Genomic DNA, 72,089 nt, shown 5'->3' with positions numbered 1-72,089 from the left:
CAGGAAGAGGAAGTGAGTGGGTTGACCTCTGACCTTTTTGTGGCGCACTAGCCTCAGTGAACAGTGAATATAGTTTTACATGAGGAAGCATAACTCGACATAGCGTCTCGCCCGCCGAAATATGCTCCCTTTATAAATAAATGATATAAAGTGTATAAGCTTGTTCTGCAGCTGTATCCAAGAATGAGAACAATGAATAACGTAAATTGAAAACTGTACAAGCTTTTTAAAATAAGTTTAAAAGTCATAGCACATCTGGACGGGGCGCGCATCTGGACGGGGCGCGCATCTCGACACCGAAATCTCTTCAAACACCACCCAAGGCAGAGCGAGAAAGATCAGAAAACGAGGCCTCCAACTCCGCAGCCAAACACCTTCTCTGGGGCGTCGAGGAGAGATCAACGAGAAGACGACGGCGCAGGGGGGAAAGATGATAATTTTCCCCAAAAGCTCCTCCTCCTGACCCCCACAGCAATGCACCTCTTGCACGGCGCAACAATGTGGGTGCTAATCCACCTCGACCGCCACCGCCAGGTCAGCTCCCTCCTCAGTGAAAGGAAGAAGAAGAAGAAGAAGAAGAAGAAGAAGAAGAAGAAGAAGAAGAAGAAGAAGAAGAAGAAGAAGAAGAAGAAGAAGAAGAAGAAGAAGAAGAAGAAGAAGAAGAAGAAGAAGTTGATTGATAACATCTGCCTTACATTTACTCCATTTAATTCCGTTGCCGTGTCTTCAGATCCAACTTAACCTTTCCATTTTCACACTATGAGTCATGCGCTTCGAGGGACCGATTTGAGGCTATTTGATTTAGTAATTCTTGAGGATAAATGCCCGGCGCTTGACTATTCAAGAGGGTAGGAGTCTCCGCCAATTAGCGCACAGTGTTCGGGAACGATTTATTCCATGTGAAGTGCCTCAAGGCTTGTACTCTGGGAATGCATCTTTTTTTCCTCGAGGTCGCCGGGTGAAGTGACCTGACATTCTGCGGACCTGAACGTACAGCGTGTCATCGGATGTATGTAGATCGGAGGGTTCGGCGGAAAGAAAGTAAGATCCACGTGCCATACCATCCATTGTAAATACACTGGCGTTCTAATAGTACTTAAGGTCAAACAGGGAGGAAAAAAAGGAATTTCACCCTGGAGAGACAAAGAGACCACGAGAATGGACTGTTTGGCAAGCTTTATTCGCAAGTTATTTGGCGCTCAGACCCCGGCGGAAGACGTTGCAATCATGGGCACTCCATGATCTATTTGCATTAGATGTCTCCCCCGGAGCCTGGAGACTGGTGGTGGTAGATGTGAAGAGAAGGTAGAGGATGAGGGGAATGCAGAGGAGGAGCTGGGGAGGTGGTGGGTCGCAGTACGGTTTGAGCGGCCGAGCCATCTGCCTGAGGGCTTAAATGCGACCGCCTGGTGCTGATTGGGAGCGGGGAGGAGTCACTTGAGAGCGTTGATTGGGGATGAGGAGCAGGTGCGAGGGCCATGGTACAGACGCCCCCTGACCTTTCACCCTCCTTCTTGGCCGGGAAAAACTGCATAACCTCTTTGGGATAAGCGCAGAAACCTGGGAGAGTCCATGGTGAAGTGAGGGATCCGACTCTCACAGACGGACAGGCGGGCGCCGCTTGAGTGCGATGATGGCGCTGGGGAGAGGGGTCCTTCCATGGTGGCCTTGACGTAGATGAGTGGAGTTAGGTCTTCCAGGCTGAATTTACGCAGGTTTCATATCTCAAAAGGCCCTTTCGAACTGTGACAGTTGGAGGTATTCACGGGTTTCAGCTTCATGTTTGAGGACTTTTTCCCATCATCATTCTGAAACCCACGGAAAGCTGAAGACTTGTCCTATTCAGACCCACGATCGAGGTGTCTTGAGTGACCGATGTGTGTCTGCGTTGCGTAATCTTTATGGTTATGGTGTGTATAGTCGCCGCGGGACACTTTTGGAGGCGCACTCTCTGTTTAATCTGGTCAACATAAAACAGCAAAAATTACCGTAACATGTGCCACTACACCGCAGGTCCAGCCCAAACTACAAATGAGATGACAGTGGAGTTATCAGCACCGATCACATATGTTCACATCCATATATAATACATCAGAGCTCAATATAAGCTTAAATAAACATATACTATTATAACAGTGACAAATACAGGCTAAATGATAACAAAAGGACACTTAAAACAAAGGATTACGGGGGATGACTGACCTCTTTACAACACGGGATTAACAAAAGGGAAGAGGAAGTCACGAGAAGAAGAAGAAGAAGAAGAAGAAGAAGAAGAAGAAGAAGAAGAAGAAGAAGAAGAAGAAGAAGAAGAAGAAGAAGAAGAAGCGCAGTTCTTACAGCTTCATGAAATCTAAAGCTCAACGTAAATGAATGGTCGCTTATGATGCTAGCCGTTCTTGTTAGCAATTATAGCTGCTAGGTTTTGATGCTAATGCTAAGTTACCAGACATCTCAAAAGCTTCCTGAACCGCCACTTGCACCTATTCGGTTCGTCGACGTGATGTGGACTGGGACAAGAACGGTCCGACAGGTTTTTGCGCCAAGTTGCATTTGGTTGTTCGGCGAGCTTTGAGTTCGAGTTGCGCACGCAATGTAGCGATTGAAAAGCTGAAGAACGCTTTTTGCTTCCAGTATCTACAAAAATACAGCAGGTTTATCCTTTTCCCAATCGCACCAGCGCACAGAGGTGAGAATCAGCCGCAACACGTCAAAGTCAGATCAAAAAGAATGAGAATCGTATCATCCTGGCACGTTTGCCAACTTTCGGTGAGCAAACCAGACTTTTCTCCTCACAAGAGCGCGATCAGCTGCTAGCCTGCTAATTCTACACCGGCGCTACTATTTTGAAGGAAATATACGTTCTGCAAAAAAGTCCAATCAACTAGATGAATCTCTTGTTCAATGTTATTCCCAGAAAAGCTAGTGTAACCCTTAAAGGTCCCATAACATGCAAAATCGACTTTTCAGAGCTTTTAACCTTCATACATTGCTATTTGTGCTTCATATATGTACCCAGAGTGTTTTTTTTGATTGATTCCCCCAGTTTTTAGCTATATTACAGACTATCTCCTTTCCTCCAATCTCCAAACTGACGGGGGGTGTCTACAAGACCGCGTCATAACCACAGGCACGCGTCATCATCCCCCCTCCCCCCCTCCCCTCTCGCCTCCCGCCTGCCGCCTCCCGCCCCCTTCCCCCCGGCTCCGCGCTGCGCTGCTGCAGGCTGTGTCTCCCTCCAAGCCCATTCCGGAGTTTTTCTGCTTCGATTTACGACGAAACACGGCTCAAAGAGGCCCAAAATGTCATTAATGATATCGCACTCTTCACTATTATCACAATGGTGAAGGTTGATGTGGCAGCAACCGGGAAAATAAACGGAGAGAAGTTCTATCCGATACCGAAAAACCAGGAAATAAGAGCGCGATGGACATAAGACTTTTATATATAGATCTATAGATATATCGGTTCTGCGCACGCTGTAGAATCAACACGTTTTTATTCAGTCTCAAAGTAGACTCTTTCTCACTCACTCCGCGCTGCTCCGCGGAGCTTACAGCACACAGCCGTGGGGCCTACGTCACGGGTGGGCGGGGCACACAAGCGCTCTGAGACTACGTCACGGGTTGGGCGGGGGAGCCAGATCGCTCTTCGCAAGGGTGGGGGCGAATATCAAACCAAGCTGTTTGCATTTCCGGGTTGGTGAGGGGGTCCAAGGTCTGGGTGATATTTCTTAACTATTATGTTAAGGGTGTTGCACAACCCTTATTATTATCAATTATACACTTAGGATAGACTACGAAACGTGAAAAAAAGCATGTTATGGCACCTTTAAATCTTGATCTCGCCCCGTGTCTGAAGGCGGGTTACTATTGAGATTTAAAGGTGGTATGGACGATTTTTTTCAGCAAATGTTTTGTCATATTTCCTCGTGGCGTGGATAAATCATTTGTCCTGCCACGTATCAATCATAAAACGCACCTACCGCTCACCTGCAGCCGCGTCAGGCTCGTCCCCACGTTTCCGCGTGCCTAAGCGCATGGATCTATCATAATATAGTTCCCTCAGTGTACGGGGCAAAATGAAGACGGAGAAAGACAGTTCGAGCTGACGCAGAAGTGGACAGAAATCTACGGGAGACGAGCGATGTGATGCGCTCCGTCGCGCTAATAAACAAACGCACGTGTGTGTTGTGTCGGTCCACACGGGGGAGTGCGCATGCGCACTTCCACCTGCGTTCTCAAATCGCCGAAAAATCATCCATACCGCCTTTAAAATATGATATATTTTCTGCTGTTTTCCTTTTCAAATGTTTTTTTCTTTCTTTTTTTACCTCTCATTTCCTGTGCGTCAATCAAAAGCGCTGTACAGAAACAACTCAAACCGGAACCACCTAAATATACATCTATGGCAGGATAAATGAATGAATGAATGAATGTACCCAAAATAAAATACATACAAGACAATATAAACAAACCCTCAAATCAATATCAAAATACAAATTCCCCAAATAAATGTAAATTAAATAGAAATTAGAAGTTAAGTAAAATCAAATATTACACTAGTTTGATAGAACTATTTACTTCACATTCTTTAACCTTAACAGGGTGAGTTCAATAGCAGATAATGTGCAGAACTAATACAAATGTTAAATAAAAAGTACATATAGTTCAACATACGCGAAACCAACACGCCGACATCCAAAGATAACGCTGTCTTAATTCTTTATGTCGATAGCGGCTGATCCAAAGAAGCGCCACACGAGCATCTTCACCTTGATCTCCCGACATGATTAAAACATACATACAACTTTGGCAGATTCTTTTTTTGTTTTAAGCGCTTTATCTTTAAACGGTAACTGAGGATTTCTCCGCCAAAATTCCACGTCATCTCGCAGAGGATTAGATGTGAAAATAACACGATCCTGAAGGTTTCCGGCTGCGCGGCGCACGACTCGGTGGAAGTAACTTAATTAATTTGGCCGGCGCCGTGTTTATCTGCAGTGTCACATGGTATTAACTGGCAGAGATTGGACTCCGGTAATTAGACGCGATACAATCTAATCCAAATTACTTTGCTAATAATTAGCATTGAGATGGAGGAACCGCGGCAGAACTTACCGACGATGGCGATAAACGTTGAGATGGGGGTCACGGCCTCCGCTAAGAAGTTCGTCCAGGAGTTAAATCCGAGACCGAATGCATTGGGACCACAAATCGACAGGGTGAGTCTGTACTAATTTGGGTGTTGATACTGTTATGCAGATTGGCACTAATTAACATGTTTAAGGATAAGCATATCACTATTAGATATGTTAGAACTATTCATCGTTTTCACCATTATTTTCTGTGTCCATTTTCTTCTTCTATCCTCTAGAGCCTGTTTGAAACTCTATTTTAAATAGAGTCTAATGATGTAAAATAAGTGTAAGTAATGATATCTTGAATGCTCGCCTGTGTAACGCTCTTTACGTCTCTCCTCACTGCACTGAATTTTTAGACAGCGCAACGTTTATTTCAACCGGGGCCAAGCTGACTGGACCTGAGCTTGAAGTGAGCAGTTCAGTCACATGAAAGGATCTGCTCCTCCCTGAGTCATGCTGGTGAGAAGATGCTGACATAGAGACACACACACACAAAGACACACACACACACACAGAGAGACACACACACACAGACACACACCGAGTCTACTATCATATTGTTTCTATAGCGACATTCAACCAAGAGAAAGGACACATTAGAAGCCGTCTTCACTGCTCTAATTTGGCAGTAATTACAGCCTGTTCGTGACACTGTTCTGAGAACTATACATTTAAAACACACTTCTCCCTTTCAGACGGAAGACAAGCATTTGAAACACTTACAGTGTAAAAAGTGTCATGTCAAAAACAAAGTGTGTGTTTTTTTTTTTAACTCCCTTTATCAGGAGGTCCCGCCCGGTGGGCAGGGTCTACGCTGAGTAGGAGAAATATCTGAGTTCCCATACTCGATTCGCAGATTGAAAATGTCGAAACGTTTATGTTTTTTTTAAACAGAGTCCAGACGATACAACTGAATCTTTTTCTACAATGGAACACTCCTGGACGAATGAGGGATTTCACCCCTGGAGAGACTCAGAACACAGACACAGAAAGGACCTTTTAGCAAGCTTTATTACGTGGGTTATCTGGCGCTCAGACCCCGGCGGAAGACATTGCGATCATGGGCACTCTTAGATGTTTCCCCCCAGGGCCTGGAGACTGGTGGTGGTAGATATGGTGAGAGGGTAGAGAGGATGATTTGGATGAGAGGGATGCAGAGGAGGAGGAGGGGAGGTGGTGGGTCACAGTACGATCTGAAGCGGCCGAGCCAAATGCGTGAATGTTTAAATGAGACCGGCTGTGCAATGATTGGGAGCAGAGGAGGTGCGTTGATTGAGGATGGGGAGCAGGTGCGAGGGCCGATGTCCCGGGAGTCCCCTGTCCTTAGACCCTCCTTCTGTCCTTAGACCCTCCTTCGGTCCTTAGACCCTCCTTCGGTCCTTAGACCCTCCTTCTGTCCTTAGACCCTCCTTCGGTCCTTAGACCCTCCTTCTGTCCTTAGACCCTCCTTCGGTCCTTAGACCCTCCTTCTGTCCTTAGACCCTCCTTCGGTCCTTAGACCCTCCTTCGGTCCTTAGACCCTCCTTCTCGGCCAGGAAAAACTACAAAAAACCTCCTTGGGAAAAGTAGAAACCTGGAGGAGTTCCGCGTGAAGGAGGGATCTGACTCTCACGGACGGACAGGCGGACGCCCGGCTTGGGTGCGTTGGTTTAGCTGGAGAGGCAGGCGGCCCTGATGTAGCAGTGGACGTAGATGGAGTTAGATCCTCTGAATTTACGCAGGCTTCATTACACCGACAAGTCCATAAAGTGCATTGATAAAATAAATAAAGCTGCCAAGATGATTGGAGTAGTTTCAGACTAAATGATAGTCAGACCATCGTATGTATGTAAAAATGTGTTAAACATGTTTTCAAATGTATTAGCTGAGGTTAAATGATCACACAAATGTGAAGTGTTTGTAAAATGAATCACAAAATGGTTGATGATAGGGTTATTTATATGGTTGCTCTTCACATTATTCACAGCATTATCTATATTTCAATAAATGACCTTTCGAGCCTCTGAGGCTTGACCTAAGATGAAATGCTTACTTTGAAGTAAGCATTAAGTCTACTTGAATGTATATTATTTGTTATGTGTGAGTACTTTGACTTCATCCTGCTGTACATACACACTGTACAAAAGGCTCATGAATACTCAGAGATTAGACTGCACATTATAACTTCTCTCACGTATCACAGTGAAGGGCTCTTATGTTGTAAACACTGTAGCTCTCTCCTGAGGCAGCGAGATGGAGAAATGTGAAAACACTTGTGAATACTCTGAAGGATATACTTATGTACCCAATGGTCTATACATTTCAATATGTATTTTGTTTTTTAAGTTGTAAGGATTTTACCAAATGTTTAGTTTATAAAATGCAGCTTTGAATTTAGTGGTATCGGCAAAATTAAATAAATCAAAGCATTCAAGTTGAAGATGTGAATGTGCTAGAGATAAAAAGAGTTCACGACTGAGAGATAAAAGTTAGCAGAAGTGTCCCTAAAGCAATGTTACGCAATGTCCAATAAAAATATGATTATGTGATATATTTAGTGCTTTTCCAACAAAACAAATATATTGTTTGGTTAAATACACAATGTGCACTATGACCAAGAACAAGGTGTAGGCAGAAGCCTTTCTCCAAAGGTTCAACATTGTGATAATAAAGTGGACAATTATCCACAAAAATGACATCACTCTGGACGGAAATGTACCAAATATGATCTACAAGCATTCCAATTATCACAGCAATGAATTGCATTTTTATTCTGCATCAATATTCTCTTAAAGACACTTTTAAACTGTAATTGAGAAGCGTTTTAACTCATTAGAGTTATTCCATAATATAATTCTAACAATGTTCCCCTTAAATATCTATTTTCTCTTTGGGTGAACTTTGATTTTGGGATTTGATGTTTGAATAAATGCATAAACTTAGCCGAATCTACCAAGTCATAAAACTTTAGAGTATCAAGACGGTGCTCCGCACATCAGGTTCTGTGCCAGGTGCGTTGGATAAGGGCATACGTGACGCTGAACTGTAAAGGGAAAGAAATCCCGCACACTGTCAAACTTGCAAAATAAAAGTTTAATGGTGAAGAGGCAACGTTTCGGCGTCCAGGCGGCGCCTGACGAAGGCCTAGACGCCGACAGTGTGTGGGATTTCTTTCCCTTCATAAAACTTTAGGGTAAAAGATGAATCTGTCTTAGCCTTTTTGTATAATAAAGATTGGTTTAGCTCTTGTTTTGATGTGTATTTCCCAAAATTCCAATACCATATGTTAAGTATGGTGTGATGAGAGAACAATAAAGTACATGTAATGAGTTTTTGTTGAAAATATATTGCCATTTGTAAAGATTGATTCAAACTAATGTAACAGTATGTAACCTTCTAAGCGTGGCTCGACACTTGATTCCATGGAAATAGAAAGTTAAAACCATATTTTGACACATTTTTTATGGATATAAATATGTTTTATTTCATATTTGTGTAATATTATACGAACAAGCTTGCCATGACAATGAGCAGAGTCTGGTTTGTGGCGCTGTAGCCCACTCACGGTTAAAAATATGGATATTTCTGCTAAAGAATTGACTCTTCTGATCCCTCGGTCAGTGTTATAATATCGAGAGTCTAGCATTACTTTTCAACATTATTGACAGAAGCACTGACAGGACACAGCCTTTCATACATCTGTGAGGAAAGTGAAATCTTAGTTGCAAAATGTTTATTACAGCAACCAAACCTCCCTTCCTGTTTATGGGATTAAATCTAGTCCAAGCAGATTAACTTGTAATATTTTCATTGCTATGAAATTACTTCAAGTTCTCCCTTTATCCCTGTGGAATCTGTGCTTCAAAGAATTAGCTTATTTAATTCAATTTCAAACCAAATGTAGACCTTTTATCACAGGAAAAAATCTACTTGGCCAAAATCCTTTAATAATCCTCAGTTTATTCAAGTTGGATGTCGTGTTATTGGATTGCACGGTGAATCTAATTTGTCATCATATTCTTATTACTTTTATGGGTCAGTGCTATCCAGCCTGTAAATATCTTCTAGTACTTCAGAGGCTTTGTGGACACAGGACATGGACTAACGCTGGCGCACGAAGCATAAAAGCTAATTTGTTCTCCAATATAAAAGGGATCAGCGAGAGTCTATCTGGAAGGCAGTTGTGTCCTCTGCACCATATCCCCACTTCATCAACTTGTCTGACACTAATGAGTCGAGAGATAAAAGAAAATGGAGGAGCGACTAATAGATCGGGGGGAGCAACAAAGGGGTCGTCACCCAAGGTTGTTGTTGTTGTCTCTAAAGGGAGTGGATTAACCTGCCGCTAATGTGCTCCGCCGCAGCACATGCTAACGAGCAAATTAGCCGATCGACAGCAAGATGGAAATCGCGGGCGCAGCTGGGTCAAAATCTGACTGGGACACGGGCGCAGGAAACTTCCGAAATTGTAATTACAGGTTATAAGCGCGAGGATCCGGTTGGACGTTGACTTGGCTCTGAAAGGAAACATATTTATGGACGTTTGACTTTGAATTTTTAAGCGTTTAACATCGTTCCCTCATCAAAAACATATCTGATGTTGCATTGTGCATCATTCACGCTGATGAATCCTGTTGAGTAAGTCCTCTCCCCCTCTGAGCCTCCAAGATTTGTGGCGTCGTAGGTAAAGCTAGATCAAGGCGTTACAGACTATATTTGATGAAACAATCAGAACGATGTACTTCAAAACTCCTTCCATGGACACAATAAACAAATATCTTTGGAATATAATTGTGGCAGCAGGGGAAAAAAGCCATCACAAGGAAATGGATGACGCAAATCCCCCCGACGATTAAGGACTGGAAGGACATTATAACATCAGACACATGGAAAAAATTACTTTCAGACTTGGACATTTTGAAAAATCTTGGGCGAGTCTACACTGGACTCACTCAGTCAAAACCTCATTTATGCTTTCCCACATTGTGCCATTACTATTATAATTCTCATAATTTCTATCGATATCATTTTCCTATGGTCTCAGCTCATGTCCCTCGTTATTACGTATTGTGTACATTTAAATTGAAAAACCTGAAAAAAAGAAAACAAGTTAAAAATAAAATGAGATCCCTGAGCTTCGAGCCATGTACAATTCTTTAATAAGGACCATACTGTGTTGTTGTACTGCCAGTGATGTGCTCTCACCGTTAGCATCTGCTTTCACTATTCTGCTATTGATGAAGAAACGTGATAAGCCCCCATAGACCCAATCGTACTGGCCTAGTGTCATCTGTACGCGTCTGGGCTTGGCAGAGACATGGTTCCAGTATGTTTTAAATCATGCCCAATAACACGACTAAGAACATCTTTTGCCCGTCTGCAGCCGAGGTGAGGACCAATCGTTTAGTCTGTGGCATTCGGCAACAACAGCCGGCAGGACATTTTAATCACTTGCTGTGTTTTGTATCAGGCCCGGGTTCGCGGCGAGACAGGAATGTTTAACGTTTTTGTCTTGACAACTGAGTACATCTGGAGGAATGCGCTCACGTAAGCTGAGCTCCATAAGCTGCTGAATGGCATTGTCTCATTGCATAATATATCGTAATTATAGCATAAACACAGGTGCGAAGATGATGCACGGTGAATCACGTTCGAGTGCTCTGAACACTTATACCCGGGATGCGGTTCAAATGCAGTTACGGAGATGCAGTATCATATTTGCATCTCTTCCTATTCATTATGCTTTGGCAAAACTCAAGATGTTGCAAAGTGTCATTTTGAGGGTATCTTGTAGGGCTGTAGTCAACTAAAGAACTTCTCGGGTCACTTTAAAGATTCCAATTTTCAGCTAGAAGGAGCATCGCATGGAGCTGGCTAAATCTCTCAAACCTTCTAAGTAGTTCTGTGATTTGACCCTAAAGCAAGGCTTCTCCAGGTGAGTTGCTGTGATCTGGTTAGATCTGGGGCTGATAAAAGTATTTCAACATTTGTGCATCAGATTTGAACACATACAAAGGGGTGTCTGGGGGTCCATCCTTTAAATCATTGACATCTAATAATTCTATCTGTTGAATCCTCTTGTGACATCTGTATTCTGGTGAATTTTAGATATACTTTTTTACCAGGCATTTGCCCATGATTTGGTTTTATTTGATGTGTTAATGTGTTTTAAAATCTTTATTCTAGACCTGGCTCATTCTGACCGTTTGGCATGGGCCGCTGCTCTGTCATGTGCGGGTGGGTCTCGTGGCATTTAGGTCTGACAGCCTGATCCCGCACAAGGCCACGTCAGTCCCGCTGCTGCAGGTCTCTTCTACAGCTGGATTAACAAAGCGGCTCTGGGGCAGTTTGGATTCGGGGCTAGACCGTAGACATCCCTAATGTCCAGGTCATATGGTATGGAGACAGCCCTTTAAGTATGTATCAATCACCAAAACACTTGTGACCGTAAGTCCAGTGTCTGGTTATGTGTCATGGCATGTCTCTACCATGGACACACAGCTGTTTTCGTGCCATTGACAGTGAACTCTAATGCCGTGTTGCGTAACAAATTCCTTGACTCATATAGCGCCGTGGCGGTGGTCTGTGCCGGGCCTACATGTCATAGCCTTAGCCATCAGAGAACAAATCTGCCTAATCCAACATGATGTCTACCGTGGCCTGCCATGACTGCCACTGCGCACCACGTAAACACATCCACGTACCATATGCAGCCTTTACGCACGCAAGGAATTGTGGGAAAGTACAAGTGTCGACTGCCTGCAACGCATCTGACCCCATTGCTTTATATAGAAACCGATGGTCTTTATTTATTCATCCGTGTGAATAATTCAGAAACACTGTATTCATCAATGAACGCCAGCGTCAAGTGAGTTTTCAAACTCGATGTTTTTTTTTTTTCTCCTTCCAACCTGAATTTGCAGACTGGTAATGAAGCGAGTGCGCTGAGGCCACGTAATATTCTACGGCGACGATGCTTCAAAATGTGCATCTGTTTCTGGATGCTAATTTTAGATCTTACACATACCATCACGCTCTTGCCAAATCAAAAACGTCATCTATATTTAAAAAGTGGATGCATTTATGAAAACTGCGGCACAACACTAAAACGTAACCAAAAAAACTGATCATTTTCGCCTCAAGCCCAATCATTACATGGAAACCAAACGCAAGGGTTTAAAGATGAATTATCAAACGTTTGTGGTGGTCTACTTACCGAAATGTGTTTCCTTTTCTCTGGAATACTCCAATGCATTAAATCAGCTCAGATCTGTGGAAAGGCGACTCTGCTCACAGTAGGAATACATGTGAATACTGCCGTTGTGTCTTTGGGCAAACACTTAACCCATGTCTGTCAGCACTGATGTATGGTTCCTTGATGTAAAGCACTAACATGTATATTTTGAAAAGGACAAGCTGAAAGTAAAGTCAATGTATAACACAGTGCAGAATACAGTATTAGTTTTGGTTAGCTATTGATCGATTTTCTAAAGAACGTCACTTTTTCCAGGTGACTTCCTCTAAATTGGTTCCTTCCTGCCTTCTTGTCAGCACGAGTGGCGCGGCATCGAAAATAGAACGTCCGAGTTCCTCTTGCATGTTCTCCCCTGCAGCAACACGACCATTGATCCAAACGGCCCTTTAGTGAGATATAGCTTTTACGCCGGAAAGTGCATCTTGAGACGTAAAGACCACTATAGGCGTCCAAATAAAACACATCAACTCTTCTTTCCTGCCTGCTCGACCCCGTCCTCCGGCACACCTCCTGCCCAGGAGGGCATCGGCCTCAATGCGACACAGACTTTCCATTAGCTCTGAGCTAACCCTGTTGTCAGCGACCGTGTTTCTTACGCTGCAAACATGCCTCAACACACTTGACTGGGGATGGGCTCCAGCACACGTCTGCTTGATCGCTCATACCAGGCAATCAATTCAGAACTAATGGAAGGTAGAGCTCTGGGAAATGGTATAAAAGGAAGTCATGTTCCACTATATGGCACAGAGCTGACATGATAGAACAGCGCAAATGGAGGTGATGAAGTAATGCAGGTTTTAGTAGGATAGTAGTATACATGTAATATGCCCTTCCAATCCCATGGAGGGGTAGGTGTAAAAAGCGTGGAAGATCTGTGGCAAAATCTAAGGGGTTTAAATGAAACTACACCAATAGTAACTTTGGTCACTTCTTTTGTTTGTTTCTTTTGTTGATTTGAGATTGAATTTCCAGACGTGTGGGACAAATAACCACTGACAAAATGTACAACTCAAGAGACAAATTAAAAATCATCGGAAAAACTATCAGTGTCTCAGGATTGGCTGTAAACCCGTCGCCAAGCACAAAGCCAAAAAAAAAAGTGTAATTGAGCCGATCAGCATTAAACACTACAGTATAAGATTTCTGGTGACTGTATAATGTGTATTATTGCAATGTTTTTGTTTTGGCCGTAGGCTTTATTAGACAGGAAAGGACAGTGAAATGGGGGATGAGAGAGGGGAGGACATGCAGTAAATTGAGTCGGGATTCAAACTCACAACACTGCGGCCGGTTGCACTTGGAGCCTGGCATACGTGCGCTGTGCCACCACTCGACCACCGGGCTTTTCATTCAAGTCTCTGCACAATTTTTCGGTCGAAAAGGCTACGCATCACACCACCTAGAAAAACAAAAGCAGACCTTTTATAGTTTTTGGGTGCTTCACATTTTTGGGGCCTGTTTGAGTCCTAATCCAGATATAGTTCCGGGTGTCACTATATGTCTATCAGAATAACACAAGATCAGAAAAAGTGAAGACCAATTCATATTTCATAGGAAGTTGGTTCTTGTACGTTTGGCTGCATTCACTGTGGTTAACTGTTGCCAAGATACCTTTGCAGTTAGATAGAAATATCGCAATTAGCTTTAAAATTCTCACAGACCACGGCTTACGCTTGTATGTTTGTAGAGTGCAATATAAATCCAAGTCGTTATTATTATGCTGACATACTGTACGGCCGTTTTACCCTTCTACTGACACACATGGCACACATCCCATTATAAGATCAGTGACCAACAGTTGCATCCTGCAGCCACAAGCTTTTTTCATATTATTTAAGCTTCAATATTTGAACCTTATGTTACAGACTATTATATTGCACATGGCTAAAAGCGCAGAGTAATGAGGTGAGTGCAGCTTTCTGTCTGTTGCTTACACATTTGGTGGACGGCACGAATGGATGAGTGAGAGAATAAGTGTGGTTGAGTGCACACTCTGCTTTGCTGGATTTACTAGTACAATTGCAATTTTGAAGGCCCAGTTTTGCATAAAATGTGCAGATCCAAGTGCAAGCAGAAACGTGTGGGTACAGGAGAAAAGAAATTGAATCAGCTTGTTAAAAGCAAAGGCGTATCACAGTAAACGATGAGGCACTACTGTATGCAGTTCTAAAGTGAAGTGTGATGGGAAATGTGTCACAGTGTACTTAGCTTTGTTTGTGTATACATGTTATACACTGGTGCTCGGAACAGCAGAGTTGTGACTTACCTCTGCTTTACTGCTGTTTAGCTGTGGAGGCAAGGAATGAGAGCATCGTACGACACACGACGCTCATAATGAATAATGTTGGCCCCAAAACAGACGCTACTCAGTTCTCTCTGAGAAAAAGGGCTCAAACCACTTAATACCAGTGCAAGAGAAGCTCTGAAGACAGCAGAGTTGAATTGGTATCGAATGCAGCTGTCAGGTCCAGCTAAAGAGTTGGGCGTGACCAGATTAAATATAGTATGATAGCACGCCATATTTAGTATTGCAGCATTATGGCCATTCTTTTATTTAACTCTGGCTTGGCCCATCTTTGGTCATTTTCACACTGCCACTTGTTAGGTTGAGCTAAAGGAGCTTTTGCTCCAAGAGTCTGAAACACATTAAATGGATGAGCCGCTCTGAGACCACCTGTTTTAAGTGCTCTCAGAGGGGCTCATCCAGCACTCTGGAGCAGGCCGAGTGTAGTGTGACGCAGACGGCCGCGGGCTGCCTGCTTTCACGCAGCATTTCTGAGAGAATAAAAGTGTTTTGAATTCTATCAAAAAGAGTATATTTGTTCCGTCACACATTGTCCTCACGGTATGTGTGGCAACAAGTGAAAGAAAAGGCCACCACGTGCGTGCTTTTAAAGCCTGTTGTCATGGAAATGAGTGTGACTGTCAGCTGTTGCTTCTCACGTGGCTCATGGTGTTTGAGGTGAATGAGGAGAACAGGACTCAACAGGACTTTCACCCAAAAGTGAAGTAAATGTAACTAAACCCTTACTTGAAAGAGCCATTTGGACTGCCCTTCGTATGTGCATTTCCAGCCCCTAGGGGGCACTGTTGAGTACCCCAGGTACATGGGTGGAAGTATATTGGCCCCAGGTGTTCAAAGGTGCAGAGGCATATGATTTATGTCCAATGTAGGTCCCTGTGTTATTGTATAACCCTGTGTAAGATGAAACCAAATTAATTAACTTGAACTACTTCACTGTATTTTTGTATGTGCTTTGGAAAAAACCTTCAACGAGTAGTGACTGTTTTGTCAGGGCAAATTAGCCTCCACGCCATTAAATACAATTAATCAATTATTCCCAATCAATTAATCAACCAATCAATCAAATTAGGCTTCAAATAGCCTGACAATGAAAGACTTACTTTAGTGTAAACACAAACTCCTCTAACTCTAGTTGTTGTTTTTATTTTAACTGGGAATTAGATAGATTATATTGTAATATTCTAATCGACTCTGGCAACCTCTTTCTGCAAATGTCGTTGTATTTCTGGCAGCGGTTCACATTCTCATACGGCATATCTTGTGTTGTGATAAGCTGCATCTATGTGTCTCAGTGTGACTCTAGCGCTGTGCGGCTGCAAAGCAAGATGGGTGGGCGGGTGGGTGGTGTGTGGGTGAAGCAATGCTGAGAGAGAGAGAGAGAGAGAGAGAGAGAGAGAGAGAGAGAGAGCGGATGCTGGGGGAATCATTCTGAAAACGTGCACAGGAAACACCTCTATTTTTAGCCTGTCCCCTCGCAGAGGCATGAGCTGAATGATTCCGAGTCGGGGGGGGCAAATAAATAAATAAAAAGCGCTTTTATTTTTAGCACGTGCGCCGCATTCACACATCAAAACATCTCCCCAGCCTTGAGCAAATCCTCCTGTTACTTCCTTCCTCCCCTCTCCGACTCGGTGTATTTGCAAAATGTCTTGATCGGGCGCGAGCGTGTCCCCGGTGGCCGCACGTGGGGTGTGCGTCACGCGCTTGATACATTTTCTGTGGACTCGCTTGGGCGTCTGTGCAGCGGTTTGTGCCCGTGCCTGCGACTTCTGCCGCTCTGCCGTGAAACATCCCGAAATGGCTCGCCTTCTGGGGCTCGTGAAAGTGCGGGAGGGAAAACGTGACCGGAAAAGACGCGAGCTTCATGACGTTGGATAGAGTGAGGGTTGAATGAAAAGGGGCAGGTAGAGAGGGAGGGAACGAGCGGGCGGTTGTTTGCAGGACGGCGGGGGTGAGGAGAAAATGATGGTTCGGTTGGAGGCGGGAGAGGGATTGCACGCGAGCGAGCTTTTTTGAAGCGCACAGGCGAGCTCCGTCACGTGCGGCGCTTTCCAATTTGTCGATTTCCGCGGTGCCATTGTGGAGGCTAAAAATAGAGGGTGTATAAATAGAGGCCGGCTGGATTTTTTCTTCTGCTTCTTTTTCCCCCCCTCCGTCTGCTGGACCGAGCACCTGAGCTACAACATCCCACGCCCGGCGCACAGCCACGAGACCATCTCCGGCAGCAAAGTGATTTCACACGATGACTCAATTTCGTCTGTTAATTCGCACACTTTCATCGCCGTGTGTGATGTTTAACGATATTAAACAGGCGTGCTCTGCATAATTTCATTTGATCCGCGATAGCTCACCTCTTTCTGAGTCGGGAACTTTTTTTCCCCTTCTCAGCCTTGTTAGTGACGGCGAGCGTGGATATGATATGACAGATAAAACTGGCCACATCATTAGCTGACGTGTAATCTTCATGAATAACACATTTTAATGAATACACCAGTGCAGGTTGACAAGGTTAGGAAAGTGATTTGATATTACGCTAGATAAAACATGTGATGCGTTTCTTTCAGACACTAGTAGTCACGTTATTCCGCCCCGAGAATATAAATATACACATGCTATAAAGTAGATTAATTTGTGTAAAATATCCAATGTCAAGTCAGTAATGCACCGATTCCCTGAAAAACAACTTTTTAGACTGCGTAGAAGTTATTTTCTCTCGAGGTCGGCAGCTTTATGTGAACTAATACATCCAGAAGGTCGGGTGGGGGTCGAGGGGGACATGTCTACCCAGCTAACGCTAATCAATCCTTCATCAATGTCATCATCGCCATCATCATCATCATCACCATCATAACTATCATCAATAAGTACTCCCTCGTATTGCAATGTTGTGGCGTGGTCCGAGCCTGTGAACACCATCGTAACACAGTTAAAAGCTCATTAAATGTTGCTTTAATAATCTGTATATTAGCAGGGATGTAACAAAAATGAATTATTATAAAATAGTGTATTGTCAAAAGTCTCAGTGTTATTGTGGAATGTCAGAATATATGGAATTACAAGCTCCTATATCTGCTACTCTCTTCAAAGTACTTACATTAGTACAGTGGTTCCCAAGTACTACTTTTTATATTTTCATTTATATTCACTATATTTTATTGTTTTAATGATAGTTATACCAAACTCCTCCAACAAACTGTTCTTAAAGATAATACATTTACTTATTTATTTATTTAACAGGACAGCATAGAGTTACATAATGCAGACGCTCTATGAGATTATAGCAAAACTACAACACTTTCTACAAATTTACTTCTACTTTTTTAAAATTCCATTCAATTTTTTCCCCACAAATGGACTGAGAGAACACCAGGACTTACACATTACACACTAGTATAAGAAGCACTATAAATCATGGATAAGGGCATTAAACAAATCAGGAGCTAATAGGTGTTTAATGCCTAGTTTCTTAACTTTTTTATACCGTATTTTCCGGAGTACAATAAAAATGCATAATAAAGAAGAAAAAACACATATAAGTCGCACTGGAGTATAAGTTGCATTTTTTGGAGAAACTTATTTGATTAAATCCAAGACCAAGAACAGACATTTCATCTTGAAATACAATTTAAAATAATAGCAGATTATAGAACATGGTGAATAGGTGTACGTATGCTAACGCTAACACCTTCAGCTACATGAGGCACAGACAGAACTGTGGTAAGTGTCTGGTATGTTAACGTAACATATGAACAGTTATTCAGAGAACTATAGCATAAAGAACATGCTAACAAGTTTACCAAAGCATCAGTTTTACCCCAAATCACTAAATCCATTGAATTCTTCTTCCTCTGTGTCACTTCTAAACAACTCCACAAACTCCAGAGGTAGAGGAAGTGCAGATTCTTCTTCTGCGTTGCTTAGAGCCTAGAGCGCCCTCTTGTGGTTGTCAGTGGGGAAATAACAAACAAAATGACAATAATGTGTTAATAATATCACAATAAGTCGCACCACGGCCAAACTATGAAAAAAGTTTCGACTTATAGTATGGAAAATACTTTATTCATGCTTTCACACTAGCATGAGCAAACACATTCATATTCGCAGATAATGGAGAAAAACGTGATTCCATGGCGAGTGAAAATTGACAAAATTATCCAATCAAAATAAACGGAAATCTACATTCACAGTAGTGTGGCCTCCTGCGGTGATCTTTTCCCCGCTTTATTCCCAGCGGCCGTGCCTTGTCACACCAAAAATGATGATTATAACTGTACAGTCTTGTGAAAAGCTCCTCACCGCAAATAGACAATTATCGACCCTTCACTTTGATAAACACGCTAATGCGATGGTATTTTGATGGTATTTTGACAACACGTCTTACTTCACGACCTGTTATAACGTAAACTCTTGAACCGTTGTCATTACACTGTGACTCTGTTATCCTTTCCTTATCTTATCTTATAAAAATAGTCATAAAAACACACATCAGCTTCAGGAGCTAAACACATTCTAGTGCCGTAGCAACCAGTCTGTAGAGAGAGACCACCAAAAGAAAAGTTTGTATTATTATTAGTGCAAATATTTGTTTCATTTATCGTTCTATCATACACGAATAGACAAAATAATCTATTATTTGAACTATTTATTATATAACTTTTCTCAGTTTCTCTTCCAATAAGTCTCAATGAACACGTAATATGCAAATGTGACTTTTTGGAGCTTTTGAGCGCTGCCCCATCATCAAAAACAAACCTGCTGCTGTATTTCGCTTCATTCACACTCGTTTCGTTAATGCTGTTTACGAGGTTCTCTCCGCTGCTGCTTCTCCGATCCTCATAAAAAAAACAGTTTACAACATTTGTGACATCATAAGTAAAGGTCCAGAAGTCTCCTCTGCCTGTTTTTAAGTCCACAAATCATCGCCGGGCTTGCTGCCAGTACCAATCATGAAAAGGGAACGCCTTGGGGCTCATTTAGGCTCCATTTTCAAGAGGTAAACAGCTCTGTGCGTTCTAAGCGCCATAGCTTTATTTATACTTCTAATGAGTTTTAATGTCAGGTCTATGTTTTGGTAAATGACCACAGGAAACTCACAAACTGACCATATGACGGACAGAAGCCTCAATGCGTATGCGAAAAGGTGCTCAAGACATTGTTTAAAGGCCAATAACTACTACTACTACTACTGTACAAATATGCAGAAAATTATGTACTTTATTGGAGGAGGCTTCAAATCACGCGCACACAAAAAGTAGCGATAGCTTTAAATGATGACAGATTCCAGCATCGATACCAGTCTGAACCTGTCGCCTACGATACTGAGGAATTTAATCAATTGTCCAGAGCCCATGTTGGAGATAATGGATCACTGTATCTCGTTTATGATGAAGGAACACACTGTGTGCAAATCTGATTCAATTGTGTACACAGTATTTATGCTAATTGGGTAACCTCTACATCCATTCCCTCAAAATGATATAAAGATATTTTGTCATGTCATAAATGTCATGTTATCAGTGACTAAACCATTTTAAATCATAAAAAATATACATGTTTATGGCTAGTTCCTCTTTTTAGTTCAAATTTGGAGCAATATTTTAAGTACGTAGCGCGGCCTATCGCTGAAACGCCCTTGCCAAAATGAAGGTTTGAGCATTTGTGTGCGCTCGCGACTGAAGGCTAGGATCACCTCAGCGTGGTGCAGCACGTGTGGATTACTTTGGGCCGGTCTCAGGTGTTGTGGGAGCCCCCCGTGAGGATCCTCCACGGCAGACCCCCCTCCGTGCTGGGCCCAGTGAGACCGGAGACAGCAACCTGCCCAGTCCAACCTGTAATTACTTTAAGAGCGAAGCCGCCGGTCCTACAGGAGCGCGGTCCGAGGAGACTGCTTCTGAGACATCTAAGTGGAACAAAGCCCATCCATTAACCGCCGAGCAGACTGGGAAAGCAGTGAAAGCAATTCCAAAGTGCACATACATGTTTCGACCGTGCACGCGCTACATCCGTGTACTATAAATCATGGGTGCTTGAAACGTGTGGGGTGCCTTGAGTCATGTGAGTCCTTTTTTTAGTTTTTTCTTTTCTCATAGTGGTAACAATGTCCTGGGTTGTCGAGATCGATTGTGAGTCATATATTTCAGTCCTGGCCCTCGCTGGTCTCAGTGTGAGAGGGACTGAGAATGCAAATACAATACAGAACCGGAAAGGAGCATCTTTAATGTAATTTTAGATCTGAAGACCCAAAAGGAATTTGTTTTTGTATTTAGAGCGTCACAATCACATGTTTTAGTTAAATTTAAAACTAATACTGACATATATTACACAAATACATTAGACCAAAATGATACTTTTTTACACATCAGTTACTTTTATGGCCACATTTATAGATTGGAAGAGTTCTACAGTCCTTAAATCCACAGCCCCCACCCTCATTTCGGCCCCCACATAATCTCAAAATGAGACCTTAACCTCAACCCTAAATTTTCAACAAATTCCTGAACTTAACTATTATTGCACAAAAAGGTTGTGAACTTAACTAAACCCTTATATTAAAGGCGCAATGGACGATTTTTCGGCGATTTGAGAACTCAGGCAGAAGTGCACATGCCACTCCCCCGTGCACATGCCACTCCCCTGTGCACATGCCACTCCCCCGAACGGACTGATACAACACACACGTGCGTTTGTTTATTAGCGCGACGGATCGCATTGCATCTCTCGTCTCCCGTAGATTTCCGTCTCTTCTGCGTCAGCTCGAACTGTCTTTCTCCGTCTTCATTTTGTCCCGTACACTGAGGGAACTATATTATGATAGATCAATGCGCTTAGACACTCGGAAACGTGGGGACGAGCCGCACGCTGCTGCATGTGAGCGATAGGTGCGTTTTATGATTGATACGTGGCAGGACTAATCGGCAGTCCACGCCACGAGGAAATAAGACTCAGATTTGGGCCAAAAAAATCGTCCATTCAACCTTTGAGGTCTGGACCTTAATATAATAGTAGTTACAGTACCTTAATAATAATAGTTAGGGCTGGGCAAGTTAAGGCGTTATTACCGCTTTAACTCATCATTTATTTAACGCGATCAATTATTCGAACGCGCGTTAACGCAGGTCGGATTCCCCTGGTCCGCACCAGTTCTAAAGCCTCGTACAAAACCGAATCGCACCCGACGCAGAATTTGAGCGCGTGTACATTAGAACAGTGGTTCTTAACCTAGGGTTCGATCGAACCCCAGGGGTTCGGCGGAGGCCAAGACACACATCGGACTCATATGATTCGTGACACGCCCCGCTTGGCTGCAGGGAATTGTGACGTCGTGATGTACATCCTGTGATTTCTTTCTTCATATTTTAGACTGAATCAAAGACCACCTTTCTGGGCAAAGTATTTGTGTTGCTGAAGTCTTGTTTTTGCCGGTGGTATTACTTGTGTACTTTAATTGATGAGCAATAACTCGCACGGTACTCCGATGTAAAAAATAGTTAACAAAGTTTCATCCACAGTTTTGTGACACTTCTTACAGGAGTAATCAAATACAGCTATTCTCAAAAAACAGAATATGATTTGGCTCTGTATTTTGCGCTGTGTCTCCTGCTCCTTTGCGTGTTCCTTAACGCTATCTTTTACATCAGAGTAGGCAAAAGACTACAAATACATTCTACAAATAAAACAAATGTAATCAAATGAATTTAGCTTATTTAAACAACCAAATGATTTATCCATGAAACATAAAATTACACATTTATAACAAAATATCAACCCTGTGTAGATTTCCATGCGAACGTATAAACTAAACTTGGCTCGCACAGTCTTTGCACCGGCCTGGCCCCAAAAGGGCCAAAAGGACCACGGAAAAGGCCCTTGAGTCGAGCCTGTATCAAAGCCCTCCTTTCTGGGCTAAGTTTTGGCACCAGTCTGGCCCCAAAAGGGTCAAAAGGTCAGCCTCTGGGGCCATTTCCCTTGTCCTTTTCTATAACTACTATACTATAATATACTATCTTTGAAGCAATCCTTTTCGAGGATGCTGGACATAAAAATTAAGAAAAGGAACAGACTTTGTTGCGAAAATGACATGAGAGTGGCACTTGCCAAGGTGAAGATGCATTTCTGAAGTGGTCTCTGAAAGGCCTGTCAATCTTTAATGATTGTGGCTCAGGATTTTGTGGCAAGTGAATACTTAATATTTGCTACTGAATAAAAATGCTGATGCACTTTACACTTCTTTTGAATTCATTTTGAATTTTGCACATAAAAATGCGATTAAAAAATTGAATCGTTGCCCAGCCCTAATAATAGTACTAAGTTATAAATAAGGGAATGCAAAATAAAATGCGTAAGATTGAAAAAAGATATGGTCAAGTACAATATATGTTCATGCCAGCAGCGCAAACTAGTGGTGCAAAGAATCAAAGTATTATTGACATGACTTATGAAAGTTATATGTGTTATAAAGAGTCCAAAGGGCAAAGGGAAATAAACTGTTCTTTACTATCACTCTACAGCCAAGAGCTAACAAAGCTACCACAAAAATACTCAGTTGTAAATACACTGCTTTGTTGTCAGTGGTTGATTTATTTATTGTAAATATAGAAATATTGCCTTTCTGTGTCTGGGGTAAATTCAAACAAATGTAACAGTTGTTGGCCTCTCTGATATTGTATAGCATCCTGTAAACGTACAGCTGTATATGCTTTTTACACACACTCAAGAAAAAACAACTACTATATTACAAATTTGATCTTGTATCCTGGATATTTTAGCATTTGAACAGCTGAAGGTGGTATTCTTGTGGATATCCTGCTTTATAGTCATTGTTTTGAGGTTCACCACGATTTACTCAAATAATGCTTTGAAGAGAGATATGGGGGAGATCAATATTGCCTTGTTGTCGTAAACGGCTGAATTGGAGGCTGCATTTTACATTCATTGCTTTTCTCTGACGAAGAATACCGAACACGTCTCCATCCATTGCGAGGATTTCTTAAACGGAAATGGGTTCCATCTCAGCGCGGGGGGCCAAGGTGAGGCACATTCCCGCTTCTCGTAACCTATGGTATACTTACACAGTGGCACAGCTTTAACTACTCTCTGCATGCCTGCGGGAGGTCAAGGATATTGCTGGCACTAATCTCTCTGGACAGCATTGATTGAAATCCAGTTAACTGTGCACACGGCATGCCACTCCCCCTTGAGTCTTCCCCAGCCGTGGTCTTCATCCCATTACACAGTGGTCTGGAGGCCGTGCATCGAGGGACTATCTCATGAGGTTAGCTGGGGCTGATGAAGGTCAAGCAGGGAAGACATTAGAGTGGATTGGAGGTGTCAGGACCTTTAAAATGTGCAAGAGAATGGATGGGGGACTGCAATGGGAACGGGCGGCGGTATTGTTGAACTGTAAATCACAGCGCTGGACTGAGGCAGTGTCACTTTCATTGCTTTTAAACTGTGATTGTTGATTGCCTGATGTCATTCAAGAACGTGCGTTAAGGGGCCAGTTGTCCGGCGTTGGGTAATCGAATGCCGGTTGAACCTGGTCAGAAAACGCGCAGTAAAACGTGGAAATGATGACCGACCTTGGACAGTAATGTAGGAGAACGGTTACTGCGCTAGAGATGGGACTCTTTAATGAGAGCTGACATCTGTGAGATCTGCCACGCCCAAAAGAAAGGTTAAAACCGTTCACGTTAAAGAATCAATTTGGTCTTTGACTTGACATTATACGTTCCAACATATTTTTCGGGAACATGTGCCTGCTGCACACTAGTTAGATAGATAGATCAATAGATAGCACTTAAAAAACGTGTAAAACTACCGCATAAATCTTATATAGTATAGAGAGTATATAAAACTTACAGTGAGCAATTGGAAACCACTTGTGTTCTGGACCATAGAGAGACACTTTGGTACAGCAGCAGTCAACAGCTAAAAAATATAAGTAAAACGTGATCACCGTAGCATCACGTCTGCGTCTGGATGGTCCGGTAGGTTTGGTCCTGACCTCCTAAAGTGCGCTCCTGGTTCAGATCTGGACCAAAGCGTCCCAAAGCGCACGGATCCAGTCCTGTCCGGGAAGTGAGCTGAGAAGCGAAAGCAGCGCACAGTGGACCGGTCCAGCTCCACAGACTGCGGTCCGGTCCTCCGTGCTCGTGGGCCACTTCTGGTTCCGATGTGGAGCAAAGCCCATCCCGGTTCTTCAGATCTTGTCCGGTGTGGCTCGTCCTCCACTCGCCGCCAGGAAGTCCTGCACAGGTCGAACCACCTTATTCCACGCCCCGCTCCTTCACCTGAGCTGCTCCACTGGTTCTGGGTTTGGAGCTAGTCTTACTCTTGCATCTACCCGAAAAACAAAGATTAGGAAACGTTTAGATTAATTATTTTTCTTTTAGTTTTTAATTCAGGCTTAATTTTCTGTGTTTTCCAATGAGCCAAAACAACACAACTATTTTTTCTTCTTTTATATATTAAGCAGATTGTTTGCTGTAAAATTCTTCTGGCAAAACATAGCCTGACATTAAAAACAACAGAACAGCCAATTTACTCTTTAGCCGTAGGGTTTGCCTCGTGTGCCAGGTTTAAATTGGTTGAGGCAGCCACAGTATCTGGAGGAAAGAAACCTATAGATATAGTGGGAAAATACAACCTCACTTTCCTAACACATTCTAAGCATCTTAAGGATTCACTGTGTGTGCAAATATGCCACGCTAACAACCAATGACATGACACCAGTGCTGTAAAACTTCTTTATATTTAGAAGCAGAAAACACACGGCAAACTGCTTTTACAATGTATCTGCACTGGCATGAAACAGATCTTACTTTATTACATGAAACAAATGCACGCAGCTCCTTTAGAGGCAAGAATGATAAACTTAAGTACGTCACAGCGTTAAGTGGTTGAAGGTGTCTGAACCCAAATAGAGACGTACTATAAAAGAACGTGAGAGAATGTAAATCCATGCGTTATATCCAGAGACAGTGACACACACACACACACACAGACACACACACGTCTGTAGTCGGTCATCTGTGACGTAGAATGTCATTCAGGAGCATCCATTCTGTTGCTCGTACATCCGGGCTCGTTCAGTCTTGGTTGACGCGACGCAGATAAAGCCTAGTAAATAACTGAAATGTCCTTGAATGCGTGTGGCCTTTTTTGCATTATTATGATTCATTGACAATCAAAGTAGCTTAGCAGATGCAAGTGTGCGCTCGCCCTGTAAGGATATCAAGAGTAATTGTATGAGGTCCATTGGAACTGTCAAGGTCCTCGACAGTTACAATGTTACGCTTCCACCTTTTTCACCTCCTTTGGGTACAGCTCTATTCGTAAAGCAAGACATCAAACCATTTTGGAAGAACTTTAAAGCAGTTGTAATGTTTTAGTAACTTTCTGCTTGGAGATGCAGTTTCCTTTCCCCGGGAATGTTCCGCAGTATGGCGTTAAACCTAGCCATCTCTATAATGCCAACAGGCAAAGTTACAAGTCAGATCTTTGGAGAGGCGAGTCCACTCATAATAAAACATGCTTTTAATAAACATGTTTAGCAATAAATACACCTGTAGTTGAATAAATGGCATGCTACAATGAATGCAACGCTGTGAAACTTTTCTAAGCAAACCAATACAATCTCCATGGAGACAAGCACATGTCCTGAAAGAAAAGTGACATAGTGCATCTTCTATCTTCATCTTCTTCACCGTCTATATGTGTGACAAAAGAAATACACCCTTTCTTTTATTGTGTTAGTAATAATAATGATAATAGTTTTAAATGTACCATACCTTCCAACATAAATCGATGGAAACATATATTATTTTCATTATTTATGTGTCTTTGTCCATACTATAAAGACATCCCCACATTACACCACGAACTGCAACATTACCATTTGACAGTAATCGTCTGTAGAAACATATTAATTATTCATTTACATCATACAGTACACACATAATAGCTCCTACATAATTCAGGCTGTTACCGGTCCAAACTCAGACACATTTTCAACACAGCTATGTTTGGATTCAGACATGTTCCAAGGGTGCCAGCATATTTAGACATCATACGGGGGGAAAAAACACATTGCAAAACCTGGATGCTCATGTCTATGCCCCCGTCTGTTATCACGTTCCTGCATGTTGGCGCACGTGGAATGAAAATATCACACAAACAAGTCTTTCAAGGTCATGGGAGAGTAAAATAAAAGCGAGAGATACTGTAGCGCAACTTCTGCTTGCCACTCGTGTAATGAGATCATGCGTGCTATTTATACAGGTGGCATAAAGCAGCGATGCAGAGCTGGCACGAGACCTGCTACGCATTGTCTGTAAACACCTCGGGATGATTGGCACTGACATGTAGCGCAATACAGCGGGCACATGCCTAATGAAGGCCAGGAATTTCAATGTTTGTTTTCTACTACATGCGGGGTTCACTCTGTCCTATATTCAAGTGTGAGAAACTAACAAGTAATTAGTGAATACAAATGGACAGTAAATAGCCCATGACTTGTAGTGGAGTAGGTTTTATTATGGGTTGTTGTTAATTTTAGTGTAGAAGATCAAATGGTAAAAATGTCAATGTCGTTTTGTAATAAAGTGTGATGGGCCTAAGATGGAGCCTTGAGGAGTTCCAGTGTCAGGTTTGTGCTAAAATGATGCAGTAAAAGTACAGCATCTAAAGCGGCTCCAATGTACACTAGATTTAGTTATATTTCCTTAACTATTGGGTTGGTCCTTCACACACACACACACACACACACACACACACATACACATACACATACACATACACACACACACCGCTAATCAGTGACCCCAAACACTGCCCCGTAAACCAAGGGACAAGTGGTCATCGGACCGCCGCACTTTATTTCCATGACAACATACTTCAGACCGTCAGACACGTGTTGCAAACGGCTAGCTCTGCAGCGCGGTGAAAAATTGGTCTGCCGCTTTAACACCACATTCAGCCCACTCCACACCGCGGCAGGAGTTAGCTTAGCGACTGTCTAACTGAGCCAAGCGTACCGTTCTCGGATCAAAAGCTCTTGTACGTCCAGCTGACAAATGTCACCTTATTGGCCACGATCCACAGATTATATGATTAATGTTGAATAAATCACGATGTATATACAAGTGTGCGAAAATGTGTCACTTGAAAAACATACTGTAACGTTTACTGTGAGCTAAGTACATGTAAGAGGCAGGCCAAGAAAGTTACACAGAGCACCTTTAATTTGTGCATAATATTTTTTTGCCGGGTGTTTATTTTTATTTTTTTTGGTTGTTGGAGCACTTTTCCTTTCATGTGTCAGCAGCCATTAGCGGGCGGCCAAATCGTGAGCCCGCTAAACAAGGTCGGCCCGAGCTTCTGCTTTATGCAAATGGCTCTCTTTGATGTTGAACCGAAGGCACGGAGAGGACAGAGGAGACGACTCTGACTGTGGCAGAGGCAACAATGACGAGATGAGCGCGTTTTTAATCATCCGGTTTCTAACGAGGACAGGTGTCTGCGAAACAACACCCCGCACGCAGCCCATTGACCCAAATGCGCTCTCCGATTGTGCTCGGAAGATCAAGATAAACATGGTCTAGTTGCCCAACCTCGTAACACAGCGTTATGGAAACCAGGTTAAGCTGAACTATTCTGCAGATTTTTCGCGACAAACTTTGCGATTGTCATTTAAGTTTGAATAGGATTCTGTTCACAAACACATCCATGAACATCATCATTTGAGAGATGATAATGTTCATGTTGATAATAACTCTCATAAATCCCATGCATTTAAGGGCACGTTGAGGTCTAAACTACAGGAGCAGATTTGAGTCATAGTAAGTCTAAATGTATATATATTTTTTGTTGTTGCTAATACCGTAGTCGGACTTACAAGTACGTTTGGCTACCAGGTCTTTGTCCAAAATCACAGGGCTTTACCAGCGGAAGGTTATGAAATACAGTCACAAAACTAGCTCAGCAGATTAATCAATGTTGCACTGAATCACCAAAGCAAGTTCCTATGTTTGTGAATTCTGTTCATTGACAATGGCAATACAACTTTTCTTATTCTGATTCTGAATTAAGCAAATGTATAACTGTCCCAGGGCATCCCCTGTACGTAGAGCCAAAAGGTAGAAACAACGAGAACCACAGTGAAGTAGAGATCCAAAGAGACTTGAAAGGACGAAGAGGCTGACGCGCTTCAATTAGCAGAAAGAGCCAGAGCCAGAAACACACAAGACAGAAGGGCGTCCAGGGAGTTGAGGAGCGTCCAGGTCCACAGGTCAGAAGAGTGGCATCTAAGGTTGAGTCATTACTGGAGCAGCAGCAGCAGCAGCAGCAGCAGCAGCAGCAGCAGCAGCAGCAGCCAGGCATCGGGAGGAAGCAGTGGGGAAAAGGGACAACATGTGAACAACAACATAGATACAAGATATTGGATATTGTTGATAGGAAAAGTAGTCAGAATCCTTCATTTTCTGTAAAGCATTTGTCATTACTTTGTGTACAAATTGTGCTCCATAAAGAAACTTGCCTTTTTCAAGCTTCTCTGTGTTCTGGACTTTGGTTACTATTTCAGAATGCAGAACGGCAGTGCAACCATTACTTTGAATGTCCGAGACACCAAAAAGGGAAGTGTCTTTTCCAGAGTAATGGGTCACACACGGGGGGAAATGTACACAAATGCTTTTCCCATCATTGCTATATCATGTTCTTTTTTTCCTGTTTGTTGTTGGCTTTACTCACTCAGGCTTCTGAAAGTTGTGAAAAGCACTTACAAAGTCATTGCATCTCACCATTACAAAGGTCAATATACATGTGAAACTGAGCAATCCTTCTGGACCCCTGCAAACAGCCTACAATGAACTATTTCTGTTTTCCCCATTTTTTTAAAGACAGTAATGCACATTTGAATTGACCTCTTCTAAAGTGGAAACTGACCTATTTGACCGACTTCGGACCAACTTACAGTACCTCCCGGACAAAATGTGTCTTAATCTCATTTTGCTGGACAGAGATAAATAAATAAAAGTAATGTATAAATTGTATCCATTAGTATTAATCACAATTTTTATTAAAAACTACATTTACTTTTAATCAATACATACGTTTGAATTCACATACAAGAAATATGCATATAAAAATGTTTCAAATTACACTCAAAGTAAGCCCTACTTTACTAAGATGAATAAGATTTATCATGTGGATTTCAGCATGACTTTTAAACGTCTTGTCCTGCTCGGTCGTCAGGTGTGAGGGGGTGGTTAAAGGTTACCAGTCTGCATTATTAAATGGCCTTTCTATTAACCAGCCGTAATTGAAATGGCGTGCAGACAATTGAATACAGGACGCGAACGCCGACTACACGGCCGAGCGCACGTACACACACTATCATCTTACCCCATCAGGTAATGGTTGACGACATTTTTTAAATTAAAGGCAGAATGAGTTGTATCTAAGCTGCGGATGCAAATGGAGCCGGTATACTGTAAGTTATTGCACTTTAATTAAAGACATAATGAAACGGGAACTCAATTTTGTCCTTGTTAAGTAGAGCTCGGCGAGTGCCACCCATACGCCTCTCCGTGCAGGGTGTTCGACAGAAAGAGAGGTGACAGGCATGCTGATAGTACGCTGCCGGAGGAATATTCATGGCATAAGAGAATATGGAACGTTCCGCAGATGAATTAAACATCATCAGGTGGTGGTGGTGTGTTAGTGTGATAATCAGGTGGAGCTGGATGCCACATTGTATTACACGCGTGCCGTCTCGTACGACATTGCAACGTCGAGATCAAAATCAGACTGGTTCATTTCCATCAGGGTGCAATACGACGCCTGCGTGCAATGTTGGAAAACTTTTTTATGGCGCAGAATGGGGACCTGTGATGGTTTGAATCAGTACAGATTTCAGCATTTCAATGTATTTCCGCTGCAGTGAGACATATGTAGCATTATTTGAAATATTACTGACCTTTAAACATGCTCCTGAGTATCTTCACTTTGACATTTCATGTTATAGAATTTTTACAAAAGACAATTTGCCACAGGCTTTGGAAACACCAGTGTAACTGAGCTTTTACTCCATCTACTGGCTGCAAAGGGAATTCCACAGTTTTAAAATCACTTCCTGGTTTAACCACACAGTTGGACTGATTGTGTTTAGATGGCAGAAAGGCACAGAATGAGTCTGAAGATGATTTATGGACTTAAAACCAGCAAGGAAGATTCTCATCACATATTCATACCTTCTCTTTATTGTGATGTTTACAGTGACGGAAATCAGCTCCACAATTTTCAAGCCGGAAGACTTTCTTATGTCGTTTTAGATCAAAATTACGAGTCAAAACTGGCTTTTTTTTTTAAATGCTTGTCGCTCTCTGATGTGGCAAGTTCAGTACATTCAGATTGACTTCCGGTCGGTAAAAATACCATGACTATTCAAGCTTTTTTCATAACAAATATCACAGTATATGTCAAGTGAGATTTACAAATATTATGTTCCCTTGTGAACACAGTAGGAGTGACCCACGTGTGCAGTCACATGTACGCAGAACCACCTTTGTTACACTTTCCTGCTCAAGTGGAACAAATGATTAAAAGGTTTGTATGTGTGATTTCAAACACTGGAAACAGTCCTTGTGTAACATCGATAACGATGCAAATGCTCCTAATGAAATGCACACGCAGTTGTTTACATGTACAAGGGCGGCAGGACGTGAAGAGCAAACTAACATGAGAGCAGCGGATCTATATGGCGCGTTGTGAGAGGTCCTTCACCCGATTGCAATATTTCATCCACTTATGGTTCACAGGATTTGCACACTTATCACCATACGCCTCAAACCGACAGCCGATACCAGTGTTACCATGAAATCTGTCGAATTCAAATATATATATATATATATATATATATATATATGTAGATCAAAATAATTTATTTGCTGACATTACAAACTAATACAAATTGAAGCAACGCAAGCTGTCTCTCACCAATGTCATTAATAAACATTTGATACAATAAACAAAAGACTGCACAAAAGATGATGTTGAAACTGTTAAGACGCTTTACCTAATTTTTACTGTCTTAAAAACATGTAAAACAGTTCATTTTTAAAGGAGCTGCTGCGGCCCAAACGTATTGCTCATTTTCCAAACGCATTCTGAGCATTCTGCTGATTCACCATGACAACAAGTAGCATGCTCAAAACGCACTTCCTGGTTCTCGGGTGATAATATAAATAAATTGTATAAACAAACACAGACAGCGCACAGCGGTCTGATATTGGCCTGAGCCAGAGCCGCTTTTACATAACTGAACTGGGGCGAAACACATTTGCTAAACCACAGGGACAAAGGTACAGACACAGTTTGGAGAGAGGCCAAAGCGGGGCCCGAGCCCACTAAGGCCTCATACATGTTCACTGTCACGCATGTGCACATTCCACATACGTGGCACAGCGAGGATACTTTATACTGTGTTTCCCTTCTACTTTCCAATCAGTTCCTCTGCAATATTTTTTTTTACCAACTTCTCACTCCCGTCAAATCAAAGTAATAGCACAAAACAAAAGTTTTTGAGTTAAACAACACAGTCATCCGTTTGAAATTGTAATACATTGTATGAATATAATGTATTTGTATTACAATATTACTGTCCCAAAATGTTACTTACTTCTGTCCTTAGAATTTAGATTGTTCATGTTACCTACTGAGTTTTATAAAACTGTACACAGTTCACCTGTTCAAGGGAATTTAGGCTTCATATGATCTTAAAAATGTATCTTATGCACCCCCCAGTTAATAATGCAGAATATGTACATCGTAAAATCATGATTTCACACCTTTTCGTATTTAGTCATTGTTTTAGCAGTTGTCAGTTATTCATATCAGTTACATGAATATTCAGATTTTTTGACAGTTTGGGGTTTGGGGCTGATGCTTTGGACTCCCTGGTGTTTCTGAATCCGACGAACTCCTGAGAACTGCAGAAAACGAGGAGCTCATCTATGCCAAAGCTCGGCCCTAATTCTGACAAGTACTGGCTGAACACATGCTCGTTTACAGGGCGAGAAAACTGTTGCTGTAGTGATTATAAAATAAATAAAATAAATTTGTGAACTGCATGTAAGCTGGACACAATTAGGGAAAAGTCATTTATTTCCAATTCTCTAATTAGAGTCGCACAACTGGATTATGGGGTTTGTTGGATCACTGCGTATCCACTACACTAACTAACTATCACACACACCAGCATATTTCATTGTTTTGTTCATTTACATTAACAGTAATTGCAACTAAGAAGCACTGATGTTGAATTGTCATAGTAATTACCCAAAAGTAAGAATATTTAAAAGAATATTGTAATTTAGTATAAGTGTTGCCGCTTATACACCATTTATCTGTTTATCTGGTGTAAATAGTTGCATATTATTCACAGCGGGTACAGTTACATGGCCAGAAAAAAATTATAACTCTTCATCTTTCTCATATTAATTTGAAGGTTTTTGTGAGTTGGGCAGTTTTGGCAGCGTTCCTAGACCAAATGTAATGTTTTCCTATCAAAGGAAACAAACCCAGAAAGCCGCTGATAGACCTAAGTATATGTGCGGGCCCAATCTCACTTCTGTCGTTAAGAACTCATTTGTGGAGAGTCTATTTGAGACTGCAAATACTTCCTGCACTGAGAGGAACATCATGCAGGTCGACTTCGTGCAGGTCGACATCGTGTAAGTTTACATCGTGTAGGTTGACATCGTGCGGGGTTTACATCGTGTAGGTCGACATTGTGCAGGTTGACATTGTGCAGGTTCACATCGTGCAGCTTGACATCGTTTAGGTCGACATCGTGCAGGTTGCCATGCGGGTTGACATTGTGTAGGTCGACATTGTGTTGGTAGACATCGTGTAGGTCGACATCGTGCGAGAAGACATTGTGTAGGTTGACATTGTGTAGGTTGACATTGTGCAAGTTCACATCGTGCAGCTTGACATTGTTTAGGTCGACATCGTGCAGGTTGACATGCGGGTTGACATCGTGTAGGTCGACATTGTGTTGGTAGACATTGTGTAGGTCGACATCATGCGACAAGACATTGTGTAGGTCGACATCGTGCGACAAGACATCGTGTAGGTCGACATCATGCGGGTCGATATCGTGCGGGTTGACATCGTGCAGGTTTACATCATGTAGGTTGACATCGTGCGGGTCGACATCGTGCGGGTTGACATTGTGCGGGTTGACATCGTGCAGATTGACATTGTGCGGGTTGACATCGTCTAGATCGACATCGTGCGGGTTGACATCGTGCGGGTTGACATCGTCTAGGTCGACATCGTGCATGTTGACATTGTGTAAGTTTACATCGTGCGGGTTGACATCGTGCGGGTTGACATCGTGCGGGTTGACATTGTCTAGGTCGACATCGTGCAGGTTGACATTGTGTAAGTTTACATCGTGCAGGTTTACATCGTGTAGGTTGACATCGTGCGGGTCGACATCGTGCGGGTTGACATTGTGCGGGTTGACATCGTGCAGATTGACATTGTGCGGGTTGACATCGTCTAGATCGACATCGTGCGGGTTGACATCGTGCGGGTTGACATCGTCTAGGTCGACATCGTGCATGTTGACATTGTGTAAGTTTACATCGTGCGGTTTGACATCGTGCGGGTCGACATCGTGCGGGTCGACATCGTGCGGGTTGACATCGTGCGGGTCGACATCGTGCGGGTTGACATTGTGCGGGTTGACATCGTGCGGGTTGACATCGTGCAGGTTTACATTGTGTAGGTCAACATCGTGCAGGTTGACATCGTGCGGGTTGACATCGTGCGGGTCGACATCGTGCGGGTCGACATCGTGCGGGTCGACATCGTGCAGTTTAACATTGTGTAAGTTTACATCGTGCAGGTTTACATTGTGTAGGTCGACATCGTGCAGGTCGACATCACAAATTGAAAAGTGTGTGTCCAAATTTGCACCGGACGCCTCTAGTTTGAAGGCAGACGCTTTAATTTAATTGAACGTGTGTCCAGAGAGTTCAATTTATTTTTGTAATGCCCGATAGCACAACAGCAGTTGCGTTTGAGGGCGACAGTGAGATAGAGAAGCCAGGCTCCATGTGCATGTGTGCATATGAGTGTGTCTAGAGTTCGAATCCTGGCACTGACATTTTCCGTCTCTCTCATCCCAATTTCACGCTCAGCTGACTCGTCTAATAAAGCATACGGGCCAAAGAATCCTTAAAAAAACAAAACATATTCATACGAAAATGGGAAATGAATAATGTCCCAGCACCAGAAGTCCCTCCTTTACGGCAATGAAAACTACAAAAACTTTGGGAAAAAGGAGAGATCCTACTCCCACAGACGGAAAGGCTCCAGATGGTCCATTTGCAGTAGAACAGTGGAGCCAGAACCACTCAGGAGGAGAGAGAGGGTTGAAAGGGTTTATATTCAGCTCATATTTCTTTTGGAAAATTGTTACGTTAAAGTCGGGGAAACGCTAGCTTTTGTGTCTCTCCCCTTTGTAATTTCCTCCTCAGCGAGTAGATGGAATTCTAACACAAACACTTATGAGGGAACGTCTCATGCATATGTATAATGTGAGCTTTCAGCTGATGCAGTATGTTACGTTCTAAAACATGGGATGCCAAAGGTACTCAAGAGCATGTTTAAAGGCCAATGACATTACAAATAACATAGTGTCCTTTTAAAACATTTGAAAAGCGTATCATTGAATATTATCCTCATCATGTTGGATTGTATGTGTACTATGTTATGTTTCCTGCTGTATTTGTTGTTTTGTATTGGGGCTGAAAAAAGATCAAATTAAAATGAACTGAGAGCAGTGAGCGCGGGTCCCTGTGGGGTCAACGAGAGGTCACCCAAGTGAGAAGAAAAGCCAGACTACTGCGTGGATTACACACCCATCTGGCTCAGCTCGACAAGTGCTCTTCTGCTTGGAGAGGGACACCTGGGCTGGCTCTTTGACTGGAGCCACGAGGACCTGCAAAACGCCCCTTAATGGAGGGGGAAATGCTGGGAACAGGTGGAGTAAGTGTTCTTTTAATCTACAGAACACATGAGCAGTTTGGTGTCAGGCATTTTCTCAACTGGTTCATCTGTACTCATTCTCATGTGTGCGCATGTTTTTTGGTTTTATGGGTCAGGTGGAAGTGGGGTGATTGGTTGGGAGGGTCAAATTTCTAGTCAGATCTGTGGAGAAATATTAATTTTGCAATAAAAACACCAGTAATTTGAAAACGTATAATAACATTCTAGGCAAAGCAATAACAACTCCATGGAGACAAAACCGGAAAGGTGCTCCTTTAATGTGTTCATTGTTGTTTATCTTTAAATGGTTCGATCACGTTGGATGTTAAAACAATGCTAAATGTTATAGATCAAGGAACCTTTTTAACATGCATACTTTTCTATCAGATGAATGACTTTAGGATAAACCCACTGTTGAATCGATAGCAAAGTGACGCTAGCCCTTACTCACAAAACAAAACAAACGAGTTAAAAGCCACTGGATCGCCACTAATCCCTGCGACAAATCACAGAGTCTATGAAGCGGCACATTTGTTCGGGCTCGATCTGCCTTCGCCTTCACCGCCGACTGCGCTTTTGGTTCCCTTCGGCGGGTTCAGACGGCTTTGAAGATGTTTAGACGTCTGGCCGCCCGAGGTGATGCTGAAATGCGACTCCAAGCTAGCGCACCTGTTTTTATCAGAGCGAAAGCTACACTCACCGCGCATCCCTGCACTGCCGTGACACGAGAAGTCGACGGGTGTGCTCGTTTTCGCTGAAAGATGCCAATTATTCCTGACAGTAAGCGATGCACCCACACAATGTAGTCGGCGAGCCGCGGGAGGATCAGCGACGGGTTTCGTAACATGCAACGTGTCAAAGAGCATTAAGAACCACGCTGTTTCATCCACCACAGGTGTTTAAGCATTCTGCTGTGTGGTCCAGATGCAAAGTGACCTACAAGAGGTGAAATGTTATATAAGAAAAAGTCTCTGGCAAAAGCGTAACCTAGATTTCTTTGCATGTATGAAAGTTCCTGCGCAATGATCTTTGAGCTTATTCAAATAATGTTGTGTGTAATGGCTGGTCTAGACAACTTATACATTTCCTGTAGCCAGTGCTCCTGATCAAGGTCCTGGCTAAAGATGTGGAGTTGGGTCCCCAGGCACCCCTCTGCTCCACTGAAGGACGGGTTAACCACAGACAACAAATGGCCCTTAGTGTACTGCCCGCGCTTATCTAACCTCTAATTTAACCTGATTAGTCAACTGGCTCGAACATATCCAATTAAAGGGCAGTGTGCACATTCAGCCTCTTAAAAATGATAACCGGAGACAGCGCTTAGTCATGACACAAGCCTTCTTTTATCTGTCAGAGTCTGTCACTGCAGATATACTGTCTCTTATAGTCTTTAGGGACAGTAGAAGCAGAAAACCGAGCGTGCAAATCACTACCCCGGTCGTAGCAAATAAAAAAAGTTCTGTTCTGTTATCGCTCACAACAGCAGAAATCCGCCACGTGCTTTTAAACGGCGCCGCTTTGAATCCACTCGAGTCAGAATAGTCAATATCCAGAGAGGAGTGTGCCCCGCCCACACTTCTGCTTTCATGTTTGAGTGACAGGTCCTTTAATTAGCTCATTAAAATAGATAAGAAGTCATTTGTGGCAGAAAACTGATCATGTCTTATTATTTTTGAACATGATAATTAAATAGAGTGGCTATGACAACAGGCTTTATCAGTGTTCGCTAAAACCGAGGAAGGATCGTACTTTTGGATATGTTTCATAACTTAAAGTAAGATCACGTGCATGACTCTGTGGAGATAGAACGTTAAAACCAACAGAATGTTTCCCTTGAATTGACTGTTGTTTTGGTACAAACAGTCAGAGTTCCATCGACAGAAACAAAACTTTGTCAGTACCTGATAAACTTAGGACAGATTTATGGACACAAACTCTTTTATAATAAATAAAAATGGTCAGTGTAATTATTTCCCAATTATTTTGTTTGTTTTTTCTAATTTTGGGCCTAGAAACTACAATGTGATTTTTTATTACACTAGCAATCTTCATATTGTCTTCCTCATAGGTTCTTTTATGTTCTTTTCAAAGACTGGAAATGGAGCATTTTCCCCCTGGAACATCTATTTGTGAAACTGGATGAATCCCATCACATTCACCCAAAATCCTTGTCCCAGTCTGTGTAAAACTGGCACAGACTGACAGCCCAACACGAGAGGACTTGATCCGCACATACGATCAGACTTTCAGCTCCGGCACTCGGCTCCGGAGCTGAGCACCGTGGGCCCTCCGGACCATGCAGCACCCCCTGAGCACTCAGGTGTCCAGCTGTGCTGAGCACAGAACACACCAGAGTCCGCTCACACATGTCTGATCTCTGTGTGTAATCTCTCCACGCTGGGTGACACTCATCACCAGGGCTCAGAGGCCTGGCCCCGGGACTAATGCGGGTCATTGCATCAGTCTGGAGGTGTGCGCTTCGGGATCATCCGCTCCTGTGGTTCTGCTGTTGCCTGGCCTCCATTATAGATCACAAGAACAATTAATAAGCAGAGATGTGCTGAGGAGCATTCAGCGCCTCCGGGTTTGGACCTGGTTTAGTCTTGGTTTAGTCTTAGAGGGGTGAAAGAGACCTCTCTGCATCACTGTGTTCTAAAGATGCAGAGAGCAGCTGAACCCTGTGAACAAGGTCATTATCACCAACCTGTCATTACAGTGAATGAGGCTGGATTCCATTGGACGCTCACGCATCAGTTGATATTCTCATACTCTCACTCGTGAACCTCAAATGCATGTTCAAGGAGCGTATGTGTCCCAGTGTTTTTAAATGTTTTGTCCCGCACTTCAGCACGCTCTCCGGCCCCTTTTGTACACACACTCTTTCTGTGAAGACGTTTCCATGACCACAATTAACAATACACAAGATTCTAATATGTAACATATGATTTAGTACGCTTGGACACCTCTTTGCATTCAAATTGTGGTCGTATCTTGCATTATTTTATATTTTAGACTGTGATTCTCGGGTGAAACTAATGAATTTAGTTTGACTTGATGCCTGAGGTGTCTGTTTGTTTGTACGACAAGCTTGACACTAATGCGACTGTGTGAATACAGTTAATCCAAGAAAAACACTGGAGGTCATGCTTAGTTTACAAAGCTAACAGCGCTTGGCAAACACTTAGGTTTATTTAGACCAAAGTAAAAGCCAAATAACATGTTTAAATAACTCCTTAAACCCATAGAATTATTACATTTTCTTTCCCTTGAGTAGCAGAGCGGACACAGATGTAATCCGTTTTTATCATCAGCTGTAACAAACTGTAAAGAGCCAAACGATTACAACACACAACTAAAAAGTAGTGTTTCCTCAGCTTAAACTAAAGTCTTCACTTTGCCCCAGGTAACTCTGTAAAAGAGATTTTGAGCGCAATGGCTTTTTTACCTGGTTAAATAAAAGTTAATAAATAAAGAATATTAGCTCAAATGTGAAGTGTTATAAATATGAACATCAGTAAGACTCTCTTGTACTGGTGCAGCTGCAGATGAGTGAAGGACTCCTGGTCAGTGGTGCACATCTCACTCCTGCTGCAGAGAACAGCTGGATGTGCAGTAGAGCCCAGGCTCCATCAGGCACCGTCTGCTCCATCACAGAGGAGCACTGCAGGGTCAGGTGTGGGCCAGTACACACACGGAACACTTTTTGGTGAGTAGTCCCCGTTCGTCTGCTCAAGGATAGAAGAATAGAGACTACCTAGCACTATAGGCACCTATAGCACCGTCAGAAGGTTAAAAGCTTTGAAAAGTCGAAACATAAATGCTTGAAAAGATGTGGAGGTTATATATTGTCTGTGAAGGAGGTGAATAAAGGCTTTGAAGACATCTGGATGGACTGAAACAAGCGTAATCGTTGTAATTTCTATCTCATGCTGTTACCAGGCAACCAGCGCAAAAGTTTAGTTTTGATGATTGAATTGTAACTACAGCTACTGTTTATTGTTAGAAATCTATTTAGAAATGCACAATTGTGTTTAATGTATCTTTTGCCCTTTGAAAAGTACTTGTTTTGCATTGGTACAGCATTATTTTATGAAGGCAAAATCTTGATGTTTTACTGGAGAATATCTGTGAGAAATGTTGACTGGTAGTTTTTAATTTTGTGTACGTTTTACCAAATCCTTTATCACAAAGTTTGGACATTTCCACAATGGATTATTTTAAAAGACGATTAAAACAAAGGTTAATTCATACAAACAATCAATATAACATGAACTCATTTTACAAATTGACATGCCTGTTCATGCCATGTTTGCAATTTATTGTCTATCTAACATTTTCAGTCCTTCATAATAGACATGTAAAATAACTGACATTTCTAAACTGAAAATTCAAAATTAAAGTATTTTTTTGTTGTTATTTTTTATTTATTTTTTATATGTATTTCAATATTTCTCTCTTGCTTAATGTTACCTTCATTCAAGAATTTTGAACATTCGGGCGGGTCTATTGGAAGGGCCTAACTGCACGTTCTGTCTCTTGATGGGTCAAATGCAAATGACCTTCACATTTCTCTTTTTGCAGTGTATTGTACCAGGAAAATGTCACGTTTCAAAAGTAGAATAGTTACAATATATAGTTTGTTTTTGTGTTTTGGTCTAAAATAAAAAATAATAATAAAAAAAAAACAGCAGTCAAATTAGTCCATTTAATTCGACAGATGGTTGTAGAGTCTCTGCATGAGCTCATTTGAGGATTGGTCAGTGTCATTACAATAGCATTTTCAGACCTCCAGGCGCTGCGTGAATTTATATGTCAAATGTCTTAATAATAGTGCCTCACAGGTGGGAATTTGAGATGTGAGCAGAAGCCTAAAGCCGTCATTATAAGCCACTGTGAGCCTGAAGGTCCCACGTCCACAGTTCCACCACAGACGAGCCGTGTACAGTGAAGTACAGTCGGCTCTGAACAAAGACAGGGTGACCAGATTTTCAGAATTAAAAACTGCGACTTACCCGGGTTGTGATGGGGGGTGATAATAGAAGTGTATAGCGCGTATAATTAAGTACATTTTTACTCTCTCGGCCCATCCATGTCTCTTTCACACCACTTTACGGCTCACTTGTGGGTCAGTATTTATCTGAGAGAGACTTCTGTCTGTGGAAATTAGTGCATTTTGTGTGTTCTGGTTATTCTAAAGTCATAGTTCTCTATTTTGGCTAAAGAAACCCACCTCTTTACTGTTGGTGTGTCTCAAAGTGGTCAAAAACTGGGACAACTGGGACATGTCTTGTGTAAAACTGGGACAAATCAATGGTTTTGGACACATCTGCTGGGACATGGGACACAAGGCTCAAAACCGGGACTGTCCCGGGTAAATAGGGACGTCTGGTCACCCTAAACAAAGAGCACTTTACTTCAAAGGAACACATTCTAAACTTTCTCATTAACATCTAAACCTGGGCATATAGTTGACAATATTGCCTCTCGATATCTCTGTCATCCCGTCAATCATCTGCTATAAAGCGTCCCAGGTGTTTGACCTCTTTGGTGAGAAGAAGAAAAGCCTGTTTGCATAGTTTAAAATGAGGAAAGTTAACATTTTTATCATCTTTACGCCTCACAATCATCATGTTACTCTTTGTGGGATTGAACTGTCATATTTTCTGCCAAACATACTGCATGAACAGATATGAAGCCTGCGTAAATTCAGCCTGGAAGACCTAACTCCATCCTACATCAAGGCCACCATGGAAGGACCCCTCTCCCCAGCGCCATCATCGCACTCAAGCGGCGTCCGCCTGTCCGTCTGTGAGAGTCGGATCCCTCACTTCACCATGGACTCTCCCAGGTTTCTGCGTTTATCCCAAAGAGGTTATGCAGTTTTTCCTGGCCAAAGAAGGAGGGTGAAAGGACAGGGGGCGTCTGCACCATGGCCCTCGCACCTGCTCCTCATCCCCAATCAACGCTCTCAAGTGACTCCTCCCCGCTCCCAATCAGCACCAGGCGGTCACATTTAAGCCCTCAGGCAGATGGCTCGGCCGCTCAAACCGTACCTTCTCTTCACATCTACCACCACCAGTCTCCAGGCTCCGGGGGAGACATCTAATACAAATAGATCATGGAGTGCCCATGATTGCAACGTCTTCCGCCGGGGTCTGAGCGCCAAATAACTCGCGAATAAAGCTTGCTAAACAGTCCATTCTCGTGGTCTCTTTGTCTCTCCAGGGTGAATTGTAATAGTTCCTGCGTCCCAGCACTGTTGGGGCTAATGAGCGCAAGATCATCAGCGTACATGAGATGATTGATGATCCTACGTCTTCAAACACAGCCGGTTTTACACTTATTTAGCTCTGTGGATAATTGATCAATGTATACATTAAATAAAGATGTTGAGAGAATCCTCCTTGCCAGATGTTCTTGTCACAGTTAAAACATGTCCCAGATAAAAGATGACTGTTGCCTCTTGATATATCTCAAGATGCGCCTCAGATGTTCAGGTTGCCTCTAGGTCTGCCAACCTTTACGATACTTCTACTTCTGCTTGTTCAGGTGGATTTTAAGTAGCTACGTGACACCCTACATCTTTGTTTCAAAAGGATGTGTTTTTAATTGTTCGGGGGTTAGGGAAACTCAACTTCTTCAGGGATTTTTACTGCGCACGAGTGAAAATCGAGATCCGCCTTTCGAAATAGACGAGAAAATCCACAACACGGTTCTGACAAAGACACAAACGCACGTCGCTCCTGTCCTCACCGACGCGGCAGCTCACTTTACCGCCCATTTCACGGCCCTTTAAACCTATAGAATAACGCCAGGCCCCACCGTGTGCTCACGCAGCTGAAGGGCGTCCGTCACGTCCGCCTCGTCCATCTCTGTCCGCGCTGTTAGCATATGTGCGCCGCGCTAACCGTCACTTATCCTTCCCAAAGTCACAGGCGCCATGAGTCAGCACGCCGACGCCGCCCCGCACACCAGCGCGGGCGACAGCGGGGCGTTCCGCATAAGCTGTTTTGAAGTCAACGCAGGCCGTCAGCGAAGGGCAACGTGCAAGGAGAGGCGAGGTCGTGTCAGTTCCACGTCCGAGCATTTGCTGAGCGCGGGCTTTGGCTCCATTTAGGTTAATGCACTCGCTAATCCGTCAATATCAGGAGTTATTTAGAAGACGGGACGCAGGGCCGTTTCCATTTCACATTTTTAAATTGAAGCCACATTTATTTATTTCATTTTGAAACAGTAGCTTGGTTTTATGGACAGAATACATTTGTTTTCATTACAGGAGACACATTTCTTCCCCCCTGGTATTGAACTGTAACTTAAGTAGATAATATTTTTACATTTTGTTCATGTGAAACAGCCATATTGATCGAAAACGCCTTAGCATTTAAACCCACTGACTTCTTGTTCAAAACTAGTAGTAGCAGTCATTTACAAGTAAATAACCTCTTCATTTATTATTAATCTTAATAGTTTACAGTCACAATGGAGACTATACCCAGCTTTGTGGTGACTAACGTCCTCTTTACTATGAAGCAACATGTACTGAAAAGCCAAGGCTTTAGAGAGTCTTAAGATTATGTTGACGCTATCAAGGGCAATACAGAAAGCCCTTCGCAATAGAGAATGTGTACAAGAGTTAATGTGTGACTGGCTTTTTAGAGTACGTATTTAGTGTTTGTAAAGCTAGTCGGATGGATTGATTGTTGTGGCATGTGATATTGAACCAACGACAAATTCCCACCACAGTGAAGATGAAGGGCCGTATTTTGCCCCCGTCATGGCGGTAACAAGAGCCTTGGTCAGGGGGTGGTTCCAGGGCCCTATGTTGCTACCTCCACGGTATTTACGCTGGTATAAAGAGGCTGGACTTGGCCCGAGTGGGATGGTGCCAGTCCATATATGGTGATGGTGCCCGTCCATATCGTATTTTCCGGACTATAAGTCGCACCAGCCAAAAAATGCATAATAGAGAAGAAAAATGCATATATAAGTCGCTCTGGGGTATAAATGTATATAAGTATAAAAATCTAACTGAAAAAAGGTAGGACTTATAGTCTTACTTATCGAAAATACAGTATACGGTGATGTTTTTTGATCCGATGACTGATAATTGTGGCATTCAAATGCACCACCTGTGTTTGTGTGATGAAAGAAAGAAGTGAGCAAAAAAATTGTTGGATTTGTTCAGATTTTTAATTTTGTTCCCAAAATAAAAACATATAATTAATTTAAATACAGCCTCGCATTGTAGTTTATATATTCAATTTGCCTTTATTTGTTTTGCGCAATGCGGTGAGCTTGCTTTCACCCCCAGGGAATGGAGCATCTGTGCGTGGGCTTTTTCTGCCCGGACTAAACCAAGACTAAACCTGGTCCAAAACTTAGAGGCGCTGAGCCCAGACTGTGCCACAGTCTGCGCACACATCTATGCTTCTAAACTCGACTTGTGATCCATAAACAAGAGCAGAAAGCAGCAGGGCCAAGGGAGCGGATGTTCCCAAAACGCACACCTCCAGACTGCAGGGATGACCTGCATTAGTTCTGGTGCCAGGCCTCTGAGCCCCCCGAGGATGGTTGTCATCCAGTGCGGGGAGTTTACAGCAGAGATGTGTGCACGGATTTCAGTGTGCATTCTGTACTCCAGGTTCAAGTCCAAGCAAACAAAAAAAAGCCTGCGGACATACGCTCCATCCCCCAGGGGTGAACGCGAGCTCTCCGCGTGGCGAGCTCTCTGTGGCGAGCTCTCCGTGGCGAGCTCTCAGTGGCGAGCTCTCCGTGGCGACCTCTCCGCGTGGCGAGCTCTCCGCGTAGCGAGCTCTCCGTGTGGCGAGCTCTCCGTGGCGACCTCTCCGCGTGGCGAGCTCTCCGCGTAGCGAGCTCTCCGTGTGACGAGCTCTCCATGGCGACCTCTCCGCGTGGTGAGCTCTCCGCAGCGAGCTCTCCGCTTGGCGAGCTCTCCGCTTGGCGAGCTCTCCGCGTAGCGAGCTCTCCGCGTGGTGAGCTCTCCGTGGCGAGCTCTCCGCGGCAAGCTCTCCGCGTGGCGAGCTCTCCGTGTGGCGAGCTCTCCGCGTGGTGAGCTCTCCGCAGCGAGCTCTCCGCTTGGCGAGCTCTCCGTGTGGCGAGCTCTCCGCGTAGCGACCTCTCCGCGTGGTGAGCTCTCCGTGGCGAGCTCTCCGCGGCAAGCTCTCCGTGTGGCGAGCTCTCTGCGTAGCGACCTCTCCGCGTGGTGAGCTCTCCGTGGCGAGCTCTCCGCGGCAAGCTCTCCGCGTGGCGAGCTCTCCGCGTGGCGAGCTCTCTGCGTGGCGAGCTCTCCATGGCTCCTACTCACATGAACAGGAGACAATTGTGTGTAACCGCGTAGCGCTTGCAGGTAACTACAAACTGGAACAAACAGCTCTTTAAAATCTAATTTGACAGTTCACTACACAGGCCTTCATTGTCAAGAGGGATAAACATACTGCTATTACTGTACATTAAAGAACATATAGCACTGAGAGTTCTGCTGGTTTTGTCTGCCTCAAAAGGGTTTATGTTTTGCTAAATTCTGGGCAAAAATGTACTCTATCTCCAGGCTCCAGAGTCTTGGCACGGATGCGTTTTTGACATTATTCCCTTGTGTCTGAATGCAAGGCTGATGGTATATGTTTGTGGGGGCTTGCAATCAACTCAATTGATGGGAACTTGGATTTTGGCCCTGTTCTAGAGCTTTTATCACACTCATCTTTCCATTCTGTCCTGTCTGCTATACCAAGACAAGTATTTTGAGAGCACATATGTGGGTGTTCCGAAAAACGTACATGTTATTCTGAGAGGATTAGAAAGAGCTAAGCTGCAAATCAGTGCTGCTTGACAGTAAGAGAAGGCGTATAAGGGATGCAGAAGTGTTTAGTGCTGGCGTTTATTGTTACACCCCCCCCCCTCCCAAAAAATGTTTAAAATATAAAGTAAAGCATGGTGACTTTTTGGAAAAATTGCAACGTCTAGGCTCAATCACAAAGTTTTTTATGGATGTTTTTTATTGCTCAAACATACCTTGAAACCTTGTGATCATCTTTTAAATGGCCTTATCTCTCCGTACATGTGCCTGACTTGGAACATAGCCCGGTGGTAGCAGATGTTATTGCTTTGCCAGAAGAATTTTAACTGTTTCAAAGTATGGCTTTATGGAGAGAAGTTTTAAGCAGTGGGGCTTTTATATTAGCGGGTTGATGAAACGATTTCAATTAGACGCAGACACAATGCTTTCATCTTTTGCTTGTGAAGTGCTGCTTTTGCAATAAAGTGTACAGTGCCAAAACCAATTTTCCGGCATAGAAACAAAGGGTACGGGAGCTTTAATAGTGCACGATTCTCAATAAGCTTTTTGAGCAATGTGCCTTCAACGTTTAAGTAGAGACAATATTCTGATATTATATACATGCATTCTACAGCAACAGTCTTATAACTTCTGAACTCAGTAAATCATTCAGCTTTAAGGTGCATTACAGGAGAAGGATACATAACTCACTCTCAATCATATAGCATTTGCATGTTGCCTAATTGTTTAACAAGTTAACTGAACTTCTAATCAAGTATTCACAGGTTGAAATCTCTCTTATTTTGCAGTCACACAGAATCAATATGAAAATCTTGTCAGGGAAAAGGGCCCTCAGCACAGGGACGTTAAATTAAAATATTGTCTGGCTTTTATTAATTTTAAAGCACTGGTAAGGACTATCAGCAGTGTTGGTGCACTTGTATTTTTATGTATTTGTTAATTGTATTGATTGTTTTATTGAATGTGGAGGTAGCACAATGTATGAATGTAGAGGGACCAGGCAAAGGCTGTTTCTCTCAGAAGTTTAGAAGTGGCTCTAAGGCCAATAGATCAGGGACTAGATATAAAGAACAGAATATTTTTTATATGATAATGAAACATTTGCCGTTGCTTTCCTACTTTATGAAACGAAATAGGTTACAGGGAAATTAGACAGTCTTTAATGGTCTTTTAGTGGCATTGCTTGTAGCATCCAAACTCCTTTACGACTGGGCCCTTTAAACCTGCCTCCACCAGAATGTGGAGACTATGATTTGGAGTGTAGTGGTGAGCCATAAGCCATTTGAACTGCTTGAAAACTCCCAACGCTCTTATAAAAGTGCTTGAACACCTGCTTAATGGCGGGCTTGAAATTGTCTTGTTTTTAATTTTTCCCACGCAGCCTCCTCCGCAGCAGCCAGACCTGTGTACCAACGCTAACGTGTAAACATAAAAAGCCTGACAGCCCGTTTCATCTCTGATACATGTGCCTCTAAAAGAACATTGCAGTGAGACGGGAGTCTCTGCGAACTCCCTAATGAGCCCCACACAGATGTCAGCATGCGCACTCGTGGAGTTCAATGAGAGTGATTGGGCTGAAAACTGGCAGTATCAAGGGTGACTTCCTACTGCAGTGTGCACATGATCCATTTTTTCTTAAAATGAGAACTAGAGAACTCAAATCAGACCTGGACTACTTCCAACATGTAAGGTAAGACTAGAATTATGGAACATTTGAAGTTAAAGCCGCTATCTCACAACAATCTCATACACATACAGTAAAAGACAAAAAGGAACCAATTTACTTTTCAACATGTTCCAGAAACATGCCTGGAGTTGCATTTAGCTTCTTTCACAATTTTCAGAGGCCAGAGCGGGGTTTTGTTGTGATGTAAGGATAACAACAGCTAGCAGGATAACAGCACACGTGGTCTCATTTTGACCCTAAGAGCTGCTTTTATATGTTCTGGGGCACGACCAATTTGACTTGATTTCATAAAAAATATCAGGTACAACCTCTTAAACTTTGCTTTTTATTTAAAGAAAAAGAAAACAACTCCAGTCCACTTGTTCAAACCGACCATAAAACTGCATTCTTCTTAAGATTCCTGCACACATTCGAAGGCCAAGTTAATATTCCAGACTGCGCTCCATGTGAGGAGTGGAACAGGACATGTTTGCCATGTGTTTCACAAAACAGCTGCCCGGAGCATCCATTCAGGCACCAGAATACAAATGAAATATTATAAAATGCGATCTTTTCAAATGATCTGCATGTTTGTCATAGATAGAAAGGACGATAATTACCGCTGCATGTAGGAACAGCGTGTCTGCTGAATATTAACCAGAACAACAAGTGCACCTTTCTTTGCTGTGCATTTACTTTCAAACCTGCAGAGAAGGTACATTTAGACAAGCAAATTCACCCTTTAAATGTCTGTGTATGGATTTGACTGACCTAAAGCAGAGGTCAGAGTGTGTTACTTAAGTAAATGTACAGATACAATAAAAAATCTATTAATTATTCAATACTAATTTGAATAATACTACTTGAAATCACAGGTCCCCTTAGGTCCACACTAGCTGCTCATTTATTTGAACGGCGACGGTCACAATAGTAGATTTAAAGGTCAAGGTGAACGTGGCTTTATATTTCCGAGAACAGAGTCGAAGCATATTAAAAAGCGTGGGGCATTTACACTAAAAACAGCCAACTTAATATCTCTAATGCATTAAGACGCATTATGTAGGCTATCGTCAGCTTTAGCGGAAAAACATCTGCTCCGTCTCTACCCGCTGCCAGCACCCACTGAGAAACATTCACCTAAAATCCACTGTTACATAAAGTATTAGGTAACCGCACTCCCAGGCTTTACGTTTCTGCCAATTTAACACCGACTTAAGGCGGTCTAATTGTGCGGACGCTGAATGCAGACGCTAGCTTAGCGCCAGAATTGGACTGAAATTCTGGAACGGTTTTCTTTTCACTGATGCAAAAATGTATAAAAAGCACAATGTAGATGTAGTCTCTGTTTTTCCCTGTGATGGACATCCTCTGCTGGGCTTTCTTGATGAGGAAGCTGATGGCAGGGTCCCACTTGAGGTCCCAGGTGATGGCGGGGTCCCACTTGAGGTCCTGGCTGATGGCGGGGTCCCACTTGAGGTCCTGGGTGATGGCGGGGTCCCACTTGAGGTCCTGGGTGATGGCGGGGTCCCACTTGAGGTCCTGGCTGATGGCGGGGTCCCATTTGAGGTCCTGGTTGATGGCGGGGTCCCACTTGAGGTCCTTTCTGATGGCGGGGTCCCACTTGAGGTCCTGGCTGATGGCAGGGTCCCACTTGAGGGCCTGGCTGATGGCAGGGTCCCACTTGAGGTCCTGGCTGATGTCGGGGTCCCACTTGAGCTCCTGGCTGATGGCGGGGTCCCGCTTGAGCTCCTAGCTGATGGCGGGGTCCCACTTGAGGTCCTGGCTGATGGCGGGGTCCCATTTGAGGTCCTGGCTGATGGCGGGGTCCCATTTGAGGTCCTGGTTGATGGCGGGGTCCCACTTGAGGTCCTGGCTGATGGCGGGGTCCCACCTGAGGTCCTGGCTGATGGCGGGGTCCCACTTGAGGTCCAGGGTGATGGCGGAGTCCCATTTGAGGTCCTGGTTGATGGCGGGGTCCCACTTGAGGTCCTGGCTGATGGCGGGGTCCCACTTGAGGTCCTGGCTGATGGCGGGGTCCCACTTGAGGTCCAGGGTGATGGCGGAGTCCCACTTGAGGTCCCAGGTGATGGCGGAGTCCCATTTTAGGTCCTGGCTGATGGCGGGGTCCCACTTGAGGTCCTGGCTGATGGCGGGGTCCCATTTCAGGTCCTGGTTGATGGCGGGGTCCCACTTGAGGTCCTGGCTGATGGCGGGGTCCCACTTGAGGTCCTGGCTGATGGCAGGGTCCCACTTGAGGTCCAGGGTGATGGCGGGGTCCCACTTGAGGTCCCAGGTGATGGCGGGGTCCCATTTCAGGTCCTGGCTGATGGCGGGGTCCCACTTGAGGTCCTGGCTGATGGCGGGGTCCCATTTCAGGTCCTGGTTGATGGCGGGGTCCCACTTGAGGTCCTGGCTGATGGCGGGGTCCCACTTGAGGTCCTGGCTGATGGCGGGGTCCCACTTGAGGTCCTGGCTGATGGCGGGGTCCCACTTGAGGTCCTGGCTGATGGCAGGGTCCCACTTGAGGTCCAGGGTGATGGCGGGGTCCCACTTGAAGTCCCAGGTGATGGCGGGGTCCCACTTGAGGTCCTGGCTGATGGCGGGGTCCCACTTGAGGTCCTGGCTTATGGCAGGGTCCCACTTGAGGTCCTGGCTGATGGCGGGGTCCCATTTCAGGTCCTGGTTGATGGCGGGGTCCCACTTGAGGTCCTGGCTGATGGCGGGGTCCCACTTGAGGTCCTGGCTGATGGCGGGGTCCCACTTGAGGTCCTGGCTGATGGCGGGGTCCCACTTGAGGTCCTGGCTGATGGCAGGGTCCCACTTGAGGTCCAGGGTGATGGCGGGGTCCCACTTGAAGTCCCAGGTGATGGCGGGGTCCCACTTGAGGTCCTGGCTGATGGCGGGGTCCCACTTGAGGTCCTGGCTTATGGCAGGGTCCCACTTGAGGTCCTGGCTGATGGCGGGGTACCACTTGAGGTCCTGGCTGATGGCGGGGTACCACTTGAGGTCCCAGGTGATGGCGGGGTCCCACTTGAGGTCCCGGGTGATGGCGGGGTCGAGGAAGCGGAAGGAAAAGGGGCCGATATAAATGCAAATGGAATAGAATAGAAAACATATATTGCGTACAGAGCAGATATGACTTTATACCACCAGGTTTTGGAAGTCAGTTGGACTCGGAAAGGGAGGAGACACGCCCAGGGACGGAACCGAACATGGAGACGCCGAGGGGCCCAGAGAGGGACCCGAGGCAAACACGTGGGACCGGAGCACGCTGTTTCCTGAGTTTAGAGATGAACCACGTGTTGGAGCCGTGTTAATATGTGTCTGTTGCTGAAAACACATCCATCGCACGCCATACGTATCAATCTTCTCGCGCTTCTTCTTTGTCTTCCAAATAGTTCTAATTTACCCCCCCTGTGGATCCTTGTTATATTTGGGACATCTTGATCGCACATTTGAGTTTACGTTACACTGCATTTTGAGAGCCGCAGTTCACGATGGCAAACTGAGGAATTTTTTTTCATTTGTGGCGAAACGACCGCACGATGCTGCAAAACCCTGTGTGTGTCGCCGTTTGAGAAGATGAAATGGAAGAAGGAGGTAAAAGCTAAGAGCGGTGTGCGTGTCACGGATCAGTGGAACCTGGACTGACAGCGCGATGGCGTCTCGTCCACGGGAGAATAAAGATTCCTCAGATGCGCATGAATCGCTCGAAATACAGATTCCAGTGGGTCAGTGAGAAGGGGAATCAATTATAATGTGGTTAAAAGCTTCTAAACGTCCATTTGACATAAAAGGGCTCCTTTGCGTGTCGCTGTAGATAAGGATATGGCATGGCGGCCTGGTTTGGCTCACTCACCGTTCTGTGCGACAATAAAATCCAGAAACTTGCTGTGAAAATCGTAGGAAGGAGTGCTGCCTGGTGGTCGAGTGGTTAAGGCATCAGCGCCTCACTCTGACAATGTGCTGCGTGTCCTCCCTTCTCTCGCTTCCCCATTTCACGCTCACCTTTCCCGTCGAATAAAAAGCCTCCAGGCCCCCCCCCAAAAAAATCAAAAATGAAATCATAGGAAGGAAAGAGCATCCTTCACTACGCACAATCTTTGAAACATCTGTCCTGGCACAGGCAAAGAGCATCGTCACAGACCCCTGCCACTTTCTGCTCAGCCAATAGGAGCCGTTACCTTCAGGGAGACGCTCTCGTGCAGAAAAGCAACAGATTTAAATTGTATTTCCTGCCACATCTGTTGCTTTGCTTAACAAATCCAGATAGTTGGACACTTTTTACAATCATTAATTATCCTCGAGAAGGTCTTTATTATATTGTATTGTGTTGTATTCTTGTCACTTTACCTGTACAAGCACTTTATTGGGGCCATGCAATGTAACGTTATAGCATGGCGTATGTTTTTGTGTTAACATTGTGCTGTTGTCCTGACTGCTGTCCTGACGATGTGTGTGTCTGGTTGTTGTGTGGAGTGAGAGCCCAAGACAAATGTCCTTTCGGGGACACTCACGTTTAACCTAAAACCCCAAAGTCATTTTAAGTATTGTCTTTTCTCATTTTCAGTGAGCTGCACAATGTTTGCTGTAGTTTCATGACTATGCAACAGAGACGACCTCAAAATGCCGACGACGACACAAGTCACAGAGCTGAAACCCATGAATATTGTTGTTAACGCAATAGTATTTGATATTTGTTGTACTATAATTGTAATTGGTGACATATATAATGTTACTTCCTAGTTTAATTCACTGTTACCTCACAACTATACTTTAAAGAACGACCAATTATTGTCTACTGTGCACAATATTGACGTGTAAAAATGCACGACAACAGAAAAGTGTTGTCACTGGCTCATTCTCTCGACCCGCACTCCCTCCCTTTGGGCGGGGCTGCAGTTCGAGCTGACGTACATCACCAGGGTCCAGCTCACATCAATAAATCAGAGTTATTTGCACATCTTTGCAGTTGCGCGGTCTGTCAGAAAAGTCGGTTCCTTGAGCATAAATTGTTCCTGCATTTAACTTTTCAATTTGTCTTTGTCACAAACAGTTCACGTGGCGGATTAAAACTATGATAAATATAAGCCATAGATACAATCCTACAATCATAACTACAAGAACCTGTTTGATGCACTTTAGCCACAAGAACACGCGTTTTAATTCTGTGTCTTGCCCTGAGACACAGCAACAGTACATTCATAATAAGTTCCTCTCATTCAAACCTTTTGTTATCTGGCTTTTATTTTCCATTCACAACATGCAAGATTATTGTGAGCAGTGATTGTGTACATTTACCTCTCTGATCCTTCTTAAGTGCACTACACAATCAACTAAGAATTGATCGTGGCTTTGGGGCTAATGTTCGGACACGGACGTGCATTCTTCATGGCTACCTTAGAAGTACATTCCATTAGATTAATTTTCATAACATGCACTGTACTCTAGCTATGCCTCTTGAACTGTAGTCCACCTCTCCTTATCATGACTAACTCTTTCAAAGTGACATGCCAGATTACACACTACATACGAGTATTACTGGGTCCGCACGAAGGATCAAAGCCCCTGGACGGCTGCTCATTAGATCCATTACGGTGTTTTTGTGTCCGCGCGCACAGAGCCGTGGCGCCGGGGAGCGCCGGGGAGCGCCGGTGAGCGCCGGGGGGCCCTGGGGCAGGCCGCTTAATGCCTGACAGTTGAACTCCAGCTGCCCAAACATGAAGTCACCTTCTCTGACGACCTGACACAGACGCAAGCGGTTAAACAAAGAAACACCGGAGGCTCTGAGCTCACGCGTAAAACTGTGCGAGCGACGAATGTGCGGCAAACGTCCAACAGGCGAGGCAAGTTTATTTGTAGAGCACGTTTCAAACACGAGGCAATTCAAAGTGCTTCACAAACAGGAAAGAAATGCATTCAATCACAAAGAAACTACAGAAATCACAAAACTGTTTAAGACATGAAAGAGAAGAGTGCAAAGAAAATGCTGACTGGCACCAGCAGGAGGCCGGTCCATGTTTAGTCCTGACTCTGGCACCAGCAGGAGGCCGGCCCATGTTTAGTCCTGACTCTGGCACCAGCAGGAGGCCGGTCCATGTTTAGTCCTGACTCTGGCACCAGCAGGAGGCCGGCCCATGTTTAGTCCTGACTCTGGCACCAGCAGGAGGCCGGTCCATGTTTAGTCCTGACTCTGGCACCAGCAGGAGGCCGGTCCATGTTTAGTCCTGACTCTGGCACCAGCAGGAGGCCGGCCCATGTTTAGTCCTGACTCTGGCACCAGCAGGAGGCCGGTCCATGTTTAGTCCTGACTATGGCACCAGCAGGAGGCCGGTCCATGTTTAGTCCTGACTCTGGCACCAGCAGGAGGCCGGTCCATGTTTAGTCCTGACTTTGGGAACCAGCAGGAGGCCGGCCCATGTTTAGTCCTGACTCTGGCACCAGCAGGAGGCCGGCCCATGTTTAGTCCTGACTCTGGCACCAGCAGGAGGCCGGTCCATGTTTAGTCCTGACTCTGGCACCAGCAGGAGGCCGGCCCATGTTTAGTCCTGACTCTGGCACCAGCAGGAGGCCGGTCCATGTTTAGTCCTGACTCTGGCACCAGCAGGAGGCCGGTCCATGTTTAGTCCTGACTCTGGCACCAGCAGGAGGCCGGTCCATGTTTAGTCCTGACTCTGGCACCAGCAGGAGGCCGGTCCATGTTTAGTCCTGACTCTGGCACCAGCAGGAGGCCGGCCCATGTTTAGTCCTGACTCTGGCACCAGCAGGAGGCTGGTCCATGTTTAGTCCTGACTCTGGCACCAGCAGGAGGCCGGTCCATGTTTAGTCCTGACTTTGGGAACCAGCAGGAGGCCGGCCCATGTTTAGTCCTGACTCTGGCACCAGCAGGAGGCCGGCCCATGTTTAGTCCTGACTCTGGCACCAGCAGGAGGCCGGTCCATGTTTAGTCCTGACTCTGGCACCAGCAGGAGGCCGGCCCATGTTTAGTCCTGACTCTGGCACCAGCAGGAGGCCGGTCCATGTTTAGTCCTGACTCTGGCACCAGCAGGAGGCCGGTCCATGTTTAGTCCTGACTCTGGCACCAGCAGGAGGCCGGTCCATGTTTAGTCCTGACTCTGGGAACCAGCAGGAGGCCGGCCCATGTTTAGTCCTGACTCTGGCACCAGCAGGAGGCCGGTCCATGTTTAGTCCTGACTCTGGCACCAGCAGGAGGCCGGTCCATGTTTAGTCCTGACTCTGGCACCAGCAGGAGGCCGGTCCATGTTTAGTCCTGACTCTGGCACCAGCAGGAGGCCGGTCCATGTTTAGTCCTGACTCTGGCACCAGCAGGTGGCCGGTCCATGTTTAGTCCTGACTCTGGGAACCAGCAGGAGGCCGGCCCATGTTTAGTCCTGACTCTGGCACCAGCAGGAGGCCGGTCCATGTTTAGTCCTGACTCTGGCACCAGCAGGAGGCCGGTCCATGTTTAGTCCTGACTCTGGCACCAGCAGGAGGCCGGTCCATGTTTAGTCCTGACTCTGGCACCAGCAGGAGGCCGGTCCATGTTTAGTCCTGACTCTGGCACCAGCAGGAGGCCGGCCCATGTTTAGTCCTGACTCTGGCACCAGCAGGAGGCCGGTCCATGTTTAGTCCTGACTCTGGCACCAGCAGGAGGCCGGTCCATGTTTAGTCCTGACTCTGGCACCAGCAGGAGGCCGGTCCATGTTTAGTCCTGACTTTGGGAACCAGCAGGAGGCCGGCCCATGTTTAGTCCTGACTCTGGCACCAGCAGGAGGCCGGCCCATGTTTAGTCCTGACTCTGGCACCAGCAGGAGGCCGGTCCATGTTTAGTCCTGACTCTGGCACCAGCAGGAGGCCGGCCCATGTTTAGTCCTGACTCTGGCACCAGCAGGAGGCCGGTCCATGTTTAGTCCTGACTCTGGCACCAGCAGGAGGCCGGTCCATGTTTAGTCCTGACTCTGGCACCAGCAGGAGGCCGGTCCATGTTTAGTCCTGACTCTGGCACCAGCAGGAGGCCGGTCCATGTTTAGTCCTGACTCTGGCACCAGCAGGAGGCCGGCCCATGTTTAGTCCTGACTCTGGCACCAGCAGGAGGCCGGTCCATGTTTAGTCCTGACTCTGGCACCAGCAGGAGGCCGGTCCATGTTTAGTCCTGACTTTGGGAACCAGCAGGAGGCCGGCCCATGTTTAGTCCTGACTCTGGCACCAGCAGGAGGCCGGCCCATGTTTAGTCCTGACTCTGGCACCAGCAGGAGGCCGGTCCATGTTTAGTCCTGACTCTGGCACCAGCAGGAGGCCGGCCCATGTTTAGTCCTGACTCTGGCACCAGCAGGAGGCCGGTCCATGTTTAGTCCTGACTCTGGCACCAGCAGGAGGCCGGTCCATGTTTAGTCCTGACTCTGGCACCAGCAGGAGGCCGGTCCATGTTTAGTCCTGACTCTGGCACCAGCAGGAGGCCGGTCCATGTTTAGTCCTGACTCTGGGAACCAGCAGGAGGCCGGCCCATGTTTAGTCCTGACTCTGGCACCAGCAGGAGGCCGGTCCATGTTTAGTCCTGACTCTGGCACCAGCAGGAGGCCGGTCCATGTTTAGTCCTGACTCTGGCACCAGCAGGAGGCCGGTCCATGTTTAGTCCTGACTCTGGCACCAGCAGGAGGCCGGTCCATGTTTAGTCCTGACTCTGGCACCAGCAGGTGGCCGGTCCATGTTTAGTCCTGACTCTGGGAACCAGCAGGAGGCCGGCCCATGTTTAGTCCTGACTCTGGCACCAGCAGGAGGCCGGTCCATGTTTAGTCCTGACTCTGGCACCAGCAGGAGGCCGGTCCATGTTTAGTCCTGACTCTGGCACCAGCAGGAGGCCGGTCCATGTTTAGTCCTGACTCTGGCACCAGCAGGAGGCCGGTCCATGTTTAGTCCTGACTCTGGCACCAGCAGGAGGCCGGTCCATGTTTAGTCCTGACTCTGGCACCAGCAGGAGGCCGGTCCATGTTTAGTCCTGACTCTGGCACCAGCAGGAGGCCGGTCCATGTTTAGTCCTGACTCTGGCACCAGCAGGAGGCCGAGATGGTTCACAGCAACATTGCGTTCGCATTTAGACCAACTAAATGTTGAGCGCATAAAAGTGGATGATATGTTTTTGTCTGGATAAATGTAAAGGTTGGGAAAGCTGATTGTATTGTGTGTATTAGATGACTATTATATTTCTGTTGTGAGCTCATCCAGGGTCAAGACGACAGCGCCATCTGCAGCCGGGCTTCTTCAGGACAGAGATCCAGGCCCCGGCTGATGGTTCAGTTAAAAGGATCAGAAAGTGAATAGAAAAACATATAATAGTAATTTATAACACTGTGTCAAAGAGTATTCTCGATTGTTCATAAATGTTGGACTGAGGTTAAGAAAGCACTGTACCCGACTTAAAACTATGTAACCCTGGGACCATCCATCTTCTTCTGCTTATCTGGGGCCGGGTCACGGGGCCAGCCGTCTAAGCAGAGACTCTCAGACTACCCTCTCCCCAGACATAGTCCCTCCAGCGTGTCCTAGGTCCTCCACGGAGCCTTTTGCCGGTAGGACATGCCCAAACACCTCCCCAGGCGCCCAGGAGGCATTTGGAACAGACGCCCGAGCCACCTCAGCTAGAGGAGCAGCGGCTATACTCCGAGCTCCACCCGTGTGACTGAGCTCCTCACCCTATCGCTAAGGGAGATCCAAGATCTTGTTTTTTCGGTCATTACCCAAAGCTCATGACCATAGGTGAGGGCAAGAACGTAGACCGACCGGTAAATAGAGCTCCTTCTTTACCACAACGGGCCGCTGCACCGATCCGCCTGTCGATCTCACGCTCCATCCTTCCCTCACTCGTGAACAAGACCCCGAGATACTTGAACTCCTCCACTTGGGGAAAGGACTCCCCATCCACCTGAAGAGGGCAAAACACTTTTTTCCGGTCGAGAACCATGGCCTCAGATTTGGAGGTGCTGATTCTCATCCCAGCCGCTTCACTCTCGGCTGCAAACCGTCCCAGTGCATGTTGCAGGTCCGGGTTTGATGGAGCCATCAGGACAACATCGTCTGCAAACAGCAGAGATGAGATCCTGTGGTCCCTAAACCGGACACCCTCCGACCCCCGACTGCGCCTAGTCTCCCCCCGGGATCTGGGAGAGTTGAAGACCCTGCTGACAGAGGGCTCCGCGAGACAGACCCTTGATGAAGATTAAACATTTATAAATGCTTTGTAACTATGTCTCAATGTTAATGATTTTTTTCATGATTAATATGTAGATGATTATCAGACAGTGTGTCGATGCTTTGTAGATATGTCTTATTATAAAGTGTTATCAATGGACATTTATAAAAAATTTAAAAGTTGCATTCACAGTGAACTTGAAAATTATTCACCAAACATTGATATAAATGGAACAAACATGCCAAAGAATATAATGTGACCCACCGTGGGAAAAGCAGAAACAAGTCACCTCGGAGACACTTTGAGTTATTCACAGATTCTGAAAGTGTGAATTCAAAGCTTTCCAATGATGTCTCCCTCATGCATCTGATAATATTTGCGTAAGTTGTGGTCATTTGAATGTAAAAAACTCTCAAAACCTTTCACTGAGAAAACGGCCTCTAAAGATTCTCACCTGAGTGAGCCCAGAGTCACAGGGGGGCTCATTTGCATCTCATTGAGATAAGCCCTCCCCCCTGTCACACTGACACCACCTCCCCCTACAGCTGTCACTGAAGACTCAAGAGGAGTGTTGTTATTGAAATGGAAAATACTTGGATCAAAGAATCAGAATAGGGTTTATTGCCATTTGTCGATAAACCGAATTCACAGGTGATTCAGTACAACACAAACACACATGGGGAAAGGACAGATAACTTATAGTAAGTTTAAAAAACACTCTTAATAGAAGAACTCTTACAAACAGATGCCAGGGCCAGGTATGCAAACTGCAACGGGTCCATGGCTTTGAATATATGAGATATGAGATAATAGATATGATATGTACACCACCAGAGTCCAATTACGTCCGCCGTTCCAACAAGCTGTGGGATATTGAGGTGAGACTCAGGAGAGCTGTTTTCCACTACCTGATGACAAGGGCGACAATGAAAAAAAAATGAGAACAGAAGAAAAATATCTGAAGCAGAACAGAGAACAGCACTGAAGTTTACACATTACAGTAGTCAAATAATATAAACTAACCTCAGCAATGTCTTCCAAAGTGTCACCCCTGGTCTTCATGTATGCTCGCTTGATGTGTGGGAGAAGCTGTTTCCACAGTGATCTGAAGCTTGATGTACAAACTGCAGGCTCACCTAAAAAACAGATGTTGCTTATGGTTAATTATACTCTAATCATTAAAACATGAAAATCACCAAAATAATGTTTTACACTTACCACGCTCCTTAGCAGACTTCACGTAGAGACGCCAAACTGAGGCCTTAGTCACATGGGTTGGGAGCAACTTCACATGCCAGTCCTTATGGCCAGGATGTCGACCAGGTAGCATTATGGAATGGACTTCTGCATAGTTTTTGATAAACTCTACAACGGTGTGAATCACTTCATGGCTGATGAACCTGCGTGAATGTGGCTGTGCACGCTTCTTCCTCAACCGTGGTGTTGCTCAATTTTCGTCATAGTGTTTAATTATGTCAGTCAGGGTGTCTTTGCCAATTCTGAAAAGGGGGAAAAAAAGGATTAGGGTTGACAGTAACCAAAACATAACTTTCAAGCGTGTTTGTGATGCCATTTATTCTGCATTATTCACATTCTGACGTTTACGTCGTATTTAAGACTTAAAAAGGCGGAGGAGCGACGGGACACGGCCGGCCCTGGGCTAGCAGCGCTACATGGCTAGCTAGCTTGTGATATCATGGCTCACCAGGTTTAGACCAAAACAGGCACTCACAACACAAACACGAGCATTACTTACGGTCAGCCGTAGACTAGGGATATTTTCCAGTTGGATGAAATCACCGTCATCTGTCCGCTCATCTTCAGATTCAGAATTTAGATAGTCATCTGGATAAACTGACTTTTCGCAGAAATAATCCAAAGCGTGGAGCTGTAACAACCTCTGTTAAGCTCCGAAGCGATAGCAGAAGGATCCATTTTTCAACTGATGTTACACAGCTCGTGTTGCTCCCTGTGTCTCTGCTTATCAAGTAGCCACGCGGGTGTCTGCTCAGCCCATTGGCTGACTGCAATAGCTCAGCTGTTCACATGGAAATGCGGTCACACCCCTCTGCACGTCCAGAGAGCAGCCGAAAACACCACACTTTAAATGGCTTTATTTATGCTTTTAATGCTGTAAATACTGTTATCTGATACGTCGAATGGCTGGTCCATAACTTCAACTTTCACATAATGCAAAAAATCACAAATTTGGGGGGGAAAAAGTAAAATGCTGTTTTTCTCAGTTTCACCGAGGCCGACATGGTCCGACATTTCCGGCGGCATGTTACATATGCCTGACTTTCTGCTCCAGCTACACTTGTTCTTTTTTGTTGTGGTTGTCAAATTGAGAATAAAATGTAAAAACGCAGACCAAATGAACCTTATCAAATCCATCCATGTAGCTTGGGCTCCGCGTGTGGGGCCCCATCAGCAGTCTCTGGAGTCTGCCAACATAAATCTCCATCTTTTACACAGTGCATATGTGTACCTGGAGAAAGCCACAGCTCATTTATAGGAGCCTCACAATCCCCACATCAGGCATTATCTTGCAGAGAGCGGAGACACCGACTCCAGGGCCGCACAAGATGGTCCCGACTCCCCAGAGGCAAAATGCACAATAACCCACATAAACGAGGTGAATTCTGTTACAATGCAGACAAAAAGAATCAAGCAAGCTCAGATGAATATTTTAGATACAAAGTGTAGACAATAGGGAATGCAAAGGTTCTTTTACATTCAACATGACAGTCTCCTGAGGTAATAGTTTGTTTATTTATGTGGTGCCGTATACACTGTGACCAGAATGTATTCGATTACACACAGGAATACTTCATGGTTCATTTAGTTTTACAGTGCTCGGTTCACCGTTTAAACAAACCATTTAGTTAGTTATTTTTGTATGTTTGTATCATGACTCCAAAGGATTTGTATATATAATGTTAAGATAAAATACATATAATATACAATATATAATCATACTCACCAATTGTGTGTGAAATAATGCATTTTTATAATGGTGTAAACGTAAATTTTCAGTAACGTTTAGAAAACTATTTGCATGCATTAGTAAGCACTAGTTATTTGTTTATGCACTTATTAAGCATTGTAGCTGGCTTATAAATCCTTATAAATTTTAATAACAATCAAAACAATGATTGTAAAATTACGGTAACTATGTTCAATAACCAAGTGTTAAATTATTGTAAATGCTTTTGATTTATCTTTTCTTTTTGACTGTACAGGCTTTATTGGACAGGACGGGAATCAAGTCACACAACGTTGAAGGCCGGCACAAAACCTGGCACACTCTTTTATTTGAAATGTATATTGAAAAGAAAATACACTTAAATAAAGTCAGTTTACCCTGACGTCGTTCTGGACAATACCTACCCTCCCCAAGAAAACACCACTGACTCACCCCCCCTCTGGAGCCTCTCATGAGCCCCTCTGGAGCCCCTCTGGAATCTCTCATGACCACCTCTGGAGTCTCTCTGGAGCCCCTCTGGAGCCTCTCATGACCACCTCTGGAGTCTCTCTGGAGCCCCTCTGGAGCCTCTCATGAGCCCCTCTGGAGCCCTTCTGGAGCCTCTCACCCCCCCTCTGGAGCCTCTCATGAGCCCCTCTGGAGCCCCTCTGGAGCCTCTCATGACCACCTCTGGAGTCCCTCTGGAGCCCCTCTGGAGCCCCTCTGGAGCCCCTCTGGAGCCTCTCATGAGCCCCTCTGGAGCCCCTCTGGAGCAGCTCTGGAGCTGTTACGTTTGCCTCTTCGTGGAACAGCGTGTGCAGAACCAGGACTCAGCACTGCGATGGTAATGTGCTCATTACTGAAACAGGCAGCACTAGTCTCATTACTTTTGACCATTTGATAATTAGGCTGGGGATTTATTACTAATCAGGTCGTTAGGCTTCGGGAGGCCGGCGGCGTCTCTTCTCCCAGTGAAACACAGTGTCAAAGGTGTGAGTGTATGAACCCAGAACCTCTGGACAGAAAAGTGATTACTGTACAAACTATATGCATGCTATAAACGAGTTATTACTTGTATACCGGCAAATACTTTGAACATGCTTTGGCATGTCATGTTTTAAAACCGAAAAAAGCACATGTCACTTTATATCTGTGAGGCGTTCCCTTGTCATGATTTGTGTTAGAACTCCATCTGCTTGCAACTGAGGGAATTACCATGTGAAAATAAACAAAAGCTAGCCTCTCCCTGAAACTCAGAATCTGGTGATGATTAAAGGACTCAAAAAACGCACAAAAGGTGTTTTTCTGAGGAGAGGGGACTTACTAAACAGGATTCATCAAAGAAGCGTGAATAAAGCAGTTATAACATAATACATTCATTTTGCTGAATTAATGCTACTTGAGCAACAATTATTTCTATTGTCCTATGAGTTTGGAGTTATTGGCCCTTTGGTTAAGGCAAACGCTTAACCCACTGCACCACTGTCACCCCCTCCGTAAGATGATGTTAAATGGCTTTTAGTAGGGAACAGCTAATGGGATCTAAAATCAAGACCACCCAGGGGACTGCAGAGCCAGGCCCTCATCTGGTGGAGAAAGTCATGTACAAAGCAACTACAATGAAAAAAGTTAAGAAAATGTAATTACGCTTAGTGGCAGCAAAAGCGGCTGTTACTTTGAGGTATCGATAAACAAAAAAGCAAGCGAAACAAAAATGAGGCAAATCCCAATGGAAGAAAATAACAGCTTTTGACTGAGGTCTACTGGAACTGGTTTGAGTTCAGAAGTCATTTGTGCTTTGAACAGAAATAGAATGTTTTTGAAGCTAAATTAATCGCTGAAAAAAATGCATTGGCTTGAATTACTTTGCTTCATATAATTCTGCCTTTAGGCCTGACATACTGTGCGTACCAAAGGCTTCAGCCAACTACACCACAAGTTATACAATATTCAAACTTTTTCAGTTTTAAGTTAGCATTTTTATTTCCTTCTTCTCGCACAATTAAGGTTTTCTGGGGCGACTGGAAAATCTGTAAAAGACTGCTAAGTTTCCTGTCATCGAAAGTAATGAGGTTTTCCATAACCCATCGCTCGATCCGCACTTTTTACCCAGAAGCCCTCGCCGTATCCTGGTTACACGGTGTCCGATCTTCCTCAGCTGTCTGACCTCAAATCTGCGCTCTTAGCCCCAAACGGCCCTTTCAAGTGTCGAGATGGAATAACTCTGTCATCTTCAGTCACGCCTGTGTTGTGGCTGTGGGCGGGGGATGTCGGCCATTTTGTTTGTCCATCACTTAAATCCGAGTTCACGTTACTCAGCTTCCACTCAACTCCATCCACAAGTTTATTTTATTTTGATGTTGATGTTTCATTCATTATCCTGGTTTACATCGGCTCACTTTAGGCAAGATTGGACAAGAAAAATCGCAATCAGGTGAAAACATAACAGCAAAAAACCAAAACCTTCCTTCCTCACCAAAACGCAAACTTGACTTGTGATAAACCGCCATATTTCCAGGTGATGATAACCATTTGTTGAGCTGACAGACTTAGCAAACACAAAGTTTGGGGGATGTTAAGACCCTGTTAGCTCTGTGACTGCACGCTACAGTTTTATGTTCTACGTTCAATGTATCTTGTGTTGAAAAATGCTAAAATGCTATAAATTGCTAACATATTTTCCCTTTGCGTATACCTGCATATCGAAAAGTTAAAATCACACATTTTGAACCTGATTTTGATCAATGACTGGGCCCAAGAACTCAAATAAATGCATTTTAACAATATTTATTTTTATTTCCCCCCATCTGTATTACATATTATTGGATAGGCCAATAATATAGAATGTTGTGATGTCACTCCAGGATACGCCAGTGCATGTAAACGCGTGTTGATCTGGTCTGGCATAAACTAGTTTTTTGGCACAGAAACAGAGTCTGGTCATAGCCTTCACTATGCATCACTTGCAAATATTCATTTTCAATACTAGCACTACATTTGTTCAATGATACTGTTCCATATTGTTGTTAGTGGAGGGAAATATTTTAGCGTCACTAAAACATAACCTTGGGCATTCCAGGCTCCACTCTCGTGTTTTATGGTGCCTAAAGGTAAAAACAACACCTCCGCCAGAGTGTTAATACAACCATGAATTGATAATAGCCGATTACAACCGGTGGGAAGTATAGAAACAAAGTAGAAAAGGTGCGATAGATCAATGCCGACAACTAATCACAACGGTCTGATGGGCAAGCGAGTTTGCAAAATGTTGGCGGAAAGCTAAAGGGAAACAAAAAGTCTCCGGCGGGACAGAGGTTAGAGCATCCAGGACAAGACGCAGAACTTAAGACAGCCACTTAATGCCCTCGGAGCCCACAGTACAAAGATGCAAAGAGTAGGAGAATCCAAGGACCGTGAAATGGCGACCGAGGCTAAGTTAGCGACATTGGAGAGAATTGTGCTGCGAGGAAAGATAAAAAAACAAATTGAACGCAGACTTTGGGACCAATAAACAAGAACATAAAGACAAAACATATCGATCTTTAATGCACCTGAAAACCAAGAAGGAAGCTCAACAGTCACATTTATTGAAAAGCCTCACTACTTTTTTTACTTTCCCAATCATCGGCTGTAAAAAAACAATTGTGTGTCTTTCCAGTTCAAGCATTCTCATTAAACATTCACTTTCACGGTGCGACAGTCACGAGCTCGCTGGATGTGGAAGACTCTTTAGTTTCTGTGCGATTCAATTAGAGGTACGGGCCACCTCGAGCAGCACATCACTCAGACACACTGATTTATGTCACTATCACGCCGGAGTGCGTCCAACGCCACGCTCACAGCTCCGAGTGTATTTAACCAAGTGTGTGAACAATACACAAACAGCTCCTTTGCTCCCACGCTTTCTCTTCCTCAGAGTCTGCGCAATAATGCAAAGCAAAATGGAACACTTCAGAATTTTCGGACAAACTCAAAGCGCAGTTGATGTGTTCCTGTTTTCTACATGTATTGGTGTTGTTTTATGCAGATGTATTGCCACTGGGCACTCGTACAGGACAATTGCAAAACCATAATGTTTCAAGTACTCAAATTAAAGATGTTATGATTATTTTATGTTGATTATAACAAATTTAACATGGCTCTGAGAATCTTCAGTGGGGGAGTGTCCACGACAGCGGGGGAGTGTCCACGACAGAGGGGGAGTGTCCACGACAGAGGGGGAGTGTCCACGGCAAAGGGGGAGTGTCCACGACAGAGGGGGAGTGTCCACGACAGAGGGGAAGTGTCCACGGCAAAGGGGGAGTGTCCACGACAGCGTTATGCCTGTGATGCATTTTGAATTGCCAGTCAATAATAGGTGTTGATGCAAATTTCCCTATTTCTGCTCAATGATACAAACTCGAACACTCTGCCAGACGATGCTTGCATTTACCTTAAAGGAATAAAAGAGGATTTTTCGCCGATTTGAGAACTCAAGCGACTGTTAGTCCCTTTTTGAAATGCGCACAGTCACCTCCCACCCTCCTGTTCTTCCCAAGACGCCGCCTCCCATCAAACCTCGTGTGCAACAACTCCGCTGCTACACGTGTGTTTGTTTATTAGCGGGACAGATCACATCATCTCTCGTCTCCACAGATATCCGTCTCCTCTGAGCTCGAACACAGTCTTTCTCTGTCGTCATTTTGTACTGTTCACTGAAGGATTTCTCTAAACACACACCGGCATATCAACCACGCATGTGCAGCCAGGGAAACATGCTGCTGTCCTAGGAACGAGGCTGCAGGTGTGCAGTAGCACGTAGGGAATGATTAACATGTGGGAGGACTAATCGGCTGTCCACACCACGAGGAAATGAGACTCGGAATGCTTGCCAAAAAGCCTCTATTATTCCTTTAAATACCAGTTTTACACGCTATGTCATTATCTAAAGTGAAACACCAAAAGGTTTACACACTCAACAATGACTTTTTACGAGACGTGGCCAAAATGTGGTCAATGGGGTTTTATAATGGTATGGTAATGGAAAACAGACATCTGCTTACTGTACTGGCTGAGTGATAAGCTAAGTGATTGATAGCATGAGCATCGAACACCACATCTGCTTATTTGTATGCTAAGGGCTACTTTGCATTGGCTACTGTTCAAGATCATCGCTTTGCATTGAACGGTGCTGGTTTGATGTTCACTACAAAGCGGCTCTTGAGCTCTCGTGCCACTCTCAAACCCCTGGCGGACCACCAGGTGGATGCCAACCTGCTCGCAGCCGATCGATTCTGAGGTTTGGAGCCAGTGTTCATATCTCTTTTGCTTAACAATGCAGTGAGTTATAAGTGAAGGAAACTTTCTAAATGTAAAACATGGTTGACATGTGCTGAAAACACACTATTCAGACAATGACAATGTGCAATTACTCATCTTATTATATTACTCTACGTGTAAAATGTAATTATAAAAGCTCAACTCAGCAGTATACACATGATTCTGGGTGTTACAAGTTTCACAGTGAAATGTATCACTTTGTTGAAATTTGTCAACAAAATCTTGGTCGTCTCAATACTACAAAAAATATGGGAGGAGCTGCCTCTGCAGTAGTCAATAAGTAAAGTGTCTGGAACTTAAATAAGTATTTTTTTACGACTTACACAAACCATTAACTCACTAACTATCGGGTCAACAGTGCACAACACAGAGGCAGCAGCGAAGAGGTTAAAGTCATTCATCTAGACCAGGGGCAGGTCAATTTTTTTTTACCCGAACCATATTCCAATCACAATTTTAAAAAAAAGAGAGGAAAAATACGCATTATTATTATAAAAAAAAAAATCGTGGGCCAAAATAAAAGATCATTTGTGGCCCTTGGGGCAAACCCCAGCTGGCTCAAGGAAATCAGAATTGGCTCCAGTATGGCGACCCAAAAAGACAATAATGATATGGCGACCCTCTATACGCTTCAGACACTGGGTTAGGGTTAGAGTTACGGTTACAATTAGGGACAAGAGAGCGGATTTGGACCCAAGAGAGAAAATTATTGCCTGAGCTGTATCAACGGGACCGGTCTTGGTCGCCGCCGTGTTGGGACCACTAACTTCCGTTTCGGTCGCCGCCATATTGGAATTCTGACTTCCGTGAGCCAGCTGGGGTCTAATCTAACGCCAACCGAAGAGTTATGTGGGGAGGAGTTATGTAGGGAGGAGTTAGGTGAGGAGGAGTTATGTGAGGAGGAGTTATGTGGGGAGGAGTTATGTGAGGAGGAGTTATGTGAGGAGGAGTTATGTGGGGAGGAGTTATGTAGGGAGGAGTTATGTGAGGAGGAGTTATGTGAGGAGGAGTTATGTGGGGAGGAGTTCTGTGAGGAGGAGTTATGTGGGGAGGAGTTATGTGGGGAGGAGTTATGTGAGGAGGAGTTATGTGAGGAGGAGTTATGTGAGGAGGAGTTATGTGGGGAGGAGTTATGTGAGGAGGAGTTATGTGAGGAGGAGTTATGTGGGGAGGAGTTATGTAGGGAGGAGTTATGTGAGGAGGAGTTATGTGAGGAGGAGTTATGTGGGGAGGAGTTATGTGAGGGGGAGTTATGTAGGGAGGAGTTATGTGAGGAGGAGTTATGTGAGGAGGAGTTATGTGAGGAGGAGTTATGTAGGGAGGAGTTATGTGGGGAGGAGTTATGTGAGGAGGAGTTATGTGAGGAGGAGTTATATGAGGGGGAGTTATGTAGGGAGGAGTTATGTGAGGAGGAGTTATGTGAGGAGGAGTTATGTGGGGAGGAGTTATGTGGGGAGGAGTTATGTGAGGAGGAGTTATGTGAGGAGGAGTTATGTGAGGGGGAGTTATGTGGGGAGGAGTTATGTGAGGAGGGGTTATGTGAGGAGGAGTTATGTGAGGGGGAGTTATGTGAGGAGGAGTTATGTGAGGAGGAGTTATGTGAGGAGGAGTTATGTGGGGAGGAGTTATGTGGGGAGGAGTTATATGAGGAGGAGTTATGTGGGGAGGAGTTATGTGGGGAGGAGTTATGTGAGGAGGAGTTATGTGAGGGGGAGTTATGTAGGGAGGAGTTATGTGAGGAGGAGTTATGTAGGGAGGAGTTATGTGAGGAGGAGTTATGTGAGGAGGAGTTATGTGAGGAGGAGTTATGTGAGGAGGAGTTATGTGAGGAGGAGTTATGTGAGGGGGAGTTATGTGAGGAGGAGTTATGTGAGGAGGAGTTATGTGAGGAGGAGTTATGTGGGGAGGAGTTATGTGGGGAGGAGTTATGTGAGGAGGAGTTATGTGAGGGGGAGTTATGTAGGGAGGAGTTATGTGAGGAGGAGTTATGTGAGGAGGAGTTATATGAGGGGGAGTTATGTAGGGAGGAGTTATGTGAGGAGGAGTTATGTGGGGAGGAGTTATGTGGGGAGGAGTTATGTGGGGAGGAGTTATGTGAGGAGGAGTTATGTGAGGGGGAGTTATGTAGGGAGGAGTTATGTGAGGAGGAGTTATGTGAGGAGGAGTTATGTGAGGAGGAGTTATGTGGGGAGGAGTTATGTAGGGAGGAGTTATGTGGGGAGGAGTTATGTGAGGAGGAGTTATGTGAGGAGGAGTTATATGAGGGGGAGTTATGTAGGGAGGAGTTATGTGAGGAGGAGTTATGTGGGGAGGAGTTATGTGGGGAGGAGTTATGTAGGGAGGAGTTATGTGAGGAGGAGTTATGTGAGGAGGAGTTATGTGAGGAGGAGTTATGTGGGGAGGAGTTATGTGAGGAGGAGTTATGTGAGGAGGAGTTATGTGAGGGGGAGTTATGTGAGGAGGAGTTATGTGAGGAGGAGTTATGTGAGGAGGAGTTATGTGGGGAGGAGTTATGTAGGGAGGAGTTATGTGGGGAGGAGTTATGTGAGGAGGAGTTATGTGAGGAGGAGTTATGTGAGGGGGAGTTATGTAGGGAGGAGTTATGTGAGGAGGAGTTATGTGGGGAGGAGTTATGTGAGGAGGAGTTATGTGAGGAGGAGTTATGTGAGGGGGAGTTATGTGAGGAGGAGTTATGTGAGGAGGAGTTATGTGAGGAGGAGTTATGTGGGGAGGAGTTATGTGGGGGGGAGTTATGTGAGGAGGAGTTATGTGAGGAGGAGTTATGTGAGGGGGAGTTATGTGAGGAGGAGTTATGTGAGGAGGAGTTATGTGAGGAGGAGTTATGTGAGGAGGAGTTATGTGGGGAGGAGTTATGTGGGGGGGAGTTATGTGAGGAGGAGTTATGTGAGGAGGAGTTATGTGAGGAGGAGTTATGTGAGGAGGAGTTATGTGAGGGGGAGTTATGTGAGGAGGAGTTATGTGAGGAGGAGTTATGTGAGGAGGAGTTATGTGAGGAGGAGTTATGTGAGGAGGAGTTATGTGGGGGGGAGTTATGTGAGGAGGAGTTATGTGAGGAGGAGTTATGTGAGGAGGAGTTATGTGAGGAGGAGTTATGTGAGGAGGAGTTATGTGAGGAGGAGTTATGTGAGGAGGAGTTATGTGAGGGGGAGTTATGTGAGGAGGAGTTATGTGAGGAGGAGTTATGTGAGGAGGAGTTATGTGAGGAGGAGTTATGTGAGGGGGAGTTATGTGAGGAGGAGTTATGTGAGGGGGAGTTATGTAGGGAGGAGTTATGTGAGGAGGAGTTATGTGAGGAGGAGTTATGTGAGGAGGAGTTATGTGGGGAGGAGTTATGTGAGGAGGAGTTATGTGAGGAGGAGTTATGTGGGGAGGAGTTATGTAGGGAGGAGTTATGTGGGGAGGAGTTATGTAAGGAGGAGTTATGTGAGGAGGAGTTATATGAGGGGGAGTTATGTAGGGAGGAGTTATGTGGGGAGGAGTTATGTGGGGAGGAGTTATGTGAGGAGGAGTTATGTGAGGAGGAGTTATGTGGGGAGGAGTTATGTGAGGAGGAGTTATGTGAGGAGGAGTTATGTGAGGGGGAGTTATGTGAGGAGGAGTTATGTGAGGAGGAGTTATGTGAGGAGGAGTTATGTGAGGAGGAGTTATTTGGGGAGGAGTTATGTGGGGGGGAGTTATGTGAGGAGGAGTTATGTGAGGAGGAGTTATGTGAGGGGGAGTTATGTGAGGGGGAGTTATGTGAGGAAGAGTTATGTGAGGAGGAGTTATGTGGGGAGGAGTTATGTGAGGAGGAGTTATGTGAGGAGGAGTTATGTGAGGGGGAGTTATGTGAGGAGGAGTTATGTGAGGAGGAGTTATGTGAGGAGGAGTTATGTGGGGAGGAGTTATGTGGGGAGGAGTTATGTGAGGAGGAGTTATGTGGGGAGGAGTTATGTGGGGAGGAGTAATGTGAGGAGGAGTTATGTGACGGGGAGTTATGTAGGGAGGAGTTATGTGAGGAGGAGTTATGTGGGGAGGAGTTATGTAGGGAGGAGTTATGTGGGGTGGAGTTATGTGAGGAGGAGTTATGTGAGGAGGAGTTATATGAGGGGGAGTTATGTAGGGAGGAGTTATGTGAGGAGGAGTTATGTGAGGAGGAGTTTTGTGGGGAGGAGTTATGTGGGGAGGAGTTATGTAGGGAGGAGTTATGTGAGGAGGAGTTATGTGAGGAGGAGTTATGTGAGGAGGAGTTATGTGGGGAGGAGTTATGTGAGGAGGAGTTATGTGAGGAGGAGTTATGTGAGGGGGAGTTATGTGAGGAGGAGTTATGTGAGGAGGAGTTATGTGAGGAGGAGTTATGTGGGGAGGAGTATGTGGGGAGGAGTTATGTGAGGAGGAGTTATGTGAGGGGGAGTTATGTAGGGAGGAGTTATGTGAGGAGGAGTTATGTGAGGAGGAGTTATATGAGGGGGAGTTATGTAGGGAGGAGTTATGTGAGGAGGAGTTATGTGGGGAGGAGTTATGTGGGGAGGAGTTATGTGGGGAGGAGTTATGTGAGGAGGAGTTATGTGAGGGGGAGTTATGTAGGGAGGAGTTATGTGAGGAGGAGTTATGTGAGGAGGAATTATGTGAGGAGGAGTTATGTGGGGAGGAGTTATGTAGGGAGGAGTTATGTGGGGAGGAGTTATGTGAGGAGGAGTTATGTGAGGAGGAGTTATATGAGGGGGAGTTATGTAGGGAGGAGTTATGTGAGGAGGAGTTATGTGGGGAGGAGTTATGTGGGGAGGAGTTATGTAGGGAGGAGTTATGTGAGGAGGAGTTATGTGAGGAGGAGTTATGTGAGGAGGAGTTATGTGGGGAGGAGTTATGTGAGGAGGAGTTATGTGAGGAGGAGTTATGTGAGGGGGAGTTATGTGAGGAGGAGTTATGTGAGGAGGAGTTATGTGAGGAGGAGTTTTGTGAGGAGGAGTTATGTGGGGAGGAGTTATGTAGGGAGGAGTTATGTGGGGAGGAGTTATGTGAGGAGGAGTTATGTGAGGAGGAGTTATGTGAGGGGGAGTTATGTAGGGAGGAGTTATGTGAGGAGGAGTTATGTGAGGAGGAGTTATGTGAGGAGGAGTTATGTGGGGAGGAGTTATGTGAGGAGGAGTTATGTGAGGAGGAGTTATGTGAGGGGGAGTTATGTGAGGAGGAGTTATGTGAGGAGGAGTTATGTGAGGAGGAGTTATGTGGGGAGGAGTTATGTGGGGGGGAGTTATGTGAGGAGGAGTTATGTGAGGAGGAGTTATGTGAGGGGGAGTTATGTGAGGAGGAGTTATGTGAGGAGGAGTTATGTGAGGAGGAGTTATGTGGGGAGGAGTTATGTGGGGGGGAGTTATGTGAGGAGGAGTTATGTGAGGAGGAGTTATGTGAGGAGGAGTTATGTGAGGAGGAGTTATGTGAGGAGGAGTTATGTGAGGAGGAGTTATGTGAGGGGGAGTTATGTGAGGAGGAGTTATGTGAGGAGGAGTTATGTGAGGAGGAGTTATGTGAGGAGGAGTTATGTGAGGAGGAGTTATGTGGGGGGGAGTTATGTGAGGAGGAGTTATGTGAGGAGGAGTTATGTGAGGAGGAGTTATGTGAGGAGGAGTTATGTGAGGAGGAGTTATGTGAGGAGGAGTTATGTGAGGAGGAGTTATGTGGGGAGGAGTTATGTGGGGGGGAGTTATGTGAGGAGGAGTTATGTGAGGAGGAGTTATGTGAGGAGGAGTTATGTGAGGAGGAGTTATGTGAGGAGGAGTTATGTGAGGGGGAGTTATGTGAGGAGGAGTTATGTGAGGAGGAGTTATGTGAGGAGGAGTTATGTGAGGAGGAGTTATGTGAGGAGGAGTTATGTGGGGGGGAGTTATGTGAGGAGGAGTTATGTGAGGAGGAGTTATGTGAGGAGGAGTTATGTGAGGAGGAGTTATGTGAGGAGGAGTTATGTGAGGAGGAGTTATGTGAGGAGGAGTTATGTGAGGGGGAGTTATGTGAGGAGGAGTTATGTGAGGAGGAGTTATGTGAGGAGGAGTTATGTGAGGAGGAGTTATGTGGGGAGGAGTTATGTGAGGAGGAGTTATGTGAGGAGGAGTTATGTGAGGAGGAGTTATGTGAGGAGGAGTTATACTGTGGACATAAAAACTATATTTTTGAGACACGTCTGTGTTGGTTAATACGGCTGTTCATGATTAGACGTTAGTTCGAAGTTCAAGCAGTAATTTAACGACACAGAGTTTGTGTTATGAGCTGTTTAATCCATTTAGCTCAGTGTTCACGGCTGTGGAAGTTTAGCTCAGTGTTCACGGCTGTGGAAGTTTAGCTCAGTGTTCACGGCTGTGGAAGTTTAGCTCAGTGTTCACGGCTGTGGAAGTTTAGCTCA

The sequence above is a fragment of the Eucyclogobius newberryi genome, unplaced genomic scaffold (genome assembly GCF_026437365.1).
Source record: "Eucyclogobius newberryi isolate DKJ021-1_F unplaced genomic scaffold, fEucNew1.0.hap1 SCAF_4, whole genome shotgun sequence".
In the NCBI taxonomy this organism is placed as follows: Eukaryota; Metazoa; Chordata; class Actinopteri; order Gobiiformes; family Gobiidae; genus Eucyclogobius; species Eucyclogobius newberryi.
Note: the sequence above shows the minus strand (reverse complement) of the source record.